This window comes from Pelophylax lessonae (genome assembly GCF_965119305.1).
Source record: "Pelophylax lessonae genome assembly, chromosome: 3".
In the NCBI taxonomy this organism is placed as follows: Eukaryota; Metazoa; Chordata; class Amphibia; order Anura; family Ranidae; genus Pelophylax; species Pelophylax lessonae.
The window spans coordinates 666,207,562-666,266,711 of NC_138770.1; the positions used below are offsets into that span (position 1 = coordinate 666,207,562).

At 45.2% G+C, this 59,150-nt stretch overlaps 1 protein-coding gene across 1 annotated transcript; it reads left to right on the plus strand.

Annotated features, from left to right (window-relative positions):
- The first annotated feature begins 300 nt into the window (after positions 1–300).
- SLC22A7 (solute carrier family 22 member 7) lies at positions 301–51,238 on the plus strand. The gene is made up of 10 exons (XM_082249291.1): positions 301–892; positions 6,190–6,293; positions 7,817–7,971; positions 8,395–8,563; positions 8,791–8,914; positions 11,308–11,417; positions 21,899–22,113; positions 22,984–23,092; positions 23,177–23,383; positions 50,976–51,238. The coding sequence occupies exons 1-10, from the start codon at positions 467–469 to the stop codon at positions 51,040–51,042; spliced, it is 1,686 nt and encodes a 561-aa protein (XP_082105417.1). The 5' UTR covers positions 301–466; the 3' UTR covers positions 51,043–51,238.
- Positions 51,239–59,150: the final 7,912 nt, after the last annotated feature.

Sequence of the window (59,150 nt, forward strand, 5' to 3'; positions counted from 1 at the left end):
ACTATTCTTGAAATTGTTCGTCAAGGTTATGTTACAACACAAGTAGCTCTCACTTGACTCTTGTCAAATGACCGTGTAGAAGAGCTCCCCAGATCACCAGATTAAATCAATTCTCTGCCAGTAGCTGTGAATAATGCACAGTAAAAGGAGGTTCTGGTCTAAGAAAACATTTCAACGCCCTCACCCATGGAGGCAACCTCCCAGACCCAATTCTTTAGGACTGGATGCACCTCCTGCAATTTTTTTTTACTAAGAAGCTTACACAACCTGGAACGCCTCATTGCGAAGCTTTGGAGGAATGTGTTGGAGTCTACAGGCTGAAACTGATGAAGTTCAAACTTTGAAGAGACCACAGAGAGATGCCAGATACCATCACAACTGAAGTCCTAGTTTTTGAATAATCCTTCCATGTGGTGTCTTTGCACCTAAATTCCATTGACCAGAGTGTTCATCCCTTAGACAGACAATGAGTCCTCTCCCACCACCCTCCGACACAGTGACCACCTCCAGAAAAATGACCTTTGATGATCTTCTCATCGAGGCCGGGGGATTTGGAAGATTTCAGGTTATGGTTTTATTGATTTTTTGTATCCCTCGTGTTATCGTCCCACTCCACTTTCAACAACATGTCTTCATCTCAGCTGTGCCACCCCACCACTGTGCCATCTCTGCAGAGAGGAACCCTGGGAACCTGAGCCAAGAGGACCTTCTCTTCATCAACATCCCCAAACAACCAGATGGGACCTTCAGCTCCTGTAAGATGTATTCTCAGCCACAGCCTCACCTGATCCTCAACAGATCCCAGGAGACCATCAATGGATCTGGTGTGCAGAGCTGTAAGCAGGGCTGGGAATATGACCTGTCAAATTTCTCTACCACCACTGTTACTCAGGTAAGATATTTTTGTCCCAGGAATTAAAGCATTAGAGATTTGCCAGTGTAACTATTGGTTGCTTTTTGCCAGGATAAAAAAAAAAATAAAAAACTTTCACATAGACTTGTAATTTGCATAAATGTAGAGTTTAGCTAATGTATGAGCAACCACATGAAGCCCAAGAGCTCATCTAAATACAGTCACATAGTATAGCTTCTACAATGAATTTCCAGGGAAAAGCACTCTGAGCGGTAAGGTCACTCTAATACTAATCGTGAATTATTGGGATATAAGCAATATAACTTATTTAACCACTTGTCTACTGTGCACTTAAACCCCCTTCCCATCCAGGCCAATTTTCAGCTTTCAGCGCTGTCACATTTTGACTGGCAATTGCGCGGTCATGCTACACTGTACCCATATGAAATTTTTATCATTTCTTTCACACAAATAGAGCTTTCTTTTGGTGGTATTTAATCATCTCTGGGTTTTTTATTTTTTACAAAAAAAAAGAATAAAGACAGAAAATTTTGAAAAAAAAAAAAAGTTTTTCTTATTTTCTGCGAGTAAATTTTGAAAATAAATTTTTCTCCTTCACTGATGTGCGCTGATGAGGCGGCACTGATGGGCACTGATAGGCTGCACTGATGGGCACTGATGAGGTGGCACTTATGGGCACTGATGAGGAGGTACTAATATGCCGCACTGATGAGCATTGATAGGCGGCACTGATAGGCGGCACTGATAGGCGGCACTGCTGGGCACTGAGAGGTGGCACTGCTGGGCACTGAGAGGTGGCACTGCTGGGCACTGAGAGGCGGCACTGACGGGTGGCACTGATGGGCACTGAGAGGCGGCACTGATGGGCACTGGCGGATGGCACTGATGGACACTGACGGGTGGCACTGATGAGCACTGATGGGCGGGAATGATGAGCACTGATGGGCAGCACCATCAGTGCCCACACTCAGTGCCCATAGTGCTGCCAGTCAGTGCTCATCAGTGCCTAGATGAGCAGGCACTGATGGGCACTGACTGGCAGCACTATGGGCACTGATTGTGGGCATTGATGGGGGACACTGATGGCGGGCACTGTGGGCACTGTTGGGGGCAATTTGTATGTTTTTTTACCTTTTAGTAATCAGGGCACTGGTGATCAGTGCCCTGATTACATGTCTCTGTGTCCCCGGCGGCTGACGGCTCCCCCTCCTTCCTCACACTGCAGGCTCCGTGTGAGGAAGGAGCGCCGGCGATGAGAGATGATCTCATATGTTTACATATGAGATCATCTCTCATTGGATGGTCCGATCACGTGGTGAATGGCCGCTGTGATTGGCCATTCACCACGATCTGTGATCGGCTGTGTCCAAGGGACACGGCCGACACAGATTCTCCCCGATGCATGCTCGCGGGAGCCTGCTTCTGGGAGGCCGTTTAAAAATGGCCTCCCGAAAATTCGAGTCCGCGCTGCAGCCGTATATAGGCTGTAGCGCGGATGCGAGGAAGTTAAAATATGAAGAGTATAAAGGGCTTAGTCTTTCCCAAATAATTATCAAAAGCTGTAGTCTGGTATCCTATATGGCTCTATACTGATTATCTGTAGCTCCCAGTCATAATAAATCTCTCCATTTATAGTTGTAATTAAATAAGTATAACCTGCAGGATCCATTGGAGGACTGGCAACCCAGGCCCGTTGTTGTGATTGCAGGACTGTTAGTGAGCAGGTAACGATATAATTCCCAGGATTTGTCACTGCCCGTGGGTGCCACTCTGACTGATTTCTGAATGTTAAAGTACCTCCACTTCAGGCCTCCAGCCCAACATATTTTATTTTGAATGGCAGGACCCAAGGTTTCCCAGCAGAACATTACCCAAAGCATCACACGGCCTCTGTGTTATACCGCATCCTGGTGCCATCTCTTCCCAACGTAAATGACGCACCCAGCCATTCGCATGATGTTAAAGAAAACGTGATTCATCAGACCAGACCACCTTCTTCTATTGCTAAGTAGTCCAGTTCTGATGTTCATGTGACCATTGTAGAAGCTTTTGGCTGTGGACACGGGTCACCAATGGGCTTCACAGAGCCATACACAACAAACTGCGATGCCCATTTTTTTCCTCTTTCACCACATCAACTTCAAGGATAACATGTTCACTTGCTGCCTAATATTTCCCACCAATTTTCAGATGCCATTGTAACGAGATATTCCTTTTACCTGTCAGTGGTCATAATGTTATGGCTGATCGGTGTGTGTATATATATATATATATATATATATATATATATATATATATATATATATATATATATGAACCATTTGATATATGTAGCGCCCCCCCCCCCCCTCCCAACCTTCAGAGGCCTGGTGGTGACCCACAGAGACAGGGGGGCTGACATTCCTCCTCAGGGCACAGGTTACTAGGCATGGTGGGTGGTGTACAAGGTAGAAAGATGGGCGCCAGTCACTTTTATGCTTGAACAAAGAGAAGTTTATTTCTCACAACAGGAAAAAATGTGGGAGAGCGGGGTAGGGCACAGGACACCCTTAGTCAAAAACAGCAGCAGACTTGCAGGTCAGCAGACTCCTTAGATAAAAATGTAGAAAAGGTAGACAGCGGTACAGGAAAAGAGCCTTTAAGCTGGAACCAGTAATCTGTACTTTGTAGCATAAGCTGTCTCCTATAGCAACAATATTCAACTCAAAGAAGGTGCAGGAACTCTCTGGATGATTCCATCTTGATGCTTTCCCAGGCTCTCCATGGTTTCCCCGGTCCATGCAAGAGTAACCTCTGACCTGATTACTTCTCAGGTCTCCATCCTTTCCTTCGTGCTTCCAGGTAGTGAGCCGGTGTTCTGCCAAAAACTCCAACTTGCCAAGATCTCCATCGACCTTACTTCTGGTGAGTGTGCACAAGGAATAATTGGATATTTCGACCACTTGGTGTTTTCACACAACACCGGCAGCCTATACACTCAGGTAGATGCTATAATTAGTGGAGATTGTTAGTTTGTCCGCTAGTAATGAAAAACTTGGCCGCCTCCAAGGTGGTGACAACTAAGAATCTCCACTAATTATAGCATCTATCGGAGTTTATAGGCTGCCGGTGTTGTGTGAAAACACCAACTGGTCGAGATCTCCAATTATTCTTGGTGTACACTTACCAGAAGTAACGTCGTTGGAGATTTCGGCAAGTTGGAGTTTTCGGCAGACCACAGGCTCTCCCTTGCAGAGCCTTGAGGACATGCTAGGCCTCAAGCTTCAGGCCTACTCAACAGCTGCTGTTCCTCACATACCCACCCAGACTGCTTGGGTGGAAAAGACACAGATCACCCGACTTCACCTAAATAAATACCTTCTTCCAGCATGCTCAGCGACCAGTGTGATTGGCTGGGAATAGTATACATCAGGGGTATTGAATTAAAATTCAAGGAGGTCCGGTCGCTAAATTTTTCTTTGGGCCGAGGTCCAAATCTCAAGTCTGTGCTATGACTCAGAAAGTTTGTAGGGTGCCGTTCAACATAAAATGTGCCCATTAGAGTGTCCCTTAACATAATATAAGTGGCATGCTGATGGGCACATTTTATGTTAAGGGGCACTCTAATGGGCACATTTTATGTTAAGGGGCACTCTGATGGGCTCAACAAAATGTGCCCATCACAGTACTCCTTTGGATCAGGTGTCCCCATGACAGTGCTCCTTTACATCGGGTGTCCCCATCACAGTGCCACCTTACATCAGGCATTCCCATCAGAGTGCCCCCTTACATCAGGCGTCCCCATCACAGTGCTCCTTTACATCAGTTGTCCCCATCACAGTGCCACCTTAGGTCAGGCATTCCTTTCAGAGTGCCCCCTTACATCAGGTGTCCCCATCACAGTGCTTCTTTACATCAGGTGTTCCCATAACAGTGCCATCTGACGTCAGGCATTCCCGTCAGAGTGCCCCCTTACATCAGTTGTCCCCATCAGTGTGCCCCCTTAACATAAAATATGTCCATCAGTGTGTCCCACAGCATATATATGCCCATCAGCGTGTCCCTTAACATAAAATGTGCCCATCAGCGTGCCCCTTAGCATAAAATGTGCCTATCAGCATGCCCCTTAGCATAAAATTTGCCCATCAGCGTTGCTCTTAACATAAAATATTCCCATAAGAGTGCCCCTTAACATAAAATGTGCCCATCAGCGTGACCCTTAACATAAAATATGCCCATCAGTGTGACCCTTAACATAAAAAAAGGGGCACGCTAATGGCCACATTTTATGAATTTATTTATATTCAGACCAATTTGATGCAGTGTGCAGCGTATGGTCTGAGCACTGACAGGCTGACCCCCCACCCCTTCAATGCTGGCAGCACTCATTCGTCTATTTCCCAAAGACAACCTCTGGATATGACGCTGAGCACGTGCACTCAACTTCTTTGGTCGAACATAGCGAGGCCTGTTCTGAGGGGAACCTGTCCTGTTAAACCGCTGTATGGTCTTGGCCACTGTGCTGCAGCTCAGTTTCAGGGACTTGGCAATCTTCTTATAGCCTAGGCCATCCTTATGTAGAGCAACAATTCTTTTTTTAAGTTCCTTAGAGAGTTCTTTGCCATGAGGTGTTATGTTGGACTTCCAGTGACCAGTGTGAGAGAGTGAGAGCGATAACACCAAATTTAACACACCTGCTCCCCATTCCCACCTGAGACCTTGTAACGCTAACGAGTAACATGACACCGGGGAGGGAAAATGGCTAATTGGGCCCAATTTGGACATATTAATTTAGGGGTGTACTCACTTTTGTTGCCAGCGGTTTAGACATTACACTGCCAAAAAATTACTCAAAGATGTCTGATCTATGGAGTCTGGGGTCATTTATGAAGGTCAAGAGGTATGTTTAGGATAACTTTGGGTCACAAACCTAAAGTTCTAATCTGCTCAGCCAAACAAATCTCAGAATTACCTATGGGTAAAAGTAGCAGGGTAATGCGTACACTGCCAAGAAATTACACGAAGATGTCTGATCTATGGAGTTTGGGGTCATTTGTGAAGGTCAAGATGTTGTTTTCTGTGCATACTCATAATGTGACAATGTAGCCAATGACTTCAGAATTATCCATCTTAAAATACAGGCTCTGAGTTAGTCACATAGTTAATGTAAACTACATTGATTATGAATTTTGGAGCAACTGAGTGTTTTTATCTTATTGGGAAAAAAAAACTGACTCAAAATGAGTCTACCCAGCTGACCCAAAGGTGATGATCAGAAATATGGAAATGATGTGGTCATTGGGACCACACAGTCACTGGTGTTTTTTCTATTGCAGTGGGATCTGGTGTGCAGCCGCAGAGGGTTGAGTAAAGCTCTGGCCACTCTTTTCTTTGGTGGAGTGACGGTGGGCGCTGTCATTTTTGGAGACCTATCTGACCGGTGAGTTTGAGTTTAGACCATGCTGAATGGATAGCAAGCCTAGAGTGAATAGATAGAGAGTGTAGACTGGGTGGACAGGAACTGTTGGGTGGATGAATGAAGAATGTAGTTTGAATAGATGGAAACTGTAGGCTGGATTGATGGGGATTGTAAGGTGGATGGACAAGTGTAGGTTAAAGGATCAAAAATGTAGTGTAAATAGACAGGAACTGTAGGCTGGATGGATGAGGAGTGTAGGGTGGTAGGATGAAAAATTAAGTGTGAATACATGGGAACTGTAGGCTGGATGAATGGGGAGTGTAGGCTGGATGGATGGGGAGGGTAGGATAGAGGGACTAGAGGTGTAGAGTGGATAGATAGGGAGTGTAGTGTGGAAGAATGGGGAGTGTAAGGTGGATGGATGAGGATTGTACAGTGGATGGACATGGGAAGTGTAGGGTGGATGGATGGAGAATGTAGGGTGGATAGAAAGGGAGTGTAGGGTGAATGGACAATGAATGTATAGTAGATGGATGGGGAAGTTTGGGTGAATGCATTTAGAGTGTAAGGTGAAGGAATTTTGGCTGTAGGGTGGATAGATGGGGTGTGTAGGTTGGAAGGACAGGCAGTGTAGGATAGAGGGATGATGAGTGTTCTGTTCTCACTACACGTATGCCCCAGGCGTGTGCAGCTCAACGTACAGCTAAACCTTTAATCCTATAGTAACCAGTCCTTTTGTAACTTAAGGCTTTATTCCAGTGAAAGAATGGTGGTCACATGAAACAGGTTACAAGTCAGATGGATATGCAAATAGGATTGTGAATAGTCAGGTGAAACTGGAAATAAACAGACAAAGCATGCAATCAGTGTACAAACATAAACAATATATGCACTGAGTATATAACTAACAGTTCTGAGCATACCATCGATGCCTCCGAGAGGGTTCAGGAATCTCCCACAGCAACCTCAGATGCTGTCTGGCTGTGTCCACGAGGTAAATCTAAAATGGAGATTTTCACAGAGAGGGGTGGAACTAATATCCAGCAATAGAGAGCAAGAGATACCATAAAGTACTGTCCAACAATTGTATTTGTCACAGTGGCATCTTGTGGACAATATTGGTATTACAACTTCAATAGCATTAATTATTTTCTTATGTTGGAGGCATGACAATGAGTGTAGGGTTGATGGATAAGGAGTGTAGTGTGGAAGAATGGTGAGTGTAAGGTGGATGGAAGAGGACTGTATGGTGGATGAACATGGGAAGTGTAGGGTGGATGGATGAAAGATGTAGAGTGAATGAACAGGGAGTGTAGGATGGATGGACAATGAATGTATGGTAGATGGATGGGGAAGTTTTGGTGAATGCATTTAAAGTGTAAGGTGGATGAGTTGGAATTGTAGGGTGGCTGGATCGGGTGTTTAGACAATAAAAAATGGGGGCAACAATAATGAAGGCTATTTAAAAGTAAACCTTGGATGCCGGGTTGCATTTCATGATTCTAGTCAGGAATTTCAGCCTATGATTTATCATTATGTTTCAGATATGGCCGCAGAGTGATACTCTTGGTCTCCACGCTCCTGGCAATAGTGTTTGCGGGAATATCTGCCGGTTCCATATCATACTCTATGTTTGCTGTCAGCACGGCCCTCTCTGGATGCACTTTTTCAGGAATCACGATCAATATAATTTCTTTAAGTAAGTATCCCAGGAGTGAGAGAGTGACATACAGTAGGTAGATAGGTGACACGGAGGATGAGGTTTAGAAGGAAGACCTGGTGAGGTGAGGAAGAATGAGGGAAGATGCAAGATTTGGAAAAAGATCTGGTGGGTCAAGAGGGATTTGTAGGGAACAAAGAAGTTTGGTGGGACGAGGGGGGGGGGGTTTGTTGGGTCAGGGGAGATTTGATAGGATCAGGGGGATTTAGTGATGTCAGTAAGAATTTGGCAGGCCAGGGGGATTTGAATGGGTCAAATGGAATGTACTGGGTCATAGGGGATTTTTTAAGGTCATGGGTGATTTGGTGTGCTCAGGGGGACCTGTTGGGGTCATTAAGTATTTGGTGGGTCAGACCTGGCAGGAAGGCTTGTTATCTGATGGTTATTTTCTGATCCCCTTAGGTGTGGAATGGGTGGATGTACGGCATCGTACAGACGCTGGAATAATTACTGGCTTCTGCTGGTCTATCGGGAGCTGTGTCCTGGCACTGTTGGCGTACCTGCTGAGAGACTGGCGCTGGCTTTTGATGGCCATTACTGTCCCCCTTTTCCCGGCTGTTATCAGCATCTGGTGAGATGACAGGAAATAATATTTTGACAATATATGCTCTCTTCTCACTCATCCTCTCCAGTTCTGAATCCTTGGATCTCCCAGAGAACACTGCCAGCAACTCTCCTATCTTTGCATCATGCAACGCTCTATAGGGGTGATGATACATCTTCTTGGTGCAATGTTCTGTGACCTCTTCACAGAATCACAACTCCCCTGTGTGCAATGCTCTGCATGTTTTTTTCTAGGTGGGTTCCAGAATCCGCACGCTGGCTGTTGGCAAAGGGTCGCGCTAAGGAGGCTGAAGCTGTGCTGATGCGTTGTGCTGCAGCAAATGGTTGCAGTTTGGATGCATTCAGGAAGAACAGTGAGGTGAGATGCTCTGCAGTGCCCTGGATTAAGCATGAGTAAAACTGGCTGTTTTTTTTGAGAAATTTTGTACGTAATTTTGCAGCAAATCAATGCAGTTCTATAATCATTCATTTACCATTAAAGCAGAACTAAAAGGATCACTACGTACCAGTGGCATAAGTAGAACCTTCATGGCCCCAGTGCAAGAAATCATGAAGGGCCCCACTGATCCACATCCAGGGCCTTCCCTCCAAGCCCTGGGGAGGAAAATGCCAGGGCTTGATCTCAAGCGCAACCTTTGTGACCCTGGTAGCTCCGCCACTGGTGTCAGTCTTTTTTTTTTTTTTAATTTAACTTCCTTATTATTTATTATGTTTTTTTACAATATTATTTTTTTACAATTTTTAAGAAGCCCCGTTGGGGGTATTTGATAAAATATCAGGGGTCTAAACAGACCTCTGATGTTCCACCTTTGAGACAGAGAAAGGAGATTGAGGACACAGCCCTCAGTCACCTTCTCTGCAGTCTCAGCTGCACAGAGCTTCCCATTCATTCACAAACTGAAGCAGTTTACTATGCCTCAGTTATGATTATCGATAGGAATCACTGACTCTCCATTAAGAAAAGGGTGGGGCAAGTAAAGGACACAGGGGAGGGGAGGGGGGAACCCGGAAGAGCTGCTGGGGACAGTGCCATCTTAAGAGCATTAAAGGGCCCCGGGCAATGCAGTGCACTGGGGCCCTGCCTACACAATCGCCCACAAGAATAAAAATTAAAATAATCGATAAGGTCATAGTTATTGATACAGCAGTGCCAGGCTAATGACAGCTTCCAAGTTCGGCGGCTGGATCCGGTGAACCCACACACCGATGGGAGTCAGACTCGACTGTCCTGTGTGTGCCTGTTCCTGTGGAGGTGGACAAACATAACTGCAGTTGTGGGCTCCCCCTTCATGGCCCAAGTGGCCTGACAGCAGCGCAGGGCCGACATGCGCTTGCCACCTGCTAATTTCGGCAGCAGAATGCAAACGAGGCATTGGGACTAATGCTTGGCTGGGGCTGGGTCGCTGTGCAGGTGGGGCCCCCCAAGCAAGTGGGGCCCCCGGGCAACTTCCCAGCATGCCCATTCGGTAAGATGGCCCTGGCTGGGGACAAGGGGGGTCGGTGGTTTCCTGCACCGCTCCTGTGTGAACCCAGGCTGAATTCACTATGACAAGCCTGGATTCACAAAGCAGCATTGCGGGAAAATGCATGTGATGCGGACAGGAATCGCACCGCATTCCTGTTCAAACCACATGCGATTCTTTGCAGTGCGATTTGAGTCTGTTCATTTAGTATGGGCTCAAATTGACACTGCAAAGGTATCGGTTTTAGGTATCGGAGCATTTGCACGAGTACAAGTACTCGTGCAAATGCTTAGTATCGGCATGGATACCAATATCGGTGCAACTCTACTTTGTATAAGTGCACATGGGGGAGTCATATTTGCTGCTTTGCAGAACTACACAAGGGTTGTGCTTTACTGCTCCATCTTACAATGTAAGTTTGAGAGTCAGTTGACGAGCTGAGAACAATGCACCCCCCATGGGTCTGATATCTGAGCTCAGCATTTGTCAAACATTTAGGCCCCTGAGGCAAATCTCTACATTACATTCTAAAAAAAGGAAGAAGAAAGTGAGGTCACATGGTTTAAGGTGAACGTTGCGATAATAACTTACACTATGCATTCACCAATTGTACCCTGTACTGTCCTTTTAATGGGCCCCACTGACACTGACAGAATAGACTCAGGACTCTCATCCTGTTATTGGCATTTATTGAGTGAAACCAACCATGGTAGAAGAAGATTTGTCTACCAAGGAATCACATGGTCCCCTTTGTGTTGACTTAAAAATTGTAATTGGAAGAGAGTTCTGAGTCGGACTTGTCCCTTTACACAGCTGTATCTGGAAGTCCAGGGTCAGAGGCATCAATTAGCTCTGCTGACCATAGGTCAATATGACTGAAACGGGTCGTTTTACAGGCTTGGCTTGGCACTAGCCATTTAGCCACATTCAGAATTTGCATTAGGCACAGTAGGCATTTGGCTATAGGCAGTAAGAATCTGCTTTCCCTATACAATAATGGTCACACAATTTTTCCAATCTAAAATAATATCATCTACGTATCACAATATTCTAAGCTAGGTCAGGTCATGACCATGAACACCAGGGAAATATCCTGGGATCCTGGTGGGGGGGGGGGGGGAGTTATTTAGGGCACCAAAGTTTTGTGCCTACAATACCTGTAGGTGGATATCCCACCTCTTGTAGATAGTCCCACATCGGAGAGTGCATGGTGGCCAGTCATATGTATTCTGTTGTCTATTAAATAATAATGGTGCAAGATACTAACCATATTATCTCTCCTGGGCAGAGTATCCATGCACTGGCAGAAGCTGAACCCTCATCTCATACCTATTCTTACATCGACCTGTTCCGTACGCCACGTCTCAGGAGGATCTCTGTGTGTTGCGGGCTGGTGTGGTGAGGAGACCCCCCACTGTACTTGTATCAATCATCCATAATACATGAGAGGTCATATTGTGCCAGGGACCCCAGAGGGAATGCTGCTGCCAATCATATACCATTGCTCATCTTCTAAAACAGTAGTCTCCAAACTGCAGCCCGAGGGCCATATGTGGCCTTTTGCTTGCTTTTATCCGGCCCTTGGGGCATTATTCCTGCCACCCTATTCCTCCTACTGACATCAATGATGGGGCACTAGTCCTCTCACTGAAATCAATGAAGGGCACTATTCCTCACACCAACACCAAGAATAAGACACTATTCCTCACACTGACACTAACAATGGGACACTATTCTTTGCACGGACACCAACAATGGGACACTATTCCTCGCACTGACACCAATGATGGGGCAGTATTCCTCCCACTGACACCAATGATGGGGAATTATTCCTCCCACTGACACCAACGATAGGGCACTATTCCTTCCACTGACACAAGTAATGGGGCACTACTCTTTCCACTGACACCAATGATGGAGCATGTGAGGGAACCGACCCACACTGGGCTTGAATGCTTCCATCAGTATACTGCTTTCTCCAGTTTTGAAAATAGATATCAGATATAATAGCCGCATAACACTCAAGACTAGCCAACAACTTAGCTTGTATGAGATCTGGAACTGTTTATTAAACAAACTCACTCCGAATATATACCCCACCAGGTCAGATGCCTGATTACATTATTGTATGCAGATGAGATTGTATACAGAAATATAATTAACATATCTAAGGAACAACCAACAAAAAACAGCATTCTACTTTCCCACTAGCAACTAATAGATGACAGTGATTTAATTAACTTTAGCTAATTAACTAGTCACCTAAACCAGCCTAGGTGGAGTGCACACAATACTAGCAGACAGACAAACAATAGGTGACACAATTAACCATGATCAACATCTAAGCAATGCTTTGATTATTCAGGAGTCACAGACTTCATTGCAACGGTCTACAACAGGCTACAGGTCTCACAGTGTAAAGTGGGATTAAATCTTCATATATTTCTTGAGGGATGTTGTTGATAAATATTACTGTCCCATTTGAAGTAATCCAAACCACATTCTCAGTGTCCATTAGGTCCATCATTATCTCAGTCACCCTGTGCCCCTAATAGACACAGGGAGACTTACACACAAGAGGGACCTGGGGAGCTGAGACAGGGCTTTCCCAACCTCTCTAAGGTAAGCTGGATTCCATGGGCCCCCCCACCCAAAGTGACTCCCGTCAGAGGGCGCTGTTCCTCCCACCGGCACCAACGATGGGGCACTATTATTCCCACTGACACCAAGGATAGGCCACTATTCCTCCCACTGACAACAAGGACAGGTCACTACTCCTCCCACTGATACCAGTAATGGAGCACTACTCTTCCCAATGACACCAACGATGGGTCACTATTCCTCCCACTAATACCAATGATGGGGCACTATTCCTCCCACTAATACCAATGATGGGGCACTATTCCTCCCACTAATACCAATGATGGGGCACTATTCCTCCCACTAATACTAAAGAGGTGGAACTGCTTACTCCCACTGGCACCAATGATGGGGCACTATTTTTCCCACTGACACCAAGGATAGGACACTATTCCTCCCACTGACAACAAGGACAGGTCACTACTCCTCCCACTGATACCAGTAATGGGGGCACTACTCTTCCCAATGACACCAACGATGGGTCACTATTCCTCCCTCTAATACTAAAGATGGGGAACTGCTTACACTCACTGATACCAGGTCATTTTCTACTTCCACTGGCCACAGTCCCCCCCCCCCCCCCCTGAAATTTGAAGGACAGTAAGCTGGCCCTTTGTTTAGAAAATTTGGAGACCCCTGTTCTAGAATATAACTAATCTTTTAAATTCATAATTGGCTAATTTATATAATTAAAGGATTTCCCAAAGGATAACTCAAATTTACCCCAAACCCTTCCACCCAAGATATAGATATATATATATATATGTATTATAGAAATGCATTGTATAGGTTGTCTTTTCCAGATATACACTTCAACCACTTTGATCTCCGGAAGATTTACCCCCCCCCCCTTCATGACCAGGCCATTTTTTTTTTTTGCTATACGGCACTGCGTTACTTTGACAATTGCGTGGTCATGCAACGTTGTACATAAATTACATTTATTTTTATTTTTTTCAGACAAATAGAGCATTCTTTTGGTGGTATTTGTTCACCACTGGGTTTTTTATTTTTAAATAAACAATAAAAAAAGACCGACAATTTTGGAAACAAAAATACAATATTTGTCTACTTTCTGCTATAAAACAAATCCAATAAAAATGTAAAAAAAAAATCTAATTTCTTCATAGATTTAGGCCAATATGTATTCTGCTATATATTTTTGGTAAATAAAATCCCAATAAACATATATTGATTGGTTTGCGCAAACGTTATAACTTCTACAAACTATGGTATATATATATATACTGGATTTTTTATTTTGTTATGCTAGTAATGGAGGCAATCAGCAACATATAACAGGATTGCAATGTAGTATGGCGGGCAATCTGACACTGACACTTTGTGGTAACCAGTGACACTAATACAGTGATCAGTGCTAAAAATATGCACTGTCCCCATACTAATGACAGTGGCAGGGAAGGGGTTAAACATCTAGGGCGATTAAAGGGTTTAATGTGTGCCTAGCCAGTGTTTATGTGTGTACTATGTGGTGCTGTCACTAAGGGATGTGCTGGTTTTTATTCCCAGCTTTGCAGGGAAACAAAAAACGGGAAATTCCTGCTGACAGGAAAGAGCTCCGTCTTGCTTACATAGACAGATCTCTGTCCTGTCTTCTTCCTCATTGATCAGCGGGTGCCAGTGGTCATCCATTGGCCGGCACCCACTGATCAGCTTGTGCTGTGACTAATCCCAGCACACGCGGCACAATGGCGGCACACGCGTACACCAGGAAGTGCTACATCACGTACTAGGTACATGATTCGGTGCAGGAGAGCCGCTTTCCCGCCATATAACTTGGTTATGCAGTCGGCAAGTGGTTAGTCACAAACTACCTACCGGTTATGCAGTCATTAAGTGGGTGGCCATCCAGAGAAGAGGTCAGGCCAATAACTAATCTTTAATATTATTTACCACAGCACTGTAAATTTACACAGTCCTTTGCATACTGTACCTTCACGTCAGTCCATGTCTTCAAAAAGCTTGCAGTCTAAGGTCTCTACCTCACATACACACATACAATACGTGCTTGAGAAAATTTAGACAGGAGCCAATTAACCTACCAGCATCTCTTTGGAGTGTGAGAGGAAGCCAGAGTACCTGGAACTAACCCACCCAAGCACAGCATAGGGAGAACATGCAAACTCCATGCAGATAGTGTTCTGACCTGGGTACAAACCAAGGACTTTAGTGCTCTGAAGTGTCCTGGCTCATTCGCCTCAGCATGTGGCTCTAACAGATACACTGTGCCAGCCTACCTGGTACCTATTTGGCACATCTCTGGTGCCTTCTTGCTGTGTTCCTGGTCCTGAACTCAGAGAGGTCATCTCTCCAAGGTTATTAAGTATGGGCAATTTCAGGACTTTGAATGAGACACAAGCTGGATAAGGCTCTGCATCTCCATCCCTGTGATGGAAATTAAGGAAAAAAGGTTGGGACTTTAAATGAGGTGTGTGAGACCGACCGGCCCTAAGTAAACCGTTCTCACCGACCAGCCTGCTAACAAACCGAATCAACCTGTCTAACAATGTAGGTTAAAAACGGGTTTAGTTAACACACATTTGCAAACACATGTGTAAGCTGCAAATCCCCTTCATGGCACCCTGTATTACTTGCAGTCCTAACACTACTAATTTATAAGTGTCTCCACAGTGGGAGCACATGCTAGCTAATGGATAGATGAGGGACAGGTGGGCATGGAGATAGCCCAAGCCTCCCCCAACCTGCCCCCATCTATGACTGGCCTTCAATGTGTATTACAAAATCACAAGTAAATACAATCCAATGGCTATGTGATAGCCACAGGGTTGAAACTAAGAATGAACGGCTGAGAAGCACGCACCTTAATCCCTGATTGTATATTAACTACTTCCGGCCCGCGCAATAGCCAAAGTGCGGCTACAGCGCGGGCTCTAATTTCCTGGAGGCCGTCTTTATACGGCCTCCCAGTAACAGGCTCCCCGCGCGCTCCCGCGAGCGTGCATCAGGGAAAATCTGTGTCGGCCGTGTCCCTTGGACACAGCCAATCACAGATCGTGGTGAATGGCCAATCACAGCGGCCATTTACCACGTGATCAGACCGTGCAATGAGAGATGATCTCATATGTAAACATATGAGATCATCTCTCATCGCCAGCTCTCTTCCTCACACGGAGACTGCAGTGTGAGGAAGAGTAGAGCACGATCACCGGTAAGGGGACACAAAGGAATGTAATCAGGGCACTGATCACCAGTGCCCTGATTACAGAAGAGGTGAAAAAAATGCCACAACTGCCCACAGTGCCCACCATCAGTGCCCCCCATCAGTGCCCACAGTCAGTGCCCATAGTGCTGCCAGTCAGTTCCCATCAGTGCCTGCTCATCTAGGCACTGATGGGCTCTGACTAGCAGCACTATGGGCAATGAGTGTGGACACTGATGGTGCTGCCCATCAGTGCTGATCAGTGCCACCCGTCAATATCTATCAGTGCCACCCATCAGTGTCACCCATCAGTGCTGCCTCTCAGTGCCCATCAGTGTCGCCTCTCAGTGCCCATCAGTGCCGCCTCTTAGTTCCCAGCAGTGCCACCTCTCAGTGCCCAGCAGTGCCACCTATCAGTGCTCATCAGTGCCGCCTATCAGTGCGGCATATTAGTACCTCCTCATCAGTGCCACCTCATCAGTGCCCATCAGTGCAGCCTATCAGTGCCCATCAGTGCCGCCTCATCAGCGCACATCAGTGAAGGAGAAAAATGTATTTATTTTCAAAATTTACTCACAGAAAATAAGAAAAACTTTTTTTTTTCAAAATTTTCTGTCTTTTTTCTTGTAAGAAATAAAAAAGCCAGAGGTGATTAAATACCACCAAAAGAAAGCTCTATTTGTGTGAAAAAAAATGATAAAAATTTCATATGGGTACAGTGTAGCATGACCGCGCAATTGTCATTCAAAGCGTGACAGCACTGAAAGCTGAAAATTGGCCTGGGCAGGAAGGAGGTATAAGTGCCCAGTAGGCAAGTGGTTAATTATGGGCAATTTTGCGACTTGAAGGAGACACAAGCTGGATAAGGCTCTGTGTCTCTATCCCTGTAATGGAAATTAAGGAAAAAGGGTTGGAACTTTAAATGAGGTGCGTGAGAACAACCGGCCCTAAGTAAACCGTTCTCACCGACCAGCCTGCTAACAAACCGAATCAACCTGTCTAACAATGTAGGTCAAAAACAGCTGCAAGGCCCCTTCATGGCACCCTGTATTACTTGCAATCCTAACACTACTAATTTATAAGTGTCTCCACAGTGGGAGCACATGCTAGCTATTGAATAGATGAGGGACAGGTGGGCATGGAGATAGCCCAAGCCTCCCCCAACCTGCCCCCATCTATGACTGGCCTTCAATGTGTATTACAAAATCACAAGTAAATACAATCCAATGGCTATGTGATAGCCACAGGGTTGAAACTAAGAATGACCGGCTGAGAAGCACGCACCTCCATCCCTGATTGTATATTAAGTATGGGCAATTTTGCGACTTTGAAGGAGACACAAGCTGGATAAGGCTCTGCGTCTCCATCCCTGTAATGGAAATTAAAGAAAAAAGGTTGGAACTTTAAATGAGGTGCGTGAGAACAACCAGCCCTAAGTAAACCATTCTCACCGACCAGCCTGCTAACAAACCGAATCAACCTGTCTAACAATGTAGGTCAAAAACAGGGGTTTAGTTAACACACATTTGCAAACACATGTGTAAGCTGCAAGGCCCCTTCATGGCACCCTGTATTACTTGCAGTCCTAACACTACTAATTTATAAGTGTCTCCACAGTGGGAGCACATGCTAGCTATTGGATAGATGAGGGACAGGTGGGCATGGAGATAGCCCAAGCCTCCCCCAGCCTGCCCCCATCTATGACTGGCCTTCAATGTGTATTACAAAATCACAAGTAAATACAATCCAATGGCTGTGTGATAGCCACAGGGTTGAAACTAAGAATGACCGGCTGAGGAGCATGCACCTCCATCCCTAATTGTGTATTAAGTATGGGCAATTTTGGGACTTTGAAGGGGCCTTGCAGCTTACACATGCATTTGCAAATGTGTGTTAACTAAACCCCTGTTTTTAACCTACATTGTTAGACAGGTTGATTCGGTTTGTTAGCAGACTGGTCGGTGAGTATGGTTTACTTATGGCCAGTTGTTCTCACGCACCTCATTTAAAGTCCCAACCTTTTTTCCTTAATTTCCATCACAGGGATGGAGACACAGAGCCTTATCCAGTTGTGTTTGGAACTTTGAATGAGTGTTTGAAACTTTGAATTAACCACTTCCTTACCGAGTCATGTAAAATGACGTCGGCAAAGTGGTTGTCTAGATCCGGGCCGCCGTCATATGACGTCGGCCCGTTCTAGCTGCTACTGCGCGCCCCCGGCGGCGCGCAGCGGCGCGATCAGGGATGAGGCTCGTCCCTCGGACATAGCCCATCACTGATCAAGGTAAACAGCCAATAGAAATTGGCTGTTTACCACGTGATCGGCTGTGTCAATCACAGCCGATCACATGAGCGGCTCCAGCACGAGCCGCTCGTTCTCTCTGCAATGCGCGCCCCCGGGGGCGCGCAGAGCAGCGATCGGGGACAAGGCTCGTCCCTCGGACAGAGTCGATCCCCGATCTAGGTAAAGAGCCAATGAAATTGGCTCTTTACCACGTGACCGGCTGTGTCCAATCACAGCCGGTCACAAATGTCAACAGAGAACACGGTAACCAGCTGTCACCGTGTTCTCCTCCTCACACACTGATCCTGTGTGAGGAGGAGATTGTGGTAACAGCTAGTTACCAACTACAGTGCACCCCAACCACACTGATTGCCCCCCCCCCCAATAAAGAGCACCTGTCACTAGCCCATCAAAGTACCCGAGTACCTGTCATCAGGTACTCAGATGACAGGTACTCGGGTACTCTGATGGGCTGGTGACAGGTATTCGGGTACTCTGATGACAGGTACTCGGGTACTCTGATGACGGATACTCTGATGACAGGTACTCGGGTACTCTGACGGGTACTCGGGTACTCTGATGACAGGTACTCGGGTACTCTGATGACAGGTACTCGGGTACTCTGATGACAGGTACTCGGGTACTCTGATGACGGGTACTCGGGTACTCTGATGACAGGTACTCGAGTACTCTGATGACGGGTACTCGGGTACTCTGATGACGGGTACTCGGGTACTCTGACAGGTACTCGGGTACTCTGATGACAGGTACTCGGGTACTCTGATGACGGGTACTCGGGTACTCTGATGACAGGTACTCGGGTACTCTGATGACGGGTACTCGGGTACTCTGATGACAGGTACTCGGGTACTCTGATGACAGGTACTCGGGTACTTTGAGTACCTGTCAACGGAGTACCCGTCATCAGAGTACCTGAGTACCTGTCACCTACCCATCAGAGTACCCGAGTACCTTCCACCTGCTCATCAGAGTACCTGACGCCTGAAGTACCCAAGTACTTGCCGCCTGCTCATCAGTACCCATCACTACTCATCAGTACTCATCAGTACCTATCACGTATCAGTACTGATCATCAGTACCCATCAGTACAGTATCACCTATCACCTATCAGTCAGTGAGTACTACTCATCAGTACCTATCACCTGCCTGTCACCTGCCCATCAGAGTACCCGATTACCTGTCACCTGCCTATCGGAGTACCCGAGTACCTGCCACCTGCTCATCAGTACCAGAGTACCTGTCACCTGCCCAACAAAGTACCCGAGTACCTGTCACCCTTCATACAGCCACCATGTCCAAGTCCAAAAAGGTTTATATACGTCGTCCGTTTAAACCTAAATACCGGTGTTATGGTAGCAGATAGCTGCCATAACCCTGGTATTTTTTTAAACGGTGGACGGTTGGCTTTCCGATAAGGGTGGTCCCAGCGGCGGATTCGCCGTGGGATCACCCTTCCGGGATGGCGGAAGAGGCCTCCCCCCCCCTCCCGACGCGTTCCGGTCCTTTTCCCCGCTTACCGGACCCGCCGGCAGCGGGGAAAACGATCCGGTCCCGAATCCTCACAGACAGGATGTCGAGTGAGGGCAAGGTTGCCCTCACTTGACTCTATGGTCTTGGAGGACCGGAGCTACGGAAAATGTTGTTGCCTAGCAACCGGTTTAAAGGTCCTTTTTTTTTTTTTTTTTTCATTTTATATTATAATTATTATTATTTTTTTTTTTCTATCTTTTAGTGTACTTGTGAGATCTGAGGACTTTTTGACCCCAGATCTCACAAAAAAGAGGTCCTGTCGTGCCTATTTCTATTACGAGGAATATTTACATTTCTTTTAATAGAAATAAAAATGATCAATTTTTTTTTTTTTTTTTTAAACGGTGTAAAAATAAAAAATAATAAATAAAATAAATAGTAAAAAAAAAAAAAAAAAAAATTAAAGCGCCCTGTCCCCGTTAGCTCGCGCGCAGAAGCGAATGCATACAGAAACCCCGCCCACATATGTAAACGGTGTTCAAACCACACATGTGAGGTATCGCCGCGATCGTTAGAGCAAGGGGAATAATTTGAGCCCTAGACCTCCTCTGTAACTCAAAGATGGCAACCTGTAGAAATTTTTAAATTGTCGCCTATGGGGATTTTTAAGTACCAAAGTTTGTCACCATTCCGTGAGCGTGCGCAATTTTGAAACATGACATGTTGGGTATCTATTTACTCGGCGTAACATTATCTTTCACATTATGGAAAAAAATTGGGCTAACTTTACTGGTTTCTTATTTTTTAATTAAAAAAAGTGAATTTTTTCCAAAAAAATTGCGTTTGGAAGACCGCTACGCAAATACGGTGTGATAAAAAATATTGCAATAATCTCCATTTTATTCTCTAGGGTCTCTGCTAAAAAAAAATATATAATGTTTGGGGGTTCTAAGCAGTTTTCTAGCAAAACAACTGATTTTAGCTTGTAAACACCAAATGTCAAAAATAGGCCTAGGCAAGTGGCTAGGATGCATGATGATGCTCCTTGGATGTTCGGCCCCTCTATATGGCTAGGCTGTGAAAAAGTCTCACACATGTGGTATTGCCATACTCAGGAGGAGTGGCAGAATGTATTTTGGGGTGTCATTTTTGCTGTGTACATGCTATGTGTTAGGAATATCCTATAAATTGACAACTTTGTGTAAAAAAAAAAAGTTTTCATTTTTTTCCCACATTTTCCAAAAACCTGTGGAAAAAAATGATATGTTCAAACGACCCATAATGCCTCATAGAATATACGTTGGAGTGTTTGCTTTCCAAAATGGGGTCATTTTGTGGACTTTTCCATTGTATTGGTGCTCTAGGGCCTTGAAAAGTGTGATAGGTAGTAAGAAAGTTTTATGTGTATTTATGCTCCTAGAACGCCTGAATGTGCTTCTTGGACGTGGAGTCTCTTTTTGTGGCCAGGCTGTGTAAAAGTCTCACACATGTGGTATCGCCATACTCGGAAGGAGTAGCAGAATGTATTTTTGGGTGTAATTTTTGCTGTGTACATGCTATGTGTTAGAAATAGCTTATAAATTGACAACTTTGTGGGAAAAAAAAGAAAAAAAAAATTTTTTCTTCATTTTCCCAAGAATTGTGGGAAAAAATTACAATTTCAAAAAACTCACCATGCCTCTTACTAAATACCTTGGACTGTCTACTTTACAAAAAGGGGTCATTTGGTCAGTATTTGTACTGTCCTGACATTTCAGGGCCTCAAGAAAGGAGATAGGCAGTCAGTACATCTGGTGTGATCAATTTTCAGTAATTGGTACCATAGCTTCTAGACTCAATAACTTTCACACAGACTAAATAATATACACTAATTTGGGTTAATTTTACCAGAGACATGTAGCAGTATACATTTTGGCCCAAATGTATGAAGAAAAATTTTTTTTTTGCAAAATTTCATAATTGAAACTAAAAAAAAGTGTTTTTTTTTCAAAATTTTTGCTCTTTTTTTGCATATATCACGAAAAAAAAAAACCCCAGTTGTGATCAAATACCACCAAAAGAAAGCTCTATTTGTGTGAAAAAAATGATAAAAATTTTGTTTGGTTATAGTGTAGCATGACTGAGCAATTGTCATTCAAAGTGTGAGAGTGCTGAAAGCTGAAAATTGGTCTGGGCAGGAAGGGTGTCTAACTGCTCTGTATGGAAGCGGTTAAAGTCCCAACCTTTTTTCCTTAATCTCTCAGAGGTTGGTCATCTCACATCACTCTTGTTTATTGTTGGCAGGTTTGCTGTGGCATTCTCCTACTATGGCATCATTCTGAATGTCTCTAATTTTGGATTCGACATTTATCTCACCCATTTCCTCTACTCCCTGGTGGAATTTCCTGGAAAGCTGGGAGTCTATTTTCTCATGAACCATCTGGGCCGTCGCTGGTCACTGTTCCTCACTTTACTCATGACTGGAATTTGCATTGGAGTGTCTGCCGCGATTCCTCCATGTAAGTACCAATGAGGACCACTGCTTTCCGGTATGGGAGATGTACAAAGGACAAGCCTTAGTCACCTCATTCATCTATCTGGTTTTATCCTGTTTGTATAGGCTCTGCACAATACCACTTATTTTGCCCTGTGTGTCGGATGTAACTTTCTGTACAATACCATTTCTTGTGCATTGTGCTGTCTCATGTGAATATTCAGTACGGGTCTAATTTTCCCCAGGTCAGTACAGGTCCAATCCCTGGTCCTCCTTTTATCCATGTGATGGGTCAGTATGGGTCAGATTTGCCCCAAGTGATGTCTTTGGGCCTCCTGGTCTCCATGTGACCGGTCAACACAGGTCAGATCTTAGGGCTTTCTGGTCTCCATGTGATGGGTCAATACAGGTCGGATCTTAAGGCTTTCTGGTCTCTGTGAGATGGGTCAGTACAGGTCTGATCTCTGGTCCTCCTTTTCTCCATGTGATGGGTCAGTATGGGTCTAATATGCCCCAAGTGATAGGTGAGTACGGGTCCAGTCTCTGGGCCTCTTGGTCTCCATGTCATGGGTCAATACAGGTAGGATCTTAAGGCTTTCTGGTCTCTGTGAGATGGGTCAGTAGTACAGGTCTGATCTCTGGTCCTCCTTTTCTTCATGTGATGGGTCAGTATGGGTCTAATATGCCACAAGTGATAGGTGAGTATGGGTCCAGTCTCTGGGCCTCTTGGTCTCCATGTGATGGGTCAATACAGGTCAGATCTTAGGGCTTTCTGGTCTCTGTGTGATGGGTCAGTACGGGTCTGATCTCTGACCCCCCCTAGCCTCTTCGTAATGGGTGCAGTATAGAATAATAATTTTTTGCATGTTAGGATCTTACAGTATTTTCTCCTTAGATCTGGGACCATTCCGTACTACAGTGGCCATCATCGGAAAAGGATTTTCTGAAGCCGCATTTACAGGCCTCATCCTGTACACGGCTGAGCTCTTCCCCACTGTGATCAGGTACGGCATAGATCATCGAAGCTCCCACAGGGATAATGAGCACCATAGAAGTGACACGTCCTTTTCTTTGTTTCTCTCCTCCAGGCAGAATGGCATTGGATACACTTCCTTCTTAGGACGACTTGGGGCCTCTGTAGCCCCTCTGATGCTCCTGCTGGATGACATCTGGCACCTCCTTCCTCAGACCATCTACTGTGTAACTGCTGTGGCTTGTAGCCTGGTGGCCTGCCTTCTGCCAGAGACAATAAACGTTCCTTTACCGGAGACCATCGCCAATGTGGAACATAAAAGGTAAGTAGGCAGGCAGTCAGTTATTTAGAAATTCATTAGGGTTAGAGAGTTTTTTTGGATTCTACACATTGAGACAACTGGGGTTGAAAATTGTTTTTTGGGGGGCCATTAGCCCCATGGGGGCTTATAACTGGGCAGGTGGTGGCAGCTATAAGCTCTGTGTCCAGTATTCCCAGGGTATTTCAGCTGATGTATTGAAAAGGGACATGACAGACCCTATTTATTAAATAAAAAACTCATCATGTGAAGACATCATGTCACACGATATGTTACTATGTAACAAATGTGTGTGATTTTGGAGTGTATATATGGGAATTTTATAGGTGAACACCTGAGCTTTTAGCTCCACATCCAATCAATGTTGAAATCTTGCCACCTTAACCTCCGTAACATTTCCAAATCTTGCTGTTTCTTAACCAGTTGCTGAACGCCATATAGTAGTTTTACTGCTACAGGGTGGTGGTACTTCGCAGGATCATGTGTATATATATATATATATATATATATATATACTGTGTAAATATATATATATATATATATATATATATATATATATATATATATGTGTACGTAATCCCGCACTTCCAGGTAGCAGGCGCGAGTACACGTCGGCAGTGGCTTGCTCCCGCTGTGATTCTACACAGTGGGAGCCAATCAGCAGATCCCGCAGACCCGATGTCTGCTGGCGCCCGCTGATCATTTGCTACACAGACAGAACGGCAGTCTGCTTATGTAAACAAGGCAGATTGCCAGTCTGTCAGTAAGGAAGGCAATGATCCTGTGTTTCTGCAAGGCAGGGACATGGATCCATGCCTTCCCCTAGTAAAAGAACCTCCCCCACTACACTAAAACACTGGCTAGGAACACAGTTAACCCTTTGATCGCCCCTGATGTTAACCCCTTCCCAGCCAATGTCATTAGTACAGTGACAGTGTATATTTTTAGCACTGATCGCTGTATTGGTGTCACTGGTCCCCAAAAAAGTGTCAGTTAGTGTCAAATTTGTCTGCTGCAATATCGCAGTCCCGCTATAAGTTGCTGATCGCCACCATTACTAGTAAAAAATGAATAAATAAATAAAAATCCCAGAAATATATCCCCTAGTTTGTAGACACTAGCTTTTGCGCAAACCAGTCAATATACGCTTATTGGGATTTTGTTACCCAAAACATGTAGTAGAATACATATTGGGCTAAATTTATGAGAAATTTGATTTTTTTTTACATTCTTTTATTGGATGTGTAAGTAAGAAATATTGTTTTTTTTTTTTTCAAAATTGTCAGTTGTTTTTTTGTTTATAGCGCAAAAAATAAAAAATGCAGAATTGATCACCAAAAGAAAGCTCTATTTGTGGGAAAAAAATAGACAAAAATGTAATTTGGGTACAGTTTTGCACAACCGCACAATTGTCAGTTAAAGGAACGCAGTATCGTATCGCAAAAATGAGCTGGTCAGGAAGGGGGGTTAATCTTCTAAAGCTGAAGTGGTTAACCAATGACATCACCAAGCTACAAAGTCACTCTATTGTTATCTCTTTCTTTTTCTATTATAAAATAGTGTGAATGTAGTGTAACTCCAAAATCCCCAACCGGTATAGTGCCAGTGATTAGTAAAACTCTAGTACATATATAAACAAATCGCATTGAAATAATACCTTGATGTGAAAGAATACTCTGGTTCTAAAATATATATATATATATATATATATATATATATAATATTCTTTCTTTTAAATGTGTGTATATATATATATATATATATATTATATTCTCTCTTTTAAATGTATGTATGTATATATGTATATATATATATATATATATATATATATATATATATATATATATATATATATATATATTCTTTTATATATATATATATACACACTTGTATAAAGTACTCGAAACCCATACTTGAGCAAAGTTACAAGTGTTCGATCAGAAAGTGACTTGAGTAGAAGTGGAAGTGCTCTATCAAAAAGTGACTTGAGTAGAAGTACTAAAGTATTCAACATTTTTTGTACTTAAGTATTGCAAGTAGTTTTTTTTTTTTTTTTTGCTACTCAAGTACTGAAAGTAAAAGTACAAGTACTGTGTTATGTAGTTATTAAAGAAAGAAGTCAAAAGTTTGAACATCATATTGTTTTTTAATTATTTTAATTATTAACCTAAAGGACAATCACAATTCCTTTGGCTGTAACTTTTTGTAAACAAAAACAGATAAAGTATGTCCCTCCCTTCCCCCTTTAAAGCATCCTCCTTCTCTTCCCTGCATGTTTTTTTTTTCTCCACCGCTTATTGGTGCGCAAAATCATATATAAACCAATGTGATATACAACAATATATTCCAATAATGAAATAAAGGAAGAGTGTATGAAATCAAAGTCAATAAAAAGTCCATATATATAATGCCATATATATGTGACAAAACAAGATGAATATATTTTCAAAGGTGCGGGAATCAAACAGGTGCTATTCCAAATAATAGGTGCAGACTCCTCCCACCTTTCCTTTCCCCCTTACCCGGCGGATGAAGGTAAGTGCAAAATAATATCCAAATAGACTCTTCCAGTGAAACAAAACTGCAAAACCTGTGCTCTCAACTTCCAGTGAAAAAAGCAAAATCAGCCTCTTACCAGAAAAAAGGTCTATGTACGCTTGTGACTCTCCTTGGTTGGGGGAGGTTCTCTTTCCCCTTAACAGCAGATATGTAGACCATTTTATTAATACATACAGTAGCATTTATTTTCGTATGCGCTGATTTACACATGACATTATACACATTTTTTTTAACTTCATGAAACCTGCCATCTACTGTTCTGGCAGTGGTAATTTTTATAATAGTAATGAGTAACTATGCAGCACAAAAAAAAAATATTGGAGTAGAAGTATTGAAATCATTGAAAAAATGTAGTGAAGTAAAAGTGGAAATAAGAGAAAAAAATTCTACTCCAGGAAAGTACAGATACCGCCTTTCGGTACTTAAGTACAGTAGTGAGGTAGTTCTACTTAGTTACTATACATCTCTGTATATGTATATATATATATATATATATATATATATATATATATATATATTCTTTTATAAATATATATATATATATATACACACACACAAAAAGAACAAAATTCTGTGTCCATTAATTGTAAAGGGGATCCTCTTGACAAAGTCTTAGATGACGAAACGTGCAGGAGCGGAGCCTAACACTGTCAGTCTACTTGGATCGGGATTACACTGCAGCTCTGTGAGCGATCAGGAGCGGGGCAGCTGGTGCCCAGCGGAGGTCTGCTGCTGTTTCACAGTGCTGATTCGGCTACGCAGAGTGGTGTAGAGATTCCTTTATATAGCATTCAGCCTTTTAGTGTTATGTGAGTATGCTACCAATGCTTTTAATAAAGGTGTGTTAAATGTTATCACACTATGTGAGGTTTTTTCTATGGCTTGTATCCACTTACCCTGGATTATGAAAAGTCACTGAGGGGGTGGCTAGTGCAGGAGGAATGTTCCAGATGTTGAACAAATGGATTCCTCATCTGGGCTGAAGTCATACAAACAGTGTTTGCCCAGTCTGTATTCAGATAGGCAAACACTTTTGGTGAGAGCAATTCCTGCAGTGTGGGTGAAGGGAGTACCGCAGGAGTTTTGCCTTCTTGATTAACAGACCCACTGGGGTGGATTTACTAGAGAGTGCAAAATCTGGTACAGCTGTGCATATAAGCCAATCAACTTCCATTTTTTTTTTGTCAAATCTTAATTGAACAAGTTGAAGTTTAGCAGCTGATTGGCTACCATGCACAGCTGCACCGGGTTTTGCACTCTCCAGTTTTAGCAAATCAACCCCAGTGTGTGATCGTTTGGAGTTGGAGATGGAATTATTCATATACACATTTTTTACTGCTTTTCCATTGGAACTGTGGGAATGTTGTTTAGTATATGAGGATTATGGATTTTCACTTTATACAATTACCGGACACAGAATTTTGGTGTTTTTATATATATATATATATATATACAGTATATATATATATATATATATATATATATATATATAAATGCATATATATATTTTTTTTTATACAAGGGTATCCACTTCAGCTCTAGAAGGTTTTACCCTATTTATGACCAGGCCATTTTATGTTATTTGGCACTGCTCTACTTTCATTGACAATTGCGCGGTCATGCAATGCTGTACCCCATGGGTGTCCAACCTTTTGGCTTCTCTGGGCCACATTAAGTGTAGAGAAATTTTCTCGGGCCGCATATAAAATATATACCGTATATACTCAAGTATAAGCCGACCCGAGTATAAGCCGAGGCCCCTACTTTTATCACAAAAAGATGGGAAAAATTATTGACTCGAGTATAAGCCTAGGGTGAGAATGCAGGGTGGCGGGCATGGTACAGGAAAATAATACAAAAATGTGCTGCGCCAGAAATCACACAAATAAAACAGTGATAATAATAGATGAAAAACAGTTCATAAGGCACATAATCGTGCTAGTGCTCCAATCAAAGAAATCTCCAAAAGTCCCAGTGTTCAACTGAAATGTGATCCAATCGTGATAAACAACGGATACTGTGAGCACCGTTTAGTGAATCCCTCCACCAGACAGATAAGCCTCTCACCTTCCCATCAGACCCAAATGGGCCAGCAATCACATAACATGGATAATGGATTTCCAGGAAAGGGCCTCTCTACTGTGTAGCTCCAGGGATTCCAAGATATATGTGGGGATAAGAATGGGACAAAATCTAGTGCTCTCCGTATATATATATATATATAAATCAGCTTTATTGAAGAGAATAAACAAACTCACATTTGCAGGGCACTCAGCCGTGCCTGCTTTGCTGACATGTAGTGTAGATAGTGCTCCGGAGAAACGATCTGCGTCGGCCACGCACGCTCCGCCCCCCCTCCCGGGGCGGAGCGTGCGTGGCCGACGCAGATCGTTTCTCCGGAGCACTATCTACACTACATGTCAGCAAAGCAGGCACGGCTGAGTGCCCTGCAAATGTGAGTTTGTTTATTCTCTTCAATAAAGCTGATTTATATATATATATACGGAGAGCACTAGATTTTGTCCCATTCTTATCCCCACATATATCTTGGAATCCCTGGAGCTACACAGTAGAGAGGCCCTTTCCTGGAAATCCATTATCCATGTTATGTGATTGCTGGCCCATTTGGGTCTGATGGGAAGGTGAGAGGCTTATCTGTCTGGTGGAGGGATTCACTAAACGGTGCTCACAGTATCCGTTGTTTATCACGATTGGATCACATTTCAGTTGAACACTGGGACTTTTGGAGATTTCTTTGATTGGAGCACTAGCACGATTATGTGCCTTATGAACTGTTTTTCATCTATTATTATCACATATTATCACTGTTTTATTTGTGTGATTTCTGGCGCAGCACATTTTTGTATTATTTGTATGGTTTGTGATTTGTGAACACGATTGGTGTTTGCTGCCGGATTAGCATTTACACACTTGAGGATATATTTTTCCACACTATATTCACATACATTAGTTTTGTGTTATATTTTGGTTTGCGCTGATAGTTTTTCTGGTATCATGGTACAGGAAAATGCAGGGTGGCTGGCATGGTACAGGAGAATGCAGTGTGGCTGGCATGGTACAGGAGAATGCAGGGTGGCTGGCATGGTACAGGAGAATGCAGGGTGGCTGGCATGGTACAGGAGAATGCAGTGTGGCTGGCATGGTACAGAAGAATGCAGTGTGGCTGGCATGGTACAGGAGAATGCAGTGTGGCTGGCATGGTACAGAAGAATGCAGGGTGGCTGGCATGGTACAGGAGAATGCAGTGTGGCTGGCATGTACAGGAGAATTCAGGGTGGCAGGCATGGTACAGGAGAATTCAGTGTGGCTGGCATGTACAGGAGAATTCAGGGTGGCAGGCATGGTACAGGAGAATTCAGTGTGGCTGGCATGGTACAGGAGAATTCAGGGTGGCAAGCATGGTACAGGAGAATTCAGTGTGACTGGCATGGTACAGGAGAATGCAGTGTGGCTGGCATGGTACAGGAGAATTCAGGGTGGCAAGCATGGTACAGGAGAATGCAGTGTGGCTGGTATGTACAGGAGAATTCAGGGTGGCAAGCATGGTACAAGAGGTTGCGGGCATACTAGTGCGGCTGTCTCACTTACCTGTTCCAGAGGCACCTTCATTTTAAAAATGGCCCCCCCCGGCCCGACACGTCATTGCGCACGCGCCGCCGCCGCTCGGGACAGCTGGTATACGTTCGGCTATTTCCGGCCTGTCCCGAGTGGTCGCGGCGCATGCGCGGTGACATGTATATGCCGGGCAGCGCCATTTTTAAATCTTAAACACGTCGGAGCGGCCGGGAACTTTTTTTTTTTTGTTGACTCGAGTATAAGCCGAGGGGGACGTTTTCAGCACACAAAAAATGTGCTGAAAAACTTGGCTTATACTCAAGTATATACGGTACTATAGTTAAGGTATATAAGTAATAAAATGCCGCCACGCCCCCTTCCCACGCCACCGCACCCCCCGCACTAATTTAACACAACTAGAGGATGATCAAATGAAATGGAATCAGTATAAAGAGGTTTACTTATTCTGAGAGAGATATTAAAGAAACACTCTAACCATCATGACTACTTCAGTGATTTGAAGTGGTCATGGTGGTAAGAGTCAGAAACCCTGCACATGCTCGCCCCCCCCCCTTCCAAGGTAGCCTCTGCCTACCGTTAGTTGGAAGCCGCTGTGGCCATGCCCCCGACCTGACTTCCTTCCTCCCCAGCAAAAAAAAAAATTGGCAGGGGGCATTGGGCTGCATTGCCTGGGGTTCTGGGCCGCACGTGGCCCCCGGGCCGCAGGTTGGACATGCCTGCTGTACCCAAACCAAATTTATATAATTTTTTTCACACAAATAAAGCTTTCTTTCGGTGGCATTTAATCACCTCTGTGTTTTTTATTTTAATTATATAAATTTAAAAAAAAGACAATTTTGAAAAAAACTTTTTTTTTTACTTTCTGCTATAAAACATATCCCATAAAATAAATAAACAAATAAAATCTCTTAAAAGATTTTGGCAAAAATTGAATCTTGTTCATATCTTTGGTAAAAAAAAAATCCCAAAAAGTGTATATTGATTGATTTGTGTGAAAGTTATAAAGCATGCAAACTATGGGATGTATACTGGAATTTGTATTTATTTTATTTTTTTAAACTAGTAATGGCAGCAATCAGGGACTTATAACAGGACTGCGATAGTGTAGCGGGGAATCTGACACTAACTGAGGCTGGGGGGAACTAACTGCCACTGACATCACCAGTGCCATGATTACAGTGATCAGTACGAATATGCACTGTCACTGTACTAATAACACTGGCTGGAAAGGGGTTAACAGCTAGGGAGATCACATGTCAAGTGTTTATGTGTGCTGCTTTTACTGGGGATCTAGTGGTTTTTATTCCCTGCTTAGCAACGAGATCCTCTGTCACTGAACACAGCTCTGTGTTGTTTACACTCACAGAGCTGTGTTCGTAGAAGCTTAGAGCCGATCACCGGGTGTCAGCGGTCAATCATTGGCCAGGAATCACAGCACAGTCAGACCGGCAGGCACATGCGCCAGTCAAGTTCGCTCATCCATGTCTTTATAGACCTTGCTTTGTGCACTGGTGCGCAGTCATGTTGGAACAGGAAGGGGCCATCCCCAAACTGTTCCCACAAAGTTGGGATTATGAAATTGTCCAAAATGTCTTGGTATGCTGACACCTTAAGAGTTCCCTTCACTGGAACTAAGGGGCCAAACCCAACCCCTGAAATACAACCCCACACCATAATCCCCCCCTCCACCAAATAATTTGGACCAGTGCACAAAGCAAGATCCAAGACATTGATGAGCGAGTTTGGGGTGGAGGAACTTGACTGGCCTGCACAGAGTCCTGACCTCAACTGGATAGAACACCTTTGGGATGAATTAGACTGGAGATTGCGAGCCAGGCCTTCTTATCCAACATCAGTGCCTGACCTCACAAATGCGCTTCTGAAAGAATGGTCAAACATTCTCATAGACACACTCCTAAACCTTGTGGAGTGGACAGGCTTCCCAGAAGAGTTGAAGCTGTTATAGAAAGGGTGGGCCAACTCAATATTGAACCCTACGGACTAAGACTGGGATATGCCTTGAGCCTGAGGTGGGTCTGCTATTGTTACCGATGACACTTCCAACACATTTAAGTTGTGAACCCAGGTGTGAGAATTGAGACAATGACCACTCCGGCATCTTTGGTTTGTTTTGTTTTATTGTATTTAGGGGATGGGAGAAGAGAATGAGTGGGATACTCCTCTGGCTCAACTAGGTTAACTGGGACTTTATACAAAAATGCCCGTTGGTGCTGTCTTACGCCGGCTGAATGCTGACCAGCGCTTCCTGACGCTTGAAAACACTGCTTTGCTGAACTAGTGCTGGAACCTCGACTTTAACTTGTTTGTTAACTCAGAAGATCCAGGACTGCAGAACTCTTGACTCCTGACACTCGATTTAGCTTAAAAGTCACTGAACAGCTCCCTCCAACCCTTCACTGGCTGAGGTAGCTCCTTGTCACTGCTTGTGCTGCTGCAACTCTTAACTCTGTACACTGCACACATTAGCTCTTCAGGGCCCAACTGCTGGTGCCCCCTCTAATACTTCAGGGTCCTCTGACTAGGCACCCCCTCTAACACTTCAGGGTCCTCTGACTAGGCACCCCCTCTAACACTTCAGGGTCCTCTGACTAGGCACCCCCTCTAACACTTCAGGGTCCTCTGACTAGGCACCCCCTCTAACACTTCAGGGTCCTCTGACTAGGCACCCCCTCTAATACTTCAGGGTCCTCTGACTAGGCACCTCCTTACAGCTAGCTGACTCCTGGATCCCTGGACCCTTCTCTGGAGTGGTCCCCTCTACTCTTGGCAGACCCCCAGGAGCAGTTCACAGTACTCATGACCTTGGCAGGCTTTCCTGGAACTGAACCCCTCTTCCTCGGCACACCAGATCCCCTCCGCAGTTCAACTCAGCATTTTCTGGATTCCCAGGCAGCCACCCGGAACACCCAATCCTTCTGACAGGAGGAGAGACAGCCGTACTCTATCTCCTGGGACTCTGCTTCCCGCCAAAGACGCTGCGTCATGTGTTCCCCCCAAACATATACCCACTCCCAGAATCCTCTGTGGCAGAATCTGCCTTCTGGGGTAGATACAGGCCTGAATGTGTCTCTGGTTGGATTTCCTCCACTGCCCAATGAGAATCCTCTCATGGAGCCAGCGGGGAGACTCCCCTCTCAGCAGACACACCTGGGAGACATGACAGCCAGCTGAAATTACGGCCCTGCTGTTAGGCAGCCAAGGCCCACTATACTTTTACCTAGGGTGCTACATGTGTGTGTATATATATATATATATATATATATATATATATATATTTGCAGTAAAGCTACAGTACGCAACTGGGTATTCTTTCACAAGTATTATTTCAATGTGATTTGTTTATATATGTACTTTTTTTTCTCTAATTACTAGTGCTGTATTGGTTGGGGATTTTGGAGTTTCACTATCTTCACACTATTTCACAGTTTAAGTGCCGGTTCACACTAGGTCACTCCGACTTTGGGGGCGACCTGTGAAGTCGCGTGCAGCGCGACTTCGGCGCGACTTGCACGGACTTCATAAAATGAATGTCTATGCAAGTCGTCTCCAGGTCGCCACCGAAGTAGTACAGGACCCTTTTTCTAAGTCGGAGAGAGTTGTGTCGCTCCTATTAGAACGGCTCCTGTACCGCACAATGGGAGCGTGACGGACCGCGACTTGTCAGGCTGACAAGTCGCGGTCCAAGTCGGACGAGTGTGAATGTGGTCTAAAGGTATTTTTAGTACAGCAGCTGTTGGGTTGTTATTTTGTAGTGTGGATTTAGTCACTGTTTCATAGTGCGGAACGGTTTAGTATTTATATTGCTTTGACTGTTACAATTCTCTACCTGTGGGCCTATTTCTGCATAGGCTATCCCCTCCTTCAATCTATCATAAATGCTGCTGCCAGACTTACACACCTTACCAAATGCTCAGTGTCTGCCACCTCTCTCTGCGAATGCCTCCCCTGGCTTCACTCACCACACAAATACTGTAAAAAGAGGAATTTTGACTTACCTGTAATTTATATACTGTATATTGGAGTACAGTACAAGACGAAGGCTGGATATTCATAGAGTCTGGGGTTATAGGCTGGTAGCTTCAGGTGACTGGACATTGGGAAAGCACCAAGATATTCCTCTTATTTTAATCAGACAGTACACAGGCTGGCTATTCATAGACCCTGGAATTTCTTTGCCTTGCAGGTAAGTAAAAAAAATAAAAAAATAAAAGTGCAGTGGTGTACAACCGCTTTAAAAGACATGTTGAATCCTTGTAAGATGGTAAAAAAGTGAAAAAAACTGTGGCAATGATGGGCGCTGATAGGCAGCACTGATATGAGGCTATGATGGGCACTGATATGGGGCAATGATGGACATTGATAGGTGGCACTGATGAGGCTGCATTGATGGGCACTGATATGGGGCAATGATGGGTATTGATAGGTGGCACTGATGAGGCTGCATTGATGGGCACTGATAGGTGGAACTGACAGGCATTACTGATAAGGAAGAGGGGGCACTGATATAAGGGGACTGTGAGCTAATGGGGGTCACTAAGGGGGTTGCTGCTGATCTAATAGTTGATCACCAACTATTAGAGTCAGTACCTCCTCTTAGAGACCCCCATTAGCTCACAGTCCCCTTATATCAGTGTCCCCCTCCAGAGATCAGAGAGACACCCCCCTTATATCAGCACCCCCCAAACTGGGGGGGGGGGGGGGTTAGGGCTGGAAGGTGGTGCCGCTCTAGGAATATTTACCTCCCACTATGCAGTGTGAACGTCAGAAAAAGCATGTCATTGGTTGCTAGGACAGCAACCAATGACTGCAAAAGGAGATCATCGAGGCGGCGGGGGTTGAGAGAGGCAACGGGCAGGGGAAGCAGAGAGGCGCAGCCGACAGGAATCTCATTAAGTGGAGAGCAGTGCCGGAACCTGGTCCAGCACTAGCTCCATCCCCAGGACATATTTACTAGATAGATGGATGGGACTGGAATTATGTTGTGTCCGGACCCCAGGTGGTCAGAGACCTGGGCACAAGTGTCTAAACCTGGACTGTCCGGGGCAATGCCAGATGGTTGGCAACCCTATCTGGGGACAAAACTGGGGACAGACTTGGTCTGGGGGGTAGTGTCCTCAGCCTGGGGATGTCTGGTCACCCTATTCATAAGGTATATAAATGGCCTACACCTATAGAAAGGGTATTATTCATCTTTAGTCAGAGCTGCTCAGTTTGTTTTAATCTACAAACATCATGCATAAGCACTTTTTTTTTGTAAAGGTGAACTATCCTTTTAGGCCTGCCCAACTCCTGGTCCCGCTTGGTGGTTGATATAGGCCACAGCCATGGTGGGACGTGATTGTACTATACACAACATGAATTCCAAGATCAGTGCAATAAACTTGTGAAAGCTTATGAAAGTGTATCATTATAAACTCTACATAGTTCGTATAAATAAAGCAACTTTTGTTATTATAAAAAAGCAGACACAAACGTGTGGAATAAGGCACAAATAATTTTCTCCTTGGCACTCAGTCTGGCCGCAGCAGACGTGATGACGTACTGAGCAGTGTGGAGATAATTATTTGTGCCAGATTTAACATGCTTGTGAGTTTTATATCTGCTTTTTATAACAAACAGAAGTTGCTTTACTTATCTGCACTATGTGGAGCCTTCTTCCCTTTTCTAGGTTTACGGTTACACTTGCTATTTGAGATGTTGCAGTGAAGTTTGCTGAACTGAGACCTTCTACTAGCCATGAAATGCCTATACATTTAACCACTTAAGCCCCGGAAGATTTTACCCCCTTCCTGACCAGGGGGTATTTTGCAATTCGGCACTGCGTGACTTTAACGGACAATTGCGCGGTCGTGCGACGCTGTACCTAAACGAATTTGACGTCCTTTTTTTCCCACAAACAGAGCTTTCTTTTGGCGGTATTTGATCACCTGTGCGATTTTTTGATCATGCGCTATAAACAAAAAAAGAGCGTCCATTTTGCAAAAATAATATTTTTCACATTTTTTTATATGAAATTCCCCCCCAAAAAAATGTAAAAATCAAAATTTTTTAACATTTTTAGCCAATTTGTTTTATGCTACATATGTTTGGTAAAAAAAAATCGCCAAAAGCGTATTTTGATTGGTTTGCGCAAAAGTTATCGCGTTTACTAACAAAGGGAAAGATTTTTGTCATTTTTGTTGTTTTTTTTTTAACGCGTAATGGCGGCGATCTGCGATTTTTTTGCGGTACTGCGACATTTTCGGCGGACAGATCGGACCCTTGACTGACATTTTTGACACTTTTGGGGGTACCAGTGACATTTCTACAGTAATCCGTGCTATACATATGCACTGTTACTGTAAAATTACACTGGCAGTGAAGGGGTTAACTTTATTTGAGAGGGAGGGGCTGTGTGTGTCCCTAGGGGTGTGATTCTAACTGTGATTGGCTGTGGCTTGAGCTGTAGGAACAATGATCAACGGTCCTACATAGTAGAACCGTATGATCAGTGTTCCTACACAGGGGAGAATGACAGGTGGCTTGTTTACACAAGCCGCCTGACTTTCTCCCTCTCCCCCGACGATCGCCGAGTGACCGGCGGACATCGGGTCCGCCAGTCACACGCGCGGGGGGGGGGGTCCGTGACCACGCGGGAGCGCGCCGCCGGCGGCGCACGCTCGCTCCCCAGAGCCTCACAGGCTAGTGACGTTTATATACGTCACTTTGCCTGTGAGGGGCTGACCGCCGCAGTATATTTACTTGCGGCGGTCGGCAAGTGGTTAAAGTACGCAAGTGACCTCATTTATTTGGGGTTCGCTTTTTATAGTAGGAGTTCACCTTGGTGGTGGTATAGAAACGAAAGAGGAACTGTGAAGTCAATATTGGCGAAGAATTTGTCTTACATTTCACTTTAACCAATTGATGGGACATGTGCCTCGCTGTTAAATCATGGTAAATACGTATTGATTTTTACATAGTGATTATGCAATTGAATGAAATGTTTTTGCAGTCATATTTATGCAATTCAAAGAGATAGAGTGGGACTTTTTGGAATTGTCTAATTGTACCTTGATCAAGTGACTGTGAAGAAGAGGGATCCTAAGATTCATAGCTAATTTTAGCACTCTGAGCTGCAGGATGCTGAAAGGGAGGTTGGCTTTCTTGGGGTGACCATGTTCCCTTAAATGTGATGGATTGGAACACTCCTGCCCAGGCTGGGAGGTTGGCCTCTGTTATTATTACCGTCCATGGGTGTGATAGAAATGACTTCCCCATTGTCAATGCTGGTTTGGAAATCAACCAGTTCCTTGCTTGGCTAAAGATGCACATAGGGAGGTCAAGAGAAGAAGTGTACTTGTTCCAGGCCAAAAAGATGTTGCTGGAGAGGCCTTGAATGGAATTGAGCGAAGGAGGCCTCCGATGAGGCTACCATGAGGCCCGGAACTCTCCGAGAATCAATGGGAGGAATAGTGCCAACAGGCAAGCAAAGAGCAGCATCTGGCCTGCTGGCCAGTTTGAAGACCACTGACCTAAATCACCCATTTCACTCCTCCGAAGATCTCCTGCTCTCTAGCCCCTTTGTCACTCCCCAGAGCCTCTCCCCAATCTTGGAATCTCTTCTCTTCAGGAAAGCCTATCTCGCCTTTACCTGAAAACTGTACGTTGACTTTCTCCATCAGCTAATCCCTCATAACCAGTGCTTTAAGTGGGCTGGTATGCACTGGTACTCAGTACCGCCACTTCCAAATATGGCTCTTGAGCATACCGCCACCTCTCCGTGAGCCTTAGCTTACCAGTACGCTCATTTGACATCTGCACCCTCAATTGCCCCCCCCCCAAGAATATTTCCCACTCCAGAGCCAGACCAGTCACCACCAGTGAGTCCCCCTGCTCCGGAGTCCCAGCCCAGGCCAGGGGGGGTGCTCTATGGGAAACCTGATGTGGGGTGGGGGGCAAAAAAATGTATAGGCTATAATAGAGTACCAGCACCTCTTTTGGGCCACTTAAAGCACTGCTTACAACTATTACTTTTTGTATCACCCATCCCCCTCTTGAATATGGTAAGCTCCCATGAACAGGGCTCTCTTAACCCTGTTGCCTTGAATTGATTTGTAACTGTATGGTCTACTCCTATTGGCGCTATATAAATCCTCAAAAACAATAATCCTAAAGCTGTTCATTTGGGTTGACATCAGGGCTCTGTGTAGGAAATGTAAGCTTCCCCCATACCAAAATGGTCAAACCATGTCTATATAGAGATGGCTTTGTGGAAAGGGACACAGTCATGCCGGAATAAAAAAGAGCTTTCCCCAAACAGTTACCACAAGAACGGGAGCACTAGATTTCCTAATATGTCTTTATATGCTGTAGTATTACCTGTACCTGTCACTGGAAACACCTAAATTCAATTATTTGGGGTTGTAGGCCACTGTATGTAGCGTACATGGTTTATATCTTGATAACATAATTTGCTAAAGTAAGAGGACGCACATAAAATTGGGACTTTATGTGAGGTGTGACCAGCAAATATATGATGAACGAAATTTGCTAATGATACGCGTTGAGTTCAATACATGCAATTTTACTATACTGTATATGCAATCAACTGCTTCACAACCGTATTAACATAATAAGACATTACCATGATAATATTGTATTACTATTCCTTTACATTATAACTGTATGATCCATACATCTGTTTCTTTTGTAGTATCATTTGTAGTTCCCCGATTTTAGCCCATTGGTTGTCATTTGCTGGTCACACCTCACCTAAAGTCCCAATTTTATGTGTGTCCTTTTATTTTATTCATTTAGGGATGGAGACTCTGTTGGTCTTGAGTCTCATATAAAGTACCTAAAGCCCCACAATTCCTCTTTCCCCATGCTTCAATAATTTGCTAAAGATTGCTACAGCCAGCTGTCCCCTCCAGTGCTCGCCGACCTATCAGCATTTGTGGCCCCTGAGCCACAGGACTAGGGGGTGGGTAGGGGCAGTGGTGTATTTAGGATTTGTGCTGCCCTAGGCCTGACTAAACTTGTGCACCCCCTACTTTAAATATGACCCACACCTTCTTGCCAAGGCCACACCCTTCCTGTTTAAGACCCCCCCCCCCCGCCATCTGCAAACACCACCCCTTCCTCTTTAGGCTTCACCAGTGCAGCGGCTGGTGCGAATGGACCCTAAGCTGTGTTGAGAGGCTTTTGCTTGCTTCAAGTAGGTTTTCCATACCTATGCAAGTCTATTGGATGCTTCTGGGCCCTGCCACCCGGCCCAGTCTGGCCTATAAGAATGGCGCTACACTAAAAGCCAGGAAGAGGCTGTATTTTTTATGCGGGGTGGCATTTTTGTCCCCCCCCCCCCTGCAAAGTGCCACCCTAGGCCTGGGCCTTGTTGGCCTAGGCCAAAATACAGCGTTGGGTAGGGGATCATTCACAATAGTGTTAAAGAGTAGTTGACACCTACAGTAGATCATTCTACCATGAGCAGAAAAGACAGCTGATAACATTTAATGCATACATTCAGCTACACACCTACATTCACCAATTAAAAATATATATTCGGGAGCTACATCCAAAGGACTTTCAATTCTGTTTAGCCGATCTTGTGATTTAGACATTACTTCCACACTGCACAGCCAGCCCAGTAATACGCATATTTCCTGGTTCATCAATGTGGCATTTTGTTACATCTCTCCCTCTTTGGCCTTTTCCCTGCTCATCGTATCCAATGGCCAGGGAGCCCAGGAAGATGTAGTCTTGCAGGGGTAAATGAAGCACAAGCCTGAGTGGGCAGAATTACAAATCCGTTAGGGGGTAAAAGAGTTCCCATAACTTTCATTTCTGTATTGCTTGGAGTTCAGCTTTACCCAAAACTTGTTTTACATAGTTACATACAGTGCCTTGCGAAAGTATTTGGCCCCCTTGAACTTTTCGACCTTTTGACACATTTTAGGCTTCCAACATAAAGATATAAAACTGTAATTTTTTGTGAAGAATCAACAGGTGGGACACAATCATGAAGTGGAACGAAATTTATTGGATATTTCAATTTTTTTTAACAAATAAAAAACTGAAAAATTGGGTATGCAAAATTATTCAGCCCCTTTACTTTCAGTGCAGCAAACTCTCTCCAGAAGTTCAGTGAGGATCTCTGAATGATCCAATGTTGACCTAAATGACTAATGATGATAAATAGAATCCACCTGTGTGTAATCAAGTCCCCGTATAAATGCACCTGCACTGTGATAGTCTCAGAGGTATCTTTATGTTTGAAGCCTGAAATGTGGCAAAAGGTCGCAAAGTTCAAGAGGGCTTTCGCAAGGCACTGTAGTTGGAAAAAAAAGACAAGTCCATCTGGCACAACCAATAAAAAAAAAAAACAGTAATGAAAACCCAACCATACAATCCCATATACACAATTCTATACCCGCAGATGATCAAGAGGAAGGCGAAAAAAAACCCCAGCAAAGCATGATCCAATTTGCTACAGCAGGGGAAAAAAATTCCTTCCTGATCCCCCAAGAGGCAATCGGATATTCCCTGGATCAACTTCACCTATAAATATATTAGTAACCATTTATATTATGTACTCCCAGGAAAGAATCCAGGTCTTTTTTAAAGCAATCTAGTGAGCTGGCTAGAACCACCTCTGGAGCGAGTCTATTCCACATTTTCACAGCTCTTACAGTGAAGAAACCTTTCTGTATTTGGAGACGAAATCTGTTTTCCTCTAGACGTAAAGAGCGCCCCCTTGTCCTCTGTGTTGACCTTAAAGTTAATAACTCAACACCAAATTCACTATATGGACCCCTTATGTATTTATACATGTTGATCTTAGCCCCCCTCAAGAGAGAATAAATTCAGTTCCTCTAATCTTTCCTCATAGCTGAGCTCCTCCATGCCTCTTATCAGTTTGGTTGCCCTTCTCTTCACTTTCTCCAGTTCCCCGATTTTAGCCCATTGGTTGTCGTGAAGTATGAAGCAGATCCATGGCAGTCAACGGGTAAATCTTTGTCACGGATCTGGGCAGTTCACATGATCAGCAGTAGATGCTGAAATAATGGAGACCGAAGTTGTAGGGCCCCTCCTGTACCATCAAGGTTGAGAACGCCAATCAATAAGTGAGGCTCAAAATGTTGGGAGGGGCTATGTTCAGCTTTATTTGCATATAATTTTTAGCATTCTGCATTTCTGGACACTAAAGACTAGCTCTGCTCAGTAATTTACCAACTTATGATTGCTGTGATTTGACAAGTTCACTTTAACCACAGAATGACCTGAACAAAATAACAGAGTGGGCAACTACTGGCAAATGAGGTTTAATGGGGGATAAGTGTAAGGCATTGCACTTAGGGACCAATAACATAAAAGCAAAATACACGCTAGGGGGGAACCTCTGGGGGTATCAAAAATAGAGAAAGATCTGGGGATCTTAGTAGAAGATAGACTTAGCAATAGCATGCAATGTCAAGCTGCAGCTGCCAAAGCCAGAAGATTATTAGCATGCATAAGAAAGCGGATGTTTTCCAGAGATAAAACTATAATCCTTCCACTTTATAAAACCCTGGTCCGACCGCATCTGGAGTATGCTGTCCAGTTCTGGTCACCAGTCCTCAGAAGGGATGTGTTGGAGTTAGAGAGAGTCCAGAGAAAGACACCAAAACAAATTAGGGGATTAGAGGACCTTAATTACGAAAACCGTTTAGAGGCGCTTGATTTATTCTCCCTAAAGAGGAGACGCCTGAGAGGGGACATGATAGCAATTTACAAATACCACAACGGTGATCTGAGCATAGAAAAAAACTATTCAGTCGCAAGGAATGCATGAGGACACGAGGCCATACAATGCATTTAGAGGAGAAGTGTTTTAACCTCAGGATGCGCAGGGGGTTCTTTACAGTAAGGGCTACAAGATTGTGGAATTCTCTGCCACAAATGGTGGTAACAGTGGGGAGTATGGCTAAAAGACTCTTAGACGTACATCTCAAGGATCAAACCATTCAGGGGTATGCAAAAATGATTACGGCCACATACACCTACACTGGTTGAACTGGATGGACTATTGTCTTTATTCAACCTCAACTACTATGTAACTATGTAAGGTTTTACCCCCTTAATGACCAGGCCGTTTTTCCGATTCGGCATTGGTTATTTTAACGGGCAATTGCGCGGTCGTGCGATGCTGTACCCAAACAAAATTTATGTCCTTTTTTTTTCCACAAATAGAGCTTTCTTTTGGTGGTATTTGATCACCTCTGCAATTTTTATTTTTTTTGCTATAAGTAGTGTTGAGCAAACACGGACTGTATTATTCGTGTTCGTACCGAATAAATGGATTTTTGTTACCCGAACACGGACCCGAAAACTTTACTGTATGTTCGGGTTTAAAATCCGTGTTCGGTCATTTTATTTCCGGGTTTGTATGTATTGGCGCACTTTTAATGGCGGGCTTTCAACAGCCAATCAACAAGCATTTAACTGGTGTGCCTTAAGCCATCCCAGCCATGCCTACAAATGTATTAGTAGCTGTGATTGGCCATCTGAAGCATGTGACCAAGTCTTTATAAGTTCGAGACCGAGCGCCGCTGCGTCATTCTGCTGTAGTACAGTGACAGAGCACACATCATACGTGCTGGCTGCTGATTAGGGACAGACAGGCAAAAATCATATTGTGTCCGAAAATAATTCAGGGACAGGTCGGAGTGCTGCAGGCAGGGCGAGATATTAGGGCATTTTAGGGATAGGCTGGAGATAGGCAGGGTCAGTGTTCTACAATCGATTTTGCTGTGTGGGGGGGGTTTGCAGTGCCGGCAGTGACCGATCTTATCGATCCTTTTAGGGCCAGGCTGGAGATAGGCAGGGTCAGTGTTCTACAATCAATTTTGCTGTGTGGGGGGTTTGCAGTGCCGGCAGTGACCGATCTTATCGATCATTTTAGGGAGAGGCTGGAGATAGGCAGGGTCAGTGGTCCACATCGATTTTGCTGTGTGTGGGGTGGTGTGAACACAATCTTTTGCCCGCTGAGGAGGAGGGAGAAAAAAGTATTTTTTATCAGTCAGTTGTGTGCAGCATTTTTCCTTCAGTGCTGCTGACTGTGATAATACACTGCTGTGTTCACATGTGCTATTATTGAGTGATTTCAAAAGTTATACATTTTTTTCTATTCCACTATTCAATATACACCCTTGAGTTAAAAAAAAATTAAATTGTGGCATAGTCTGTACTAATCTATTTAAAAATTACAAACTTAAAAGGGGAATTTTCTTTTTTTTTCCCCTCCATAGCCTGCAGCAGAGCTGACTGATATAAGACACTGCTGTTCACATGTGCTATTGATAAATCAGCAATTTTATATCATATTTTCTATTCCGCTATTCAATCTACACCCTTGGGGAAAAAACAATTAAATTGCGGGATAGTCTGTATCGGTACGTGTGAGATACACCTTTCCAATTTTTGGGGCGCATCTCATACTGCCGAGGATTGCAGGGTGCTTAAGTGTGCCTCCTGCCTGTTCCCGAACTCCTCCTACTCCTCATCCTGCCTTTGGGGGGTACAAAAAATAGTAATTTGGGCCTAGTCTGGTTCTGTACGTGTGATATCATATTTTATATCATACACCTTTTGATATCATATTTTCTATTCCGCTATTTAATCTACACCTTTGGGGTAAAAACAATTTAATTGCGGGATAGTCTGTATCGGTACGTGTGAGATACACCTTTCCAATTTTTGGGGCGCATCTCATACCGCAGAGGATTTCAGGGTGCTTCAGTGTAACTCCTGCCTGTTCCGAACTCCTCCTACTCCTTATCCTGCCTTTGGGGGTACAAAAAATAGTAATCGGGGCCTAGTCTGATTCTGTACGTGTGAGATACATACACCTTTTGATATCATATTTTCTATTCCGCTATTCAATCTACACCCTTGGGGTAAAAACAATTAAATTGCTGGATAGTCTGTATCGGTACGTGTGAGATACACCTTTCCAATTTTTGGGGCGCATCTCATACCGCCGAGGATTGCAGGGTGCTTCAGTGTGCCTCCTGCCTGTTCCGAACTCCTCCTACCTGCCTTTTGGGGTACAAAAAATACTAATTTGGGCCTAGTCTGGGTCTCTACATGTGAGATACATACACCTTTTGATATCATATTTTCTATTCCGCTATTTAATCTACACCTTTAGGGTAAAAACAATTAAATTGCGGGATAGTCTGTATCGGTACGTGTGAGATACACCTTTCCAATTTTTGGGGCGCATCTCATACTGCCGAGGATTGCAGGGTGCTTCAGTGTGCCTCCTGCCTGTTCCGAACTCCTCCTACTCCTCATCCTGCCTTTGGGGGTACAAAAAATAGTAATCGGGGCCTAGTCTGTGTTTGTACGTGTGAGATACACCACCGTTTTGTATAATTTTTCCTATTCCGCTATTCAATATACACCCTGTTTGAGTGTAAAAAATTAAATTACGGCATAGTCTGTATCGGTACATGTGAGATACACCTTTTTAAATTTGTTTGGCGCATCTCCTTCCACCGCCGAGGATTGCAGGGCACTTCAGTTTGCCTCCTGTTCCGAACTCCTCCTACTCCTCTTCCTCATCCTGCCTTTAGGGTACAAAAAATAGTAATCGGGCCTAGTCTGTGTTTGTACGTGTGAGATACACCGTTTTATAAAAATTTTCCTATTCCGCTATTCAATATACACCCTGTTTGAGTGTAAAAAATTAAATTACGGCATAGTCTGTATCGGTACGTGTGAGATACACCTTTTAAATTTGTTTGGCGCATCTCCTTCCACCGCCAAGGAGTGCAGGGCGCTTCAGTTTGCCTCCTGTTCCGAACTCCTCCTACTCTTCTTCCTCATCCTCCCTTTAGGGTACAAAACATTTTAATCGGGGCCAAGTCTGTGTTTGTACGTGTGAGATACACCGTTTTTTTATCCTTTTTTCTATTCCGCTATTCAATATACACCCTTTTGGGGTAAAAAAAATTAAATTGCGGCATAGTTTGCATATTTGACTGTGAGATACACCCGTGCGATACTGTTGTTGTTTTGTTTCGCTATTCAATAAACACCTTTCTAGGGCAAGATCATAAATTACAGAAATATGAGGAGACCGTCAAATAGGGGCCGTGGCCTGGGTCGTGGTGCTGCTGGTAGAGCTCCTGTTGCAAGGAGAGGACGTGGTCGATCTGTGCCAGCTACACACACAAGTGAGACACCTTCCTCAAGTGTGAGTAGGCGACAGAACGTGCAGCAGTATTTGGTAGGGCATCATGTGCCTCTAGAAGTGATGAGGCCAGAAGAAGTACAGGCGATAGTAGATTGGGTTGCTGACAGTGCCTCCAGTTCCTTCACATTGTCTCCCACCCAGTCTACTGCAGAAAGGTCAGAGTTGGCACCTGCAGCCAATGTCCAACCGTCTTTCACCTCACCCCCTTGCAAATCAGGCAAGCAGTCTGAGCCCCAAGTCATACAGCAGTCTCTTCTTCTTTTTGAGGACTCTGTCAGCAGGGTTTCCCAGGGCCATCCACCTAGCCCTGCCCCAGAAGTGGAAGAGATTGAGTGCAGCGATGCCCAACCACTTATTTCTCAAGATGAGTACATGGAAGGGCCATCGCAGCACGTCTCCGATGATGACGAAACGCAGGTGCCAACTGCTGCGGCATTCAGAATTGTGGAGACCGACAAGGAGGGCAGGGGTGAAGACTGGGTGGAAGATGATGTGGAGGACGATGAGGTCCTCGACCCCACATGGAATGAAGGTCATGCAGGTGACCCGAGTAGTTTGGAGGAAGAGGCGGTGGTCGCACAGAGCCACCAGCACAGCAGAAGAGGGAGCAGGGTGCAGAAGCAGAGCGGCCGTGCCCTAGACACTACGCCTGCTACTGCCCAACGCAGCAAGGGAACGAGCGCACCAAAGCGAGCTCAAAGGAGTTCTCTAGCGTGGAAGTTCTTCAGAAAATGTGCTGATGACAGGACACGAGTGGTTTGCACCCTGTGCAATCAGAGCCTGCAGCGAGGCATAAACCTTCTCAACCTGAGCACAACCTGCATGATCAGGCATCTAAGTGCAAAGCACGAACTGCAGTGGAGTAGACACCTTCAAAACCAAGAAAGGTCTCTGGCTCCTCCTGCTTCCTCTTCTGCTGCAGTCTCGGCCTCTCCATCCACATCTGTAGTGATACCGGCACCTGCCACCCCGCAAACAGACGATCTGTCAGCAACACCACCACCTGGGTCACCAACCATCTCCACAATGTCCCTTGGAAGCGTTCAGCTTTCCATCTCCCAAACACTTCAAAAGGAAGAGGAAGTACCCCCCTACCCACCCGCGATCCCTGGCCCTGAATGCCAGCATTTCAAAATTCTTGGCCTTTGAAATGCTGTCATTCCGCCTGGTGGAGACGCACAGTTTTAAAAGCCTTATGTTGGTGGCTGTCCCACAGTACGTTGTGCCCAGCCGCCACTACTTTTCCAGGCAAGCCATCCCTTCCCTGCACAACCAAGTGGGGGAAAAAATCAGGTGTGCACTGCGCAACGCCATCTGTGCCAAGGTCCACCTAACTACCGATACGTGGACCAGTAAGCACGGTCAGGGGCGTTATATCTCCCTAACGGCACACTGGGTAAATGCAGTGGCGGATGGGGCTGAGGCAGATAGCAATTTGGCGCATGTCCTTCCATCACCGAGGATTGCAGGGCGCTTCAGTTTGCCTCCTGTTCCTAACTCCTCCTACTCCGCTTCCTCATCCTCTACCGCCTCCTCATCCGGTCAGCGTAACACCTTCACCACCAACTTCAGCACGGCCAGGGGTAAACGACAGCAGGCAGTTTTAAAACTTGCCTGTTTGGGGGAAAAACCACACACCGCGCAGGAGTTGTGGAGGAGCATGGAACAGCAGACAAATGAGTGGTTGCTGCCAGCGAGCCTCAAGCCCGGCCTGGTGGTGTGCGATAACGGGCGAAATCTCATAGCAGCTCTGGGCCTAGCCAGTTTGACGCACATCCCTTGCCTAGCGCATGTGCTGAATTTGGTGGTGCAGAGGTTCCTTAAAAACTACCCCGATATGTCAGAGCTGCTGCAGAAAGTGCGGGCCGTCTGTGCGCACTTTCGGTGTTCTCACCCTGCAGCGTAACTTCGGGCTTCCCGCTCACCGCCTCATATGTGACTTGCCCACAAGGTGGAACTCCACCTTGCACATGCTGGAAAGACTGTGCGAGCAGCAGCAGGCCATAGTGGAGTTTCAGCTGCAGCACGCATGCGTGAGTCGCTCTGCGGAACAGCACCACTTCACCACCAATAACTGGGCCTCCATGCGAGACCTGTGTGCCTTGTTGCGCTGTTTTGAGTACTCCACCAACATGGCCAGTGCCGATAACGCCGTTGTCAGCTTAACTATCCCACTTCTATGCCTCCTTCAAAAAACGATTCGGGCGATGATGGAAGAGGATGTGGCACAGGAGGAGGAGGAGGAGGAGGAAGAGGTAACATTTCCAAGGCTTTCAGGTCAGTCATTCGCAAGGGGCTCCGAGGGTGGGTTCCTGCACACACAAACGCCAGGGACACAATTGTCCAGCAGGGGCACAGTTCTGGAGGATGAGAAGGAGAAGATGGAACCATGTTCACAGCAGGGTGGCACCCAGGCCAGCTCATGGCCATCACTGGTGCGTGGCTGTGGGGATACAGAGGAAACAGACGATACACCTCCCACAGAGGACAGCCTTTCGTTGCCTCTGGGCAGCCTGGCACACATGAGCGATTACATGCTGCAGTGTCTCCACAACGACCGCCGAGTTGCCCACATTCTAACTTGTGCTGATTACTTGGTGGCCACGCTGCTGGATCCCCATTACAAGGACAACGTACCGTCCTTAATTCGCTCACTGGAGCGCGATCGCAAGATGCGCGAGTACAAGCGCACGCTGGTAGACGCGATGCTGCTGGCATTCCCACCTGACAGCGGGGCCAGAGTGGAAGCACAAGGCAGAGGAGGAGGAGGAAGAGGTCGCCAACGCAACCAGGGCACCGCCAGCACCTCAGAAGGCAGGGTTAGCATGGCCGAAATGTGGAAAAGCTTTGTCAGCACGCCACAACAAACAGCAGCACCAGCAGCTCATATGGAACGTCTTAGCAGGAGGCAGCATTTCACCAACATGGTGGAGCAGTATGTGTGCACACGCCTACATTTAGTGAATGACGGGTCTGCCCCCTTCAACTTCTGTGTCTCCAAAATTGGGCACATGGCCTGAGCTTGCCCTTTACGCTTTGGAGGTGCTGGCGTGCCCTGCAGCCAGTGTATTATCTTAACGTGTATTTAGCACGGCTGGGGGCGTTATCACAGACAAGCGCAGCCGCCTGTCCAGAGACAATGTGGACAAGCTCACGTTCATTAAAATGAACCAGGCATGGATCCCACAGGACTTTTCCGTACCTTGTGCAGAATTATGATGGATACCGACCTTACCCAGCCATTTTTCTATTTTTGCTCTTTCTCACTCTTTTGGGGTGTACCCTCATTTAAAATGACTGAAAAAAAGCAGTGTTGGCTACCTCGTCCTCCTCCACCGCCGCTTCCACCTACACCGCCCGCCACATCCACCACCACCTCAACCTCCCTCCTACTCCATATGGGCCTCGTCCTTCACAGATGAAGAACATTGTTTTAATTTTTTTTTTGTTGTTTTAAGTTATTTCCCTATCCACATTTGCTTGCAGAGCACTCACCGTGCTCTTAACTACGTTTTTGCTGCCATTTGCAGCACTCTAGCCCTTTCCATTGGCGTTTTAGAGCCATTTTAGTGCCTGAAAGTTCGGGTCCCCATTGACTTCAATGGGGTTTGGTGTCCGGGGAAGTTCGGAAAAAGTCCGGGACACGGACCCGGACTTTTTTTTCAAGTTCGGCCGAACCCGCCGCCGAACACGGACATCCAGGTGTCCACTCAACTCTAGCTATAAGCAAAAAGTTTTTGTAAGATCTTACCGTAAAATCCTTTTCTCTTAGCTCATTGACAGACGTAGTCTTCTTGATTCACATCAATTGGGTTATGTTGTCTCCGCAGGAGTAGGACTAGGCAGAAAGAAAAAACGTTCTGGCTCCACCCTAGGGGCAGTCCTAGAGGGTATATCCTCCCTCTCTCTGCTACAAGGAATCAGTTCTGTTATAAAGCAGCAACAGAGAATTTAACCCAACCCAACTCAATGATAGAGGGGCGGGTACTACGTCTGTCAATGAGCTAAGAGAAAAGGATTTTACGGTAAGATCTTACAAAAATCCGATTTTCTCTGTCGCTCATTGACAGACGTAGTCTTCTTGATTCACATCAATTGGGACATCCAGAAGCAGTGCCACAAATGAGGGGTGGGATTGACAGAAATCAAAATCCAATCTAGAAGGCCCAACCGGTGCCAACTAGAAGTTTTAAAGGCTCATTATAAGCAAAGAATGAGACTCAAATAAAAATTCCAACGGAAAAAAACCCTCGAGGTAGACCACTGGTCTCCTCAAATGGCGGCCTGCAAAACCTTGCGGCCAAACGAGGCATCAGACGATGCCATTACATCAACTTTATAATGTTTTGTAAAGGTCTGCACCGACGACCAGGTAGCCGCCTTGCACACCTGGACCACTGACGCACTAAGTGCCCGAGTGGAGTGCGCCTTAACAGGGAACGGGGGCTCCCGACCCTTAATAGAATAAGCCTGTACCACCGTCTGTCTGATCCATTTGGAAATAGTCGCGGCAGATGCAGGCAACCCCTTTTTGGGTCCATCCGGGATCACAAAAAGAGAATCCGTCTTGCGAAACGAGTCTGTCGTTTTCAAGTATACCCTGATCGCCCGGACCACATCCAAGGAGTGTAAAGCAAACTCCCGAGGATGACTGGGCTTAGGACACAGGGAAGGTAATACAATTTCTTCATTCAGATGAAATTCTGAAACCACTTTTGGTAGGAAGGATGGATTCTCCTGACTAGACAGAAAAAAACTGATTCCTTGTAGCAGAGAGAGGGAGGATATACCCTCTGGGACTGCCCCTAGGGTGGAGCCAGAACGTTTTTTCTTTCTGCCTAGTCCTACTCCTGCGGAGACAACATAACCCAATTGATGTGAATCAAGAAGACTACGTCTGTCAATGAGCGACAGAGAAAAAATACATTTTTTTTTCGGCTATATAACATACCTAATAAAAAAAAAAAAAACATTAACATCAAATTTTTTCATCATTTTAGGCCAATTTGTATTCTGCTACATATTTTTGGTAAAAAAAATCACAATAAGTGTATATTGATTATTAGTTTGCACAAAGGTTATCGTGTCTACAAACAAGGAGAAAGATTTATGCCATTTTTTATTCATTTATTTATTTTACTAGTAATGGCGGCGATTAGCGATTTTTTGCGGGACTGCGACATTGCGGAGGACAGATCGGACCCCCTAACTGACATTTTTTACACTTTTGGGGGGACCAGTGACTTTACTACAGTAATCAGTGCTAAAAATATGCACTGTTACTGTACTAATGACACTGGCAGGGAAGGCGTTAACACCAGGGGCAATCAAAGGGTTAAATGTATGCCTAGGGGGTGTTTTCTAACTGTGAGGGGGATGGGCTTATAGAATCAACACAGGGACCTGTGTTCCTAAATAGGGGGAACGCAGGAGCCCCGTGTTGATTGCTGACAGAACAATGGTCTGCCATGTTTATAACGGTAGACCGCCGTTCTGTCTTTCTTGGGGAGTGATCGTAAGTGCCCGGTGGCAATTGCGGCCGCCGACCCCGCAGATCAGCTTCCCCCCCTCGCTCATCGGCGGGCGCGTGCCCCCACGCTTTCTCTTGAGGAGCAACGTATGGGTACGGTGATTCTCACAGCCGAGCCACTTGCTGCAGTATATCTGTGGCGGGTAGTTGGCTAGAGGTTAAAGTGGTTCTAAATGCTGAAGGTTTTTTTTTTTTTTTAACCTTAATGCATTCTCTGCATTGGGGCAAAAAATCTTCTGAGTTCAGCCCCCGACCCCATGAGTGCGGCATCTCTCTCCACCCTCATAAGCTCAGAGACAGCAGCAGGAGCCATTAGCTCCTGCTGCTGTCAATCACAGCCAGTGAGGAGGGAGTGGGGGCAGGGCCAGGCCACACCCTGTGTTAATGGACACACAGAGCTCGGCTCAGGAGCAAGCCTGCACGGGTGCCCCCATATCAAGTGGCTTGCTATGGTGGGTACTCACCAAAGAGGAGCCAGGAACACCGGCAGGGACCTGAGAAGGGGAGGATTGGGGCTGCTCTGTGCAAAAAAGCAGGTAAGTACGACATGTTTGTGAACCCATAATTATTTATTTTTTTTAAAGAACAATTACACTAACTGCACACATGAAGCAAATTGTTGGGAAATCTGTCAGGATGCGCTTTGACAATTTCTTGTTCTCCACCTACAGGGACTCCGAGCAGCTGAATAATGGCGATACCCCACTCACAGAACTGGCACCGAGAAGCACCGGGTGACCCAGAGACCAGAGGAGGGCGCACTCACCCAGATTTATAAAATGTGGACTTTTCTTGTAGCCCTTTACCTGGACGGAGGTGTACTGGGGACCCTTTTATCACATACAGGTGGAGCATGCCTGTTTAGGTGTCAAGAATTTATTGTACTGCAGCTCAACAGTCATTGGCTGCATTAAGTTTTTCTCAATTTTTTTTTTCCATTACCACTAGCCAATCAGCTGCCATAGTTATACAGCGGCAGCAGGTTCCCACGAATCACTGTACCTGTACGGCGGTCCGCGGGAGCGATCCTAGGGGGAACGCGCGCCCACTCACTAGCCAGGAAGCCGTTCCATGCGGCCGGCAGCCGCGATTGCCACCGGGCACCCACGATCGCTCCCCATGGAGAGAGAACAGCGGTCTGCTATTGTAAGCACAGCAGACCGTTGTTCTCTCTGCTATCAACACAGAGCTCCTGTGTGCCTCCCATTTAGGAACACAGGTCACGGATTCCAATAACCCCACCCCCCACAGTTAGAAAACACCCCCTAGGCTCACACTTAACCCTTTGATCACCCCTGGGTTAATCCCTTCCCTGCCAGTGTCATTATTACAGTAACAGTGCATATTTTTAGCACCGATTACTGTAGTAATGTCACTGGTCCCCCCCCCCAAAAGTGTCAAAAATGTCAGTTAGGGGTCCGATCTGTCCGCCGCAATATCACAGTCCTGCTAAAAGTCGCTGATCACGGCCATTACTAGTAGAAAAAAAAAAAAACAAAAGACTAAAAAATGACATAAAACTTTCCCCTAGTTTGTAGATACGATAACTTTTGCTCAAACCAATCAAAATGTGCTAATAGCACTTTTTTTTTTATACCAGAAATATGTAGCAGAATACAAATTGGCCTAAAATTTTTGATTTTTAAATTTAATTTTTTTTGGGAATGTTATATAGCAGAAAGTGAAAAATATATATTTTTTTTTTTTCAGAATTGTCGGCTTTTTTTTTTTTTGTTTATATGGCAAAAAATAAAAATCACACAGGTGATCAAATACCACCAAAAGAAAGCTCTATTTGTGGGGGGAAAAAAAAAGGACAAAAGTGTCAGTTAGGGGTCCAATCTGTGCGTGGCAATGTCGCAGTCCCGCTAGAAAAATCGCTGATCGCTGCCATTACTTGTAAAAAATAAATAAATAAAAATGACAAATCTTTCTCCTAGTTTGTAGACGCCATAAACTTTGCGCAATCCAATCAATATATACTTTTTTTTTTTTTGCTTTTTCTTTACCAAAAATATGTGGCAGAATACAAATTGGCCTAAAATGATGATAAAATTTGATTTTTGAATTTTTTTTATTGGGAATGTTTTATAAGTAAAAATTATAGGTTTTTTTAATTTTTTTTTTTTTCAAAATTGTTGCACTATTTTGTTTATAGTGCAAAGAATAAAAATCGCAGAGGTAATCAAATACCACCAAAAGAAAGCTCGATTTGTGGGGGGGGGAAAAAGGACATCAATTTTTTTTTTTTTTTTTTTTTTTAAGTACAGCATCGCATGACCACGCAATTGTCCGTTAAAATAACGCAGTGCCAAATCATAAAACATGGGGTACGACTTGTCATCCGACTTTGATGTCCAAAGTCTTGCAAGTGTTAATGGACACTAACACAATGGGGAGATTTACTAAAACTGGTGCGGCTGTGCATTGTACCCAATCAGCTTCAAACTTCAGCTTGTTCAGTTAGGCTAGGTTCACACTTATGCAATTTGGATGCAGGTTTCTTCACATCCAATACGCATGACAGGAGAGTGTGACTGGACCTCAATGGAGCCAGTTCACACACCTCCGGGGCAGCCACGGTCCGCATTAAAGAGGAAGTAAACCCTCCTCAGGAAGTTGTACCTATAGGTAAGCCTATGATAAGGCTTACCTATAGGTACTGTAAATATCTCCTAAACATGTACGGTTTAGGAGATATTTACCTTTAATGCGGCCAGTGACGTCACTGGCGCATGCGCTCTGAAGGAACGGCTGATCGTGCCGTTCCTTCAGAGCCCCGTGCCGTGACCGTCGGCTCCCGCGCGCGTGCGCAGGAGTGACGTCACCGCGGCTCCGGCCAATCAGATGGCCGGATGCCGCGATCCCGGAAGACGGGCGACTGAACATGTCGCTCGTCATACAGGTAAGAGAGCGGCACGGCGGGGGCTCGTTCTAAGGTAAGTATTTCATAATGAGCTAGTATGCGATGCATACTAGCTCATTATGTCTTTCTCTTGCAGGTTGCAAAAGAAAAAAAAAAACTTTTATCGAGTTTACAACCTCTTTAAGAAAGGGTCCTGTGCGTCTTTGGATCCGAATCAGGTGCAAATTCAGGCAGAAATACTGACCTGATTTGCACCTGAATCGGTGAACAGGGATGCACCAAACCTCGTGCTGTGAGCTACGGCATGCGGCCTTAGGCTCAGTTGACATTGCTGTGACGACAAAGCAGTACGACTTTGCCCTGCAACTTCCTTCTGACTTGGATGTGATTTAGGAGCCTGTACAAGGCCTGAAATCACACCCAAGACAGATCCAAGTGGTGCAGGTACCTTTTGTAAAGTCAGTATCAGTTAAGACGGCTCTCATAAGGAAACATTGAAATTTGACATGCCATGCGACTTGAGGTCTCATAAGCCGGAGCCCATGTCACAGCAGTGTGAACCAAGGTTTAAGCTTTGACAATAAACCCTGGAAGCTGATTGGTTACTATTCACAGCTGTACCAGATTCTGTGTGCACCAACTTTCGTAAATCTCCCCCCATCTGTACTTCGAAGGATGGAATTGTTACAGCAGTTTGTAATCTGAAATCTACTACATTCTATGTGGCCATACCTCCTTTGTACTACGTATTCATGTTGCATGTGTGACAGACTCACCCGGGACCGAGGCTATTGGAGAGGACTGCACGTTAGCCTCTTACCTACTGACTATGGGCCCTGGCTTTTAAAAGCAACACTACTCATTGTGAGGTGTATGTTTGGGGGGGGGGGGGGGCCCTTGGAGTAATGTTACTTTGGATTCAAGTTCACATCTCCCTAAGACACACAGACTCTGGGACTCTAGGCCTGGGGTCGCCGTTAGGACCTAGCTGCCCCATTACCAATAAGGACTGCTCCACCCAGTCAGACTCACAGCAGATGTTGATATCATCAGCTCAACCACCTGTCTTCCATTCCATGTCTAGCATTCTGTGCACTCCACCTAGGCTGGTTTAATTACTGAGTTAATTGGCATTTAAATTTAATTTCTGTATGCATATGATAATGTGATCAGCCTCATTTGGTTGTGTATTCAAATAAAGAGTTCCTGTTTTGCAGCTATACTAGTCCTGCCTAGTTATTGGATTGCAATATGCGGTTATAATATATCGGATATCTATGTTCAGACTGGAGGAAGCAGTATACTGACGGAAGCACTCAAGCGGCATGTGGAACAATACTGGCACAAGATGTACCCAGATTCTGCTGCTGGTATACCTCTATATACTTACCCTTTCATATCATTCATTTTAGGGATGCACTGGCCTCAAAAAATTATCAGCCAAGAATAGGTTATTGGTGTTCTTCCGACAAGGGGAAGGGGGTGCATTTTTTTTATAGGTCATGTGACTCGAAAACGACATAAAATAATGCAACAGAGGTGTGTTTCTGCTGAGTTTTCAATAGGGAGGTGCCTTTTTTTTTTTTTTACTGACCAAAAATGCGGAAAAATTTTTAACACTGCAACGAACCAGTGTGAACACATACATAGAATTTTAAAGGGATGCATTTTTCTTGTGGTTTTTTTTATTTTTTATGCAAAAGCACTTCAAAAACTGCTCAGTGTAACAGCAGCCTATTGGCCAAAAGCTGCAGATAATATTATGAATTTATTTTTGGCCCTTAATGAAAAAATGGAACACAATACAAAAATGGGATTGTTGACTTACTGTGAAATCCATTTCTCTGATGTTCATTAATGGACACTCCTGATCTTCATAACCATTTGGTTATACTGCCCCCCTACAGGAGTAGGACACTAGGCAGGAAAAAAGTCTGGCTATGACTATGGGCAGTCCCCAGGGGGTATACTCCCTCCCTCTGCTATAGGTACTCAGGTTTGGTAAAAGCAGTGTCAGACGGTAAGTCAAAACTCCCATTTTCTCTTTCGTTCATTGACGGACACAGCTCCTGATCTTCTTAATTATTGGGACATCCCAAAGCAGTGTAAAGGCCCGTACACACGTACCGATCGTCGGCATACAAACGTCGGCGGACGAAAGATCTGCCGATTGTACGCGTGTTAGTATGGTGCCTCCGACAGCTGTCTGCGCACAATCCGCGGACAAAAGTCTTTCTTGCAAACATGAAAATTTTTGTCTGCGGACACCAGAACGGACGATTGTTCACCTGTCAGTACAGAATTCGGCCGACAGACCGCAGATTTGCAAGACTGGGCATGCTCAGAAAATAAAAAACACAGGGAAAGTTAACCATTACATGACATCACTTCTGCAGTCAGCTGAAGTCTGCAGACAAAATTCTTGTGCTGTCCTTGTGCTGTCTTTGCACTTTTGAACAGACACCGACATCCCGGGGAGAAAAGACGAACATTTGTATGACGACGATCTGCGTGTGTGTACGGGGCTTTAAACTTGAGGTGTAGGAACATCGAAAAAATGCCCAAGGCTAAAACAATAGCCAACCAGGTAAACAGGAGCTCAACCAAAACAACTGGGGCCCACCTGAAAAGAAAGAACAATACACCCTCAAAGAGGAATAGGTCCTCTCAACAGCAGCCTGAAAAACCTTGCGGCCAAAAGAAGCATCTGCAGATGCCAACACATCCACTTTATAGAACTTTGTGAAAGTGTGCACCGACCACCAGGTGCCTGCCTTGCAAACCTGCGTCACTGACGCCCGATGACAGAAGGCCCAGGAGGCACTAAGTGCGCCTTGACAGAGAAAGGAGGAAGAAGGAACCTGACCCCTGATGGAATGGTCTGAATCACCGTCTGTCTGATTCATCTGGAAATGGTCGTAGAGGAAGCATACAACCCTTTCCAAAGCCAAGCCGTGAGCACAAATAGTGAGGCTGACTTCCTAAAAGACTCTGTAGCTGCCAGATACACCATAATTGCACAGGCAACAGCCAAGGCAATTTCCTTCGGATGTTTTGGCCTGGGACACAGGGAAGGCAACACAATGTCTTCATTCAAAAGGGAAATCAGACACAACCTTTAGAAGGAACGATGGACAGGGGCCAAGAACTACCAATTAAGGTGGACAGGATAACAACACCAGTTCCGACACACTGCACGCAGAGGTGAAAGCCACCAAAAAGGCCACCTTCTAGGAGAGCATAAGCAGGGGAATCTCCCGAAGATTCTCAAAAAGAGGCTGCTGGAGGACTGAGAGCACCAAATCGAGGTCTCAAGGTGGCAACAGAGACCGCACTGGAGGTGTCAAGTGCCTAACTCCCTGAAGAAAAGTACGCACCAGGGAGTATGTGGCCAAAGGCCATTGAAATAAGACCACTAAGGTCGCCACCTGACCCTTGATAGTATTCAAGGCCAGTTTCTGCTCAACCCCCCATTGAAGGAAGATCGGGATCTGAGCCACCGAACAAGAGCGAAGATGAACCCCAAAAGACTCACACTATGCAATGTACGTCTTCCACGTACTACGATGGATCTTCCTAGAAGTATGTATCCTAGCTTTTAACAGCGTTGGAAACACCGACTCACGACTGTAAAGTAAGACGGAAGATTGGTCCTTAGGACAGCAGATACTCCCTGAGAGGACGCTACCAAGGAACGACGGCAACCAGCTGCACCAGATCAGCGTACATACCAAGCCCGGCGAGGCCAGTCCTGGGCCACTAAGATGACCGGAATCCCTTTTACCTCGATCCTGCGTAGAAGTCTTGGCAGAAGCTTGAGAGGAGGGAAGGCAAAAATCAGATGATACTGACCCCACAGGGCCACCAGTGCATCTGTGGCGTCCACCAGAGGATCTCGTGACTGAGCCACAAACCTGTGCACCTTTCAGTTCAGCCAGGAAGCCAACAGATCCACCTCAGGGATGCCCCACCCGAGACACAACTGATGAAACACCTCTAGATGAAGGGACCACTCCCCTTGGTCCAACACCTGTCGCCTGAGGTAATCCGCCTGCCAGTTTTCCACCCTGGGAATATATACTGTAGAGAGGGCTGGAACAAACCATTCTGACAACCTTAGAATGCCGGCTACCTCCAGAGCCGCCAGGACACTTCTTGTGCCCCCCTGGTGACTGACATAAGCCATGGCCATGGCATTGTCCAATTGAACATGCACTGGACATCACTGAAGACGATCCGTCCAATGTTCCAGGCACAACCTGATCGCTCGGAGCTCCAAGACATTGATCAGTAGTCTGGACTCTTCCAATGTCCAGATCCCCCTGAGAAGAATATTTGCAGAGGACGCCTCCCAAACCGGACAGGCTGGCATTCATGGTGACCACTGTCCAATACAAGAGGAACCAGAGACTGTGGATTATTGTCCAATTTGGCCAGAATCTCCCTTGCACAGATCTTGTGATGAACTATTCAAATGGAACTGCCTCGAAGGTAGACACCATCAGGCCCAGCACCCGCATGCTAGTCCGGAGAGATGACCATCTGCTGGACAGCATGGGACGAATTGCGGCCTGTAGTTTCTGGAGTTTGTCCAGAGGAAGGAGCACTCTGGCTAAGGCCAAGTCCAGAGTCAGACCCAGATGGACGGAATCAGCGCAGACTTCTGAAAATTCAGAATTCAGCCAAACTCCCTCAAAGTTTGTATGGCGATTTCCAGGTTTTCCACCGGAGCAGTAGGAGACTCCGCTCGCAGAAGGACGTCGTCCCATAGCCAAGTACCGAGATCCCCCATTGGAATAACAATGCAAGCACCAGGGCCAACACTTTTCTGAAGGCCCAAGGAGCAGAGGTGAGAACAACAGGTAATGCCACAAATAATACTTCTCTCCCACAGCAAAGCGGAGGAAGCCCTGGAGACCGACACATATTGGAATGTGAAGGTAAGCATCCTTGAGGTCGATGAAGGCAAGAAAATCCCCCTGATGCAGAAAAACCACCACCGTGAACAGAGTCCATGCTAAACTTCTGCACCCCCACAAAGCATTTCAGCGCTTTGAGGTCCAGAATTGGATGCACCTGCCTTCCTTCCCAGGGACTGTAAAAAGGTTTGAGTAAAACCCCTAAAAACGTTCTGAAGTAGGAACCCGGACTACCACTCGTAAAGAATAAGTCTTGCACTGCCCCAAAAAGAGCCTGTAAGTGGACCGGGGACAGTCGCACGTCGGAAGGAAGAACCTTACCCGAGAGTAAGACCGAAACTCGAACTTGTAGCCGGACCGAATTTGTACCAGGAGAGTCCACGTGTCCAGGAACCAGCGAAGACGTCCCCCCACCTCAGATACAGGTGAGAGCGCACCTTCTTGCTGAAGTGGCCTTGTCCATGGGTCTAGAGTAGCCCACACTTGACTTTGCAGACCAAGTTCGCTTGGATCCTCCAGAGTAATCTGGTGGTGGGAGCACCTATTTGCCCTGACAGCACCCTGGTGGATGGATGGATTTACTTTTTCATTGGACTGAAATTTACTCACTTTGTTTCTAGTGCAGCACCTTCCTCTTTATACGAAGGGCTCCATTGCCTTGTCAGTCAATCCTGAGGGACAAAAAAACTTCCAATGAGCCGAGAAGGGCCCATGTCTACATTGAGGGTCCTTGCCCACAATAGCTTGCAGAAGAAAGGTACTCTCCCCCCCGTGAGACCTTTAATGATGTCATCCAGGGTAGCACCAAAAGAGGCAATCTCCTCAAGAGGAAAGATCAGTCAAGCCCTTGTTAGAAGTCTGGTCCGCAGACCAGCATTTGAGCCAAAGGAAATGCCGAAGGACCACTGCCAAAACAGAACGCTGAGCCACATCCAAAGAGGCATCACAGATAAACTGCAGCCCCTGGACCAGCTAGTCCGCCAGCTCAGCAAAGGCAGAGGGGACGGCGCAAAAGCTTAGCCCACTCGGTCAGAGTCTGCAACACCAGGGCAATGGTGAAT

Excerpts from the sequence above, each read along its gene's own strand:
- SLC22A7 (XM_082249291.1), top strand. The coding sequence starts at position 467 with ATGAGTCCTCTCCCACCACCCTCCGACACAGTGACCACCTCCAGAAAA. Across the intron at positions 6,294-7,816 it reads TTTGGAGACCTATCTGACCG|ATATGGCCGCAGAGTGATAC; the intron begins GTGAGTTTGAGT and ends ATTATGTTTCAG. Across the intron at positions 11,418-21,898 it reads GTGTGTTGCGGGCTGGTGTG|GTTTGCTGTGGCATTCTCCT; the intron begins GTGAGGAGACCC and ends TATTGTTGGCAG.